Raw genomic sequence first — 63,171 nt, forward strand, 5'->3', positions numbered from 1 at the left:
ATTGTTTTAAATTAATCTATGTAGAGTCACACTTACCTTGATGTTCCCAGAAATGTTCAGGTGATGACTGCCATGCTTCTGCATGTATGCAATACTAGGAGATGTAAACTAAGTAAACTAGAACTACCTCACAGCATGTTAACATTTTGTGCCAATAGGTCACTGATTAATATAAATATTTAAAGTATCAATAATGATATTAGGAATTTAAAATATCAAAGGAAAAATAGGGAATACAGATTCAACATTTCTTTACATAAGATTCAGAAAAAATGTCCTTTACATTTTATAAAAACATGTCTTTTGTATAAACTGAGTAACTATGGAATCTCCACAAAATTTACATGGATTATATAAAAAAAACACCGTAATACTAAAATACACCATGGAAACAGAATTTTGACCATCAGTCAATGTGACAACAGTTTACTGATACATATACATTTTATCATGTTCAGAAATCTTATCAAATACGCTTTCAATTACATAAAAATATATCTCACAAAATGTGTCTAAATGTTTGTGCATTTCAAATGAGTTATAGAGATTCAAATGAGTTATATTTACTATACAAGCATGTTTAATATTTTCACTGTAGTTTATTTGCAGAGGCAATCTCATAGAATGTTTTTAAAAAGTAGTTTTTTAGTTTGTAAGTCTCTAAATGACTTTACCTCATTTTCAAAGCTGCACGTAACACACGTGTCAATACATGCAGCATTTTTTGCATTTCATTCTTCCTTTGGATGTAGCTAATGCATGAGATCAGACTTTTTTTTAAAGTATCAACAATTGATTGGGTTTTATTTCACATATTTGTTGTAAAGATATAGGTGTCTTCACTGTTGAACATCTAAAGTTCAGGTACTTTATTCAGATTTGAACAATAATACAAAAAGTTGTCTCAAAAAGAGACAGAACATCTAACTGTTACTCATAATTTCTGAAGATGTTTATCAAATCAGGACACTTTTCTTGCACTGCTCAAATATCAGCATAAGTATATAATTTCAAAAAACAAACTTCTAATTCTTTCACATATAGTAGGGAGAAACTTGTCAAAAGAACATATTACAAATCTTAGTTAACACAAAAAGTTCTTAGAGAAAGTAGAGTATGCTCAGAGTGATGAACAAGCATCAGCTTACTCAGTGAATTACCAAAACTCAGTGAATTACCTAAAAATCTTACCTTTTTACTTCTCTTACATTGTCTTGTAGCTTTTTTTCTGTTTGACTATATAGGCTATGATAAAAATTATTTTCTGTGAGTATGCTTTACTAGCTTAGTCAGCTGGGTCAATCCATCAAGCCTGGAGGAAGCAGATTTTGTTGCATTTAGGTAAGAGGAATTCTCCATCAAAAGTTTCCTGCTAAATTCAAGTTTCGACAACCACATTTCAACAATGTCCATACTTGCCCCTGTCTACAGAATTATATAGAAGTTATCTAAGCTTTTGACTTAACAATAGATTTAAAATAAGAGAAAAAGATAAGATTCACAAAAAATAATTAACAAAGAGCATAACTCTGATGTCTACAAAAACGTATTGATAGCAATGGAATTAACACTTATGTGTCATTGCTAGGAATTTAGGAGTTCCACTGAAGTAGAAAATTAGCTACGACAACTGACATTAGCTGACACAATTATTCGCCAACTAGGACAGGTCAGGGACCAAACTGGCCAGGAAATCTTCTGCACAACGCTTAGAGATGTAGGTGAGGCAATGTAGTGAAGTTTGCATTGGCTTCAGCAATGCAAACAGTCAGCACAAGCTAAATTGAGCTTAAATAAACCTCCTTTCTTGTGTAAGCAGGAAACTGTGATTTACTTAGCACACTCTAGCTGCTGGGTCATTCCCATGTGTACTAATCTACCTCTGGGCTTTTCTACCAGGAGATCACCTTTAAGCTTCCCGTACTAGTAGAATCACAAGCACTGGAGTTAGAGTCTGGAGGTACAAAGGGAACAGACATCTGCATGTCTGAATTTAAAATACAGGGTGATTCTGTACAACAATTACACTAGTGAAGATAAAATTGAATGTATCGTAGGCTACTGTACACTGCCAATATGAAGGAATCTGGCTCACGAGATCATATACTACTTACTTGCTTTGATTACTCCTGAATAGAATAGAACAGAACAGGACAAGACAGGACACTACAAGACAGGACAGCATGGAGCAGAATAGAATATAGCTCAGTTGGAAGGGACCTATAATGGTCAGTCAAATCCTAAGCAGTTCATTTACAACATACACTGTTTCAGTGCATTGACATTTTAACTTACAAATCAGGCACCCAGTGAATTAAAGAAAGCTAAGGTTCTCAATAACTTGCATAAGTACTCAGCCTCCTTGTAAACTGACCTCTGATTTATATTACACTGCCTAATACGATCCCTTATAGAGAGCTATAATTGGATGTGGATATAATTTCTACTAAAAGGAAGTCCAGTCTTTTCAGACAGAGTACTTAAAATGGATGCTTATTGCCAAAAAGGGAGATAGAGAAGAGACAGACTATTCTCATCTGCATGATTTGGAATTCTAAGAGGAAGAAAATGTTAAATTGCAAGTGGTTTCAGAAATGCTAATTCAATTTTACAATTCTGAACGCTGAGTGCATCTCATTTACTGCAGTAGATGTTTCATTTAACTCTGGCTTCCAAAATACCTGATTTGTATTTCTAGAATTCATCTCAGGTTTTGCCTTTTCCTTTTTTTCTGTAATAAGACTCTGGCTTCCAAAATGCCTGATTCATGTTTCTAGAATTCATGTCTGGTTTTGCCTTTAATAGCTCACACAAGAATACCAAGTTCATATTTGAATATGATAACTTTTTTGAAGATTGCTTGAGATTTTTTTCTTCAAAGTCTATAACACCATGACTGAATTTAACAGCATAAAAAAATAGTGCTAGGGATTTGGGGCTTTGGTTTTATTGGGGTTTTTTTGTGTGTATATTTTTTTTTTGAGGGAGGATGATTTATCAGATTTAATTTTTACCATTACACAAGCTAAACACAGTTATAGCATATTGAAATTTAACCATGAGACAGACAATTCAGGTCACGTCACTGTAAAACAATAATAAACATAAATCCCTCTTCTGTATTTTTCCTGATGACATAATCCTGAAAAAGGCACTAAAACAGCATTTATAGCTATGTTGGAAAGATGTTACTTCTTAAAGCACATCCATGGAGACTAAGAACGTAGATAACGAGGAGGAATTGAGCAGTATCTAGACTGAGTGAGTTAAGTCGTTCCAACCATCCCATTTTCTGTAATACTAGAACTTTCTTTGAATTAGGATATCTATTTTGCCTAATCCTCCCACTCTGCTGAATTTCCATTAATTCACTTAAATAATTCCCCAAATAGTTTGGGAATTTTGAAAATTCAATTCAACTGTCAAATAACTTAAACGTATTATAAAAAATACTATCATCCTACACAGTGCTCAAAGCACGGGCTGGGAGTGGGGAGACAGCAGGATTTAGTACGTCTTTATGGTGCCTGCTAAAAGCTGGTTTTAAAATTCAAAGGGTGCAGTGTTGTGTGTTAAAACCAGGTCTTTTCAAATCATTTTCAAATGTATAACTTTCAGTAAGTTATAGAATAATCACAGATTCTTTTAAATATAATTAAAATTATATTACATCAGAAGGCAGTAAAAAAAACCCATATAGCTTATATTCTATTTCTTTGACAAATACTCCATGGCTATACAGGTATTTCATGAGGATAAACTCAGTGAAGGATGGTCAGGTAAAGTCAGTGATCCCTAACAATTTTCATTTTCACTCATCTATGAAGATGCTTTTCCAAAATCCAGGCTTTCTAAAACATATGTAATCACCGTTACTGATTGGTTCACAGGATCTCAAACTGGGATTTGTTCCCGCAGTTTAAACCTCGGGAAGCTGATGCTAGCACAGGCGACAGCAGCAGCAGTCGCCTCCTGCTGAGAGCATTGCAAGGGTTGTCAGGTTCCCAGGGGATGTCTGAGGGGGTTTCTGGGCCCCCAACACCCTTGGGCTGCTGGTAGGGAAGGTACCAGCCAACAGGAGACAGATCGCGTGAGAGGGACGGGCAAGAGTGGTACAGTGCCAGCGCTCCTTGGGGCTAGTTCAAACCACGGGAAGCCACATATGACCAGCCCTTGGGGAACACCAGCTGCCAGGAGCACTGTAGTCAGGCTGTGCAAACAGGGAGGGCGTCTGTTGGGAGCAGCACAGGCAGTTTGTGCAGCAGTTCGCGAAGGCAGGGTGTGCGGGTAGTGTTGCCCGCTCTGCCAGTGATCGGGTTGCTGCCTGCTCTGCAGGGATTCATCTGACCAAGTGAGGCAAGAGCCTCTTTGCCATCAAGCTGGCCAGACTTATAGGGACAGTTTTAAACTAGATTTTTCAGGGGAAAGGGATGGAGTTTGGGGTGACAGAGAAGAGCTGGAGGCTGCTGATATGTTAGGAAGCAACAAGGAAACACCTATGAAATTCCCCAAAGGAATTAGGGCATTTTCCTCTAAAAAGGCGATGTGGTCGATAGCCCAGCTGAAGTGTTTCTATACCAATGCATGCAGCATGGTTAACAAACAAAAGGAGCTGGGAGCCACTGTGCAGCTAGAAAGCTACGGTCTAATCACTGTCACTGAAATGTGGTGGGACAAATCTCATGGCGGGAGCACTGTAATCAATGACTGTAAACTATTCAGAAGTGACAAGCAAGGAAGGAGAGGTGGTGGTGAGAGGTTACCTTTTATATAAAAAACATGGATTGATTGCACACAGCTGTCTTTGAAAAACAGCAATGAACAGGTTGAGAGCTTAGAGGTGAAAATTAGATGCCAAGCCAACAAAGGAAACCTCATAGTTGGTGTTTACTACAGGTCACTCAATCAAGGAGAAGATGTCAATGAAGCGTTCTTACTTTAACTACAGGAGGCATCACAGTTGCAGGCTCTGATCCTGCTGGAGAGTTTAAATCACCATGACATTTTCTGGAAAAGCAGCACAACAAGCCATAAGCAGTCCAGAAAACTCTTGGAGTGCACCAAGGATAGTTTCTTAATCCAAGTGATAGACAGCCCAACTGGAGGAGAAGTGTTACTATACTTGTTGCTTACCAACACAGATAAACTAGTAAAAGTAGTCAAGAGTGGTGGCAGCTTGGGCTGCAGTGATCATGCCCTGGTGGAATTCACAATCTTGAAGGATAGGGGCCAGCTGAAGAGCAGGGTCAGGACCCTGAATTTTAGGAAAGTAAACTTTCAGTCGTTTAAGGAATTAGTAGATGGGACCCCCTGGGAAACTGAGCTCAGGGATAAAGGAGCAGAAAAAAGCTGGTAGCTCTTTAAGGTTCATTTTTCTTAGAGCACAAGAGCTCTTGATTCCCACATGTAAGAAACTGGGCCTGGGAAGTACTGACCAGTCAGCTTCACCTCCATGCCCAGTAAGATCATGGAACAGATCCTCATGGAAGTTATATTGAAGCATATGGAAGACAGAGAGGTGATTAGAGACAGCAACATGGCTTCACCAAGGGCAAATCATGCCTGGCTAATGTGGTGGTCTTCTATGATGAACTGACTGCATCAGTAGACAAGGAAAGAGCAATTGATGTTATCTACCTGGGCATTTTTAAGGCACTTGATATGGTCCCCTGTAACATTCTTGAAACCAAATTGGAGAGATATGAGTTTGATGGATGGACTGTTAGATGGATAAGGAACTGGCTGGATGGCCACATCCTCCAGAGTTACAGTCAATGGCTCAATGTCTAAGTGGAAACCAGTAACTAGTGTGTCCCTCAAAGGTCCATACTGGGACCAATCCTATTTTATATCTTCTTTAATGACTTACATAGTGTGATTGGGTGCACTCTCAGGAAGTTTGTGGACAACACAAAGATGAGTAGTGCACTTGATGTGCTAGAAGAAAAGGATGCCACGCAGAGGGACCTTGACAGCCTTGAAGAGTTCAACAAGGCCAAGTGCAAGGTCCCACACATGGGCCGATGCAATCCCCAGAATGACTATGATTCTGTGATTTGTCTGGCTAACATGATCCAGTGATTATCTATGCAGTCCTAATAGATTTTCTATCTATTGCTGTTATGACATAACACAGAGTGAAAGGCAAATAATTTAATTTGCCTCAAGAACAGAACTAACACTTATAGTAAGTACAACATCCAGTATTCAGGTCAATTCAAGTGATAATTTTCCAGAGGAAGAAAAGAGATATATATATGCAAAGGGTCTTCAGTAACTCATCATTGTGATCAGTTCAATGCATATTCCTCTGTTACAGGATGTGATAATAATGATAGAATTACATATCTCTGTCATTAAAATCAGGTTTGTACGTGTCCTCTTATGTATAAACTTACAACTCAAATGCAACTGAAACATACCAACTTACAGAAATAAACATATCTTTCAAAAAAAAGGTAATCCATACTAGAAGAAATGAATACAAATATTGTCAATCTTCAAATTGTATGTCATAGTAATTATACTACTTTTTAACTTTTATCAGTAATCATGCTTGTTTTCCATATGGTTGTTTACCTAAAGAAATTAATGTTTTTCTCTTTTATTTTTTTTTACTTATGAAGCAAATCAAAAATACATGGAATTCACCTAACATCTTCCAATGTCTAGGCAGAACTTAACGAGTTCTCAAGGATCACATTTACATTTCACCAGAAAGGAAAAACAGAAATATGCTCGTAAAACACAATTCCTCTGATTTTTTAAGTGCTATATGCATATTCTGAATATCTTCTGTTTTTCTAAGTCAAACATAGACTTTCTATAACAAAGACTAAATTCCATAGCATCTCAAAAGTTACATTTGCCACTGTCAAGAAGCAGTATTTAATGCCAAATATAATACTGTATTTTTCCTAATCCATTTACAATCCTTACAGTTTTACTTTTCAGTTTTATACATGAACGCCTCTGTATTGTGCCTTTTTTCCTAAATGCCACAATATAGAAACATAGCATTCTGTCTCTTTCTCCCCCTCTTTTTTCTTTTCCCCAATATAAATATACAAAACGGGAGTTCATCAATATAAATATTGCATTTTTTTGTTCAGATTCATATGAGGCAGCTGGACAATGAAACATTTTAAACTACTTTTAATCATCTGTATCCTTCAACAATTTTAGTTTTAAAAAAAAAACAAGACAAAACCTTTTAAGAGATCCATTAAATAGCCTTCGTTACAGATAAATAACTATTACCAAGTTCCTGGGTATACAGTTTGTTTGACAACAACAACAATTTTTTTTAGGAGTCTTCTTTTTTAGGAGTTCTTCACTCATTTTTTTTTTTTTTTTTTTTTCTTTTTTTGGGGATGTTGGCATAAATATACCAAAATATCTTTTTATATTCCTGCCTTTATGTTTAAATCTGACCCTATCATAGAAAAAAATGCTCTTTTGTATTTAAACAAGAGTCAAAATCAAAGACAAGAAAAAAATCCTCAGTACTCTGATGAACTAGAACATTGTTGAAACACATTAACCACATTAACAGATAACTTAGCAAAAGAATTTTCCCGTGTTCCAAAATAATACATGCCAAGAATATAGATCAGCTTTGCTATCAAGAAAAACAACATTAAAAAATCTTGTAAAAGCCATTCTAAATCAAAAAGCACACAAACAAAATTACTATACCTTACCTTGTGTATCTAAAATTCTGGAGATACAAGCATTTGAGCAGTCTATATGCTATTCTATACAAACTACATGCTTTTTCATTAAGATAAAAAATATTTCTAAAGTCTGTTATTACCAGCTAATTTTTAGCTTAATTTTCTAAGGAAAAGTAAAACTTCAATAAATAAACCTTCATTTGGAGAAAAGCTTAGTACGTGCAAACATCCAGAAGCTGGAATCACAGAGAAGCCAGAAAAGATTTTTGGTTTATTGTCATGGATTTAAGGTTATTTTGCTATTCAATCTAATTCTGACAGAAGAATATTTATAATGTCAAGAAGATGCAGCTTTTGTTCTGTTTGAAAGACAATTATTAATTTCTCTCAATATTATAATTCATGATTATGGAGTTCCTTATATTTAGGAAGATAATTTTACATTACTCCTTGAAATCCCTTGACTCCATATTACCTGCAACATAGATCTATCAGTCTATATAGCCTGTTTTGTCTGTATTACCTCTACATTTTCTGCCCTAAAAGACAATTTGCAAATGAAAATAATAAGTGCAGATAAATAGCAACACATTCCCCCTGCCTACCATTACCAATCGTTTTGAAACTGGCGAGTACTCATTCTTGATTAATTTTCTTCTTTTTTTTTTTTTTTAGGTGGAATCAAGAAGATTTTAATAAGAAAAACATACAAGTTCTTAAAACTTGTTAAATCACTGAGCCAAGAGCAAATAAGATCTGATGACAAATTTAACATAAACCAGCAGTAACATCATTATAAATATCCAGTCACTTTTGTCTAAAGTGAAGGCAACTGTAAAAAGAATATAGCCTAGCCCAATTTCCATAAAATATTGAACAGAAATCAAAGTCCACCAGCAAGAATGTTCTGTTTTAAAAACAAAAATGGCCCAAGGATCTATGATCAATCAGTAGGTAAATTAAGCAATCAAATATTTCTATGCAATTGGTGATGAAGAAAAGAGTAACTTACCTAAAACTCCCAGCCTGTAATTAAGAGTGACAACAATGACATTTCCATAACTTGCGAGAATGCTGCCATCAATCATGTTGCCAGTACCCTCCATATAAGATCCACCATGGATGTAGACCATAACAGGTTTCTTGCTGTTCTGATCATGGATGTCTGAAAAAATTCAAGTAAGGAAAACATAATAAAATAAAAAAAATAAGGAAATATGACATTAATGATTTAAAACAGTGCTAAAAATACTCTTAATAATTTCCTATGTTTTCAAAGTCACCACCACCACTTTAATCAGCTAGCTTGCAGAGTTCAGGATCATCCTACAAGACTAATATTTGTAGTTTGAATATTTCTCTTGGTTACTTCAAATACTACTGCCTCCGCAATGTTCTCAGAATACTTGAAAAGCCTTCAATATTACAAGGAATTCAATTTGAATATAAACATCTAAAAGCCTAAAGAAAAAAAATTATGGAATAATCTTGTCTTTTTTTTTAGAATATTCTGATTCAAGTATATGCCAATTTAGAAATATCTGTACATCTAATGACAACATTACAATAATGATCCATACTTTCCCATTCCTCACTGAGACGTAACTGTTGAAATAGTTCAGTAAGAGATAATATCACAAAATCAAATTGTTCTGATAGAAGTAAACATAGTAAACTGTTCCTTCTTTCAAATAGCCTAGGAGTTAACAAACAAAGAGGATTCATGTGGATTTATGGCCCAGATTTTTTGTATTTAAATCAAATTATGTCTTTTGTGTTGTACTTTTCCTTGTCACGGTAGCTAAGCCTTAAAGAACAGCCTTTAATTAATGCTCCTTAGTGGTATCACTGATCTTTTGTATATGCAGAAAAGCTCTTCACTACTTTCAAACAAGTAAACAGCTGGGTCTTTATTTCTGAAAGAAAGTTATATAAAATTGATAGTAATATTTTCATACTATGTGAGTTATAAAGATCCACTAATCAGTGATTTGAGGTATATTTAGGATCAAATTCACCTCTCTTCCTATAAAAACCAAAAAGTTAGGCTTCTGATGCCAGAGATGGTTTAGACTACCAAAATTAGGAACTTATTTTCTCTACAGAAATAGTGGGAACAGGGGCTAAGCTCCTTTAAAAAGCAGAAGGCAATTCAGCAAGCTGCCATTAGATATACACACCTTTTACAAATAATTCAGTGTATCTGCATGTGGAATAGGAGCACTTCTTTCAATCATACAGTACAATATACAAGGGAAAACAGTCTTGAACTGTTCAGTCAGGATTTAAAAAGGCAGTGGTCTCTTTTGGGTAGGTTAGCCATATATTGAACAGTGGAAAAGGGAAGTGAAGGAAGAAAAAGCTGAGCTAAATATCTAGAGGTAGTGGACCTGGGTTTGAAAGCCTTCGGAAACTCTTCCTTCTCCTCAGGTGTGTCACAAAATACTCTAAGATACCAAAAATGTGATCAGCAATGAGGTACCACATATATAGCATTTTGTATATGTGGAACTAATTTGAGCATATTTAAAGGTCAGTTTTGACTGATCATATTCCTATGGCCCACTTTTACTTTACTCCTGTGTATGGACTACCCTAAATATTACAAATTGTCAGCTGAGTGCAAGGAACATAAGTTCAGGCTCCAGTGTACACCTATCTAGTTGTCAGAGTTTAAGGCTTGTTGAAGAATCCACCTTCTTTACATAAAATGATAAAAAATTTACATGTTGTATTTTAAGTGTTGTACTTGAGCAGCAGAACAAAAGCTTTTGTGATAAGATCTTTTTAACTGTTGTGATTATAAGAGTAATGCAGCCATTAAACAGATCATATAAAGCAATGAAGTACATTCCAGTGGATGTATTTTTTTTATTCTCGGCATTTTCAGCAAAGTACATGGAAATGTTTCTTCTGTGAAGGCACAGCTAAGCCCTCAAAAAATGAAAGCAACAATTATTTAACACAACTATTTGTGTTACGGAATTACCTTTCCCTTCTCTCTCCAAAGTCTCATGGCATAATTTGTTGTATTTAATCTTTTCTTATTACATAGTTCTACCTCAGGGTTGAATCTTTCACTGCTGAAGTCAATGGGAGGTTTCCTCTTCCCCTTCAATGGGAACATGATTAGCTTCAACATAAAGGAAATGAGCTCCATGCTTTATGTGCTTAGATCTAAAGTGGATGCCTTTGTTAATCATGAAACCCTAACATTTTACAATTTTTTAAGAAGTCTAAACAATAATGTATTCATAACCCAATATCTATTGTAAGTTTTTTAAGCAATTTTGGGTTTGCTTGTTGCTTATCTTTTGCTTTAAAATTAACTTCAGAATTTGGTATAGAAAATGATGACACCATCATTTTAAAAAAAGCATGTATTGCACATAAATAGGAAGGTGATATCCAGAAAATAACAGGGCAATTTTGGAATGCTCTGTACAGCATCTTTGTATTATAAGAAACAGCATAAATCAGCAATGAAGGGGGTACAGTAGAGGGCAACCACTGTGAGTCAAAGACCAGAGATTTTTATCATGGTATTTCATATATGGATAGAGGAGCTACAATTGAGCTGAACACCCAGGAAAAGAGGAGTTAGTATCCCCATGCAGTATGCATGATTCTAAGGGGAGCAGAGAGGACAAATGTTTCAGAGTTATTTGAACTGATGTCAGATAGAAGAAAACAGGAAAAAAGACATGGAGTAACACTTGGGATTGGTCAAGCATGAGAGGATTAAGAAACACATTGCTCCAAAAATAGACCAATAAACTACCTAAGGTTGTCATCTTCTCAATTAATTTGAAAATAATTTTCTTAATTTGGTAAATATATGAAGTAAAATAAACTGTCAGTGTAACTTTAATGAAAAGGAATAGTGAGAATGGAGGAAGATTTCATGACTTCTTTCTATTTCAGTGCATCCTAAATAGCTTTGCTGTGCCAAGGCAAGAAAAAAGTATTTCCTTGTAAAACTTTGTTAGGGCACTTCACTGTGAACTTTAACATTTCCTTTCAGGGAATCCAATCCAACTCTGAAAGAAGTCAATGAAAATGATTGTCATTGATTTCAGTGGGAATGTGGTCAGAGTCAGAACGAATGTATCTCAGAGGCTAGCTGATTACAGGAAAAAACAATAAAGCAACATCAACAGCTTCCTTTATTTTTGTGTCCTGAAATAAACCACATCCTGTGAGAAATAAATAAATAAATACATAAAAATAGCACAGACAAAGCAGAATTCAACTGCATCAATGTACAGCATGTGCACTGGGGAAACAGTGGGAGTGAAAGGAAGGATATATGTGAGTCTTTTAATGAATTTCAAACAGGTGAATTTACAAAATGTGTAGGAGGGAAAAGAGCACATGCATGTTTTTAAATTCCATTTTCTCAACCTAAGAAAGAATAGGGGGGGGAAAGTATGTGGTTTCAAATAATATTTATGTTACACACTTCACACTTATTTAGGAATAACCTTTACACCTATGCCACAGAGGAACTGCAGTTATTTATATGTTAATTTGGATTTTAAAAAGATAAACAATGAAAGTAATTTCTAAAGAAGAAAATAAAGAAGCACACTGAAGTGTGCTTCTGCAAATAAGGGACTAAAAATCATGTTGAAATAACAGCAATAACAATAACAATTATTATTATAATAAAAATTAAAAAGTTTATGTTCATGCATCAGGGTCGAGCTTTGAAAAAACAAAAAATACCTTCATCTTCACCACGATCATTACTGGTTATATCATCTGCGCTTTTCTTTGTGTTGGCTCCTGGGATCATAGTGAGGAGGAGAATAAAGGGAAAAAAGACAATTCAAAAACAGCAGGTTCTCAAAAATAAAAAAACACTAGTACAAAAAAAATGTAACAAAAATGTCAAAATCTGTTACATTTGAAATTGAAAAACAAAAAAGATGCAAACTGCACATAAACATAAAATGTCAAGAAGAACAAATTGAAAATACTGGAAAAAATGTATCATATTGTGTGACAAAGCAGTTACTTCAGTTAAAAGTGATTTCTGCAAAAACAAAATTAATGTGCTATTAAAAAAGAATAATATAAACCAAAAAAGTATATTAAAAAATTTACCAAATTATGGTTTCTACATAAGAAATGCAATTTATTTCATCCTGTTCTGTGACCTTGAAGAAATAATGACTTCAGTCACTATCTTCAATTACAACATTTTATTCCTCCTCATTAGGATTTCTTAAGCATTAGCCACAACCTGAACTTTAGATGAAACCAATGCAAATAAAATTATGACTGAGTCTTACAGAACTCGAACGGACCAAGACAAACCATAAAGACCTCCTTAAAATTTCATCTTGCTTCCCATGTGAGCAAAAAGATATTTAAAACAACAGACTGTAAACAAAGGTGAAACAGAGTTGAGTCAATCCCAGACATAAAATTAGTCCAAAAGTAGTCTTGGTTCATATTATACCACAATTCATGCTCTTTAGAAAAAACTAGAAATTAACTGGAAACAGTTACTTACCATGATAAGAACTTCACTTATTTGTTAGAATATTTAGTAAAGAATACATTTTAATTTGTATTCAATAAACTTTCTCAAAATACTTTTGGGGTGTATACATACACACATACACACACAGATAGGCACATGAACACACACATCCATACACGCCATAGCCTATGCTTATGGGAGGAAGAGGAAATAAACATAGTTTTCCCCACTCCTCTCTTTGGGCAATACTTCTGTTTTCCGATTGAAAAAAAGAATGACACCAAGCTATCTTTGTACCCGATGTTTCACTATACTGTGCTTACTCCTGTAGCAAGTAGTCCTCTGTAATGTAAAAAGTTACTTGTTAAAGAGTGAAACATGAATAGGAAACTCGATTTCTAATTTAGTTTAGAAATGAAATACAGCTACTAAACAAATAAAATGGTCTAACTGCCCATTCTAATAATTTTTTCCCTGAATTTTCTTATTTGGAAGTATGTTTTCAAGACATAATGAAAAAGAACAGTATACTTTATTAACTTGTTTAAGTATGATTTTGTGTATGAAGTCTGAGGATGTCACAGAGACATCATATTTAGCTAAAATAATGTTTTTATTACTTCCTTTTATTCTACTATTTAAAATGTCCCTATATCCCTCAAAATTCAAGGTTTCAAGTAAATCTCAGTCCATGATTCCAAGTAAGACAGAATGAGGTTAATTGTTACTGAAGTATGTAAGATTTGTTCATATATATAGTTTTGGGTTCTGTGCTTGAGTTTTGGTTTGCTTGTCTTCTTGATACAGACAAAATACAGATTTCCTATAGAAATTTTCTGGAAACACTGCTGTTACATATGCAGTGATAGTGATTAGTGAGTCAAAACATGAAAAGCAGTGGCTGAGATTCCAACTCCACACAAAGTCTGCATCTTCAATGCAATTGTACAGAAGTTATTGTGTATGTAGTACACGAGTGCATTCAATTACATCTATTCAGTACTTAATTAACTAGGTAAAACATCACTGTCAATGAAATACAGATGTTCTCTAACCTATCAATTTCTTTGAGGAATGTTAGATACAGGCTTTAAATCTCAGTCACCATACCAGTTTTGTCTGTTTTTTAAAACATTTTTCCAAATTAGTTTTAGCCCAATGAAGGCAGAATCCTTTCTCAAGTGCTACTCAAAGAAAATTAATTTTGTATTTAGATAAACCAAGTACTCCACCCATAAATTGCCCTTAAACTATTTTTGATTCACGTAAAAAATTGATGAGAAATAATTATTCATAGAAAAGAAATCCACCTAGACACAAGTTTGAAAGCACATAACAGAAGACATTTTGATCTTAGTTTCCCCAGTAAGGTAGTCTTCTAATTCTTTGATTAAAAAAAAAATATTGGATTCCCATACACTAAGCAAACATTATCACTCCATTATAGGATTGGCCCTTCTGCAGTCTAAGAAGTGTTTACTCATTCTCATTCATCTCGCATGAAACACAGATGGTAAATCTGAACAGGAATCCTGGAACTGGCAGTAGGGCAGAGAGCAGGGCAGACAGCAGGGTTGATCTAGTGCATTAAAGACTGAATTCCAAAAGTATCTCTATTGCCCAACCTACGGTTTGACTGGAGTTCTTGGTTTGCAAGGTTTGTGTTTCACTTTTCATGCCAGTGAAAAGTACCAGAGAAGAATATTTCAAAATGTTAACACGATAGGATATTATTTTCCAAACGGTCAAGGAATGTTTTAGAAAGTTCTAAGAGGCCTCACTGTTAATGACAACTAGAAAAAGATGTGACTTCATAACGTATATATTAAACACCAGGTGACTTCTTCTCATTTGTCCTACAATTCCACTAATTGCTGAGTGAAAAAGGCACGGTGTGATCCCTTACTGAACTGTCCCAAGCCTCTTTTGTAAAGGATTTTTGCTTGCCAGAAAATGTTTCTTTTTTTTTTCAGGCTATAGTACAGATACAGAATAACATAGACACATACGAGCCAGTTCCAAACTAGTGCCAATCAATGTAGCCATAATAAAGCAGAGTTTCATATGGGCTACATTTTTTCCTCCCTAAGAAGCTATTCGTGCAATAAGGTTGTAAACTTTAATTCAGTAAGCATCTCTCTTTAAAAGTTTTTCATTCTGAAACACTGACCCATGTGCTAATAAACTTTTAAAAAAGACTTGATTTCATTTACCTATGGATGTAAAGTCACTTTGTATTCCCAGATTCATTCTCAATGTCATGCATACATCTATCACAAATGAAGAAGTCACCTCACTATAAGCACATCCTCTGGCTCACATTTCCTTTGATAACGAACAAAAATCTCATTCAGAAACAAATTTTCTGGGGTTGCAAGTCTTCCCAGATGTATTAATCTTCCTCCATTCAGGTAGTGTGTATTATATACATGTAATGTAGTCAGGTCCCATGCACACAGTTTAACCAGTGCTTGCATTTTAAGTATCCATTCTGAAGCCTCTAATGGGAGCAAAAAATCATCAACTACTGCTTAAGCTGATGCCATTTCTTTGCATTTTATATGCAATTGCTCCATCTGTCACACAGTATACCTTTTGACTCCACTTAATTTTGGGAAGGCACTCAGTTTTCAGAAATCACACAGCACATTATTAGTTGTATGACCTCCTAGTTTCACATAGAGCATGCTCAACCTTCTGGAAACTTCCTGCTCAGACCAGATTAATACAGGATTTAATAGTCAATCTCTCAGTGATGTGTCTTATTTATACAGCCATTTCACTAGATCTCTAAAGCTTTTGGTTTCCATCCCATGAGAACTATCGGTATACAATCAGCTCAAGTCAACAATTCACTACAGTCTCGAGGGAGCATTAGGAAAGCAGAACTGTACTGTACTTTCAGCAGTTCTCCAAGACTGGTGGGTTAGCTTTACTTTGAGTCTCGCTTAGTGCACAAGCCTTAAGTCACTTCATGTCCAAAAAGAGGGGTCTAACAGTGGGAGAATTTAACTGTCATTACACTGTCCCTGGCTCATGGCTATGGCCAAGGCTCTCCAGCTACCTTTATAGCTGTACTAAGAAGTTCTCATCTGGCAGCTAAGAAAGATCAAAAGAGGTATTTGGTATTCCAAACAGAAGTGGAGGAAAATGATTATTGAGAATTACAGCTTGTCAAAAGTGTCTTAGAAGTTGACTGCAGATCACCTACATTAGGAGAGATCACAAAGAAAGGCAACATATCTGTCTATATATCTGTATATTTAGAAGCCTGTTGATTTGAACTGGAGAAAGAGAAATATATGCATATTATCTACATTTAAATAACCATTATTTCTTAATTATTTACTGAATACTGGCAACACATGTGTGCAATTGTGTGTGAGTGTATACATATGTGCAAATATATAGACATAGATGTACATGAAAATGTTCTATACAGTTAACAGTCTTCCATAAAGAACACAGGCTTATTCTCTGGCATTCCCTTCCCATAATTGTGTTAAAATGAAACCATAATCCGTCAACAGTATGCACAACTCCAGCAAACAGCTAAATTCAATGATTTCAAAGTAGTCCTTAGCCACAAATTAGATTCCTTCCATCTCTCTCCTGAATAATATAAAGACTTAGATTCCTACTGTTATCAGTAGTTTTTAATCTGGAAGCAAATGAAAGCTCAGAATTTTACTTAAATTTGCTGAATTGCATTTGTTTGATTTTATTTTAATTCCTATATTATCACCGAATAGCAGAAGACACACGAATACGATGGCCATTATTCTAATACCATTAACAACAACAAAACCATTTGGGCTGCAACTGCTAGCTCCGTACAGCAGCAACATTTAACTATGGAACATGTAACATAATTAAATTCGTGTTCTTAATGACTCCAGCTGCAACACACACACACAGACACACACACACAAAATCGCTAGAATTCCAGACCACAGCAAATGTGTAGATGATGCTATATAGCCAGGAAATGTCTCTTTTCAAGAAAAGAGAATTAAATGCCAATTTTTGTCATATTTGAAATTGAATAGCTTGTAAGAAAATGCAGCACAAATCCCTACAGAGTTTTGTGTTGATGTATTAGAGAAGATTAAAATAAAAAGAAAATGCTATTTCACAAGCTTCTTTCAAACAGTTTTAGAGTACCACTAAAAAAAAATCCACATAGAAACTTCTATTGAAAAAGAAAAATTCAACGGTTGAAAGAGCAGTTGCATAAAAAATATGGAATTCTAATATTACCCCAGCTCTGTACTCTACGTTGCCTATAGTTTTCAATTACGTAATTACACATACCTTTGTTTTCAGATAAATTGCTCGCATCTCTCTGTGCATTACTTTTCCATGTACAGAGAATGAAAGTGGGATGAAATTTTTAATATTTTACAAATGGCAGTACCCTATATATTGTTTCTCCCAAATAAAGACAGAAATGATGACTATTCCATGCCCTAAATTATGTGCTTCCCACAAGCTGTTTTCCTGGACAACAAGAAGTGCATTAAGTCAGTCCATCACTCAGTTTCACATGCTTTAAACGAGGTTATATCTTCCAACAAGTTACTAGAGGGCAATGGCATATATTAATGGTCACACAGAGTGACAGTGCTGTCCCGTATAGTTCCACAGAAGGATACCAAGCACTTTTCAAAAGCAGGGATGTGGTGGAAATAATTATTTACTACCATTTAATGAGAGTTACTATTTCTGTGATTGATATAGGAGTTCCTTTTCTTACAAGTTTATTCCACATCAGTATGTTGATATGGATTCATCTCAATTAAGAAAATATCATATTCACACAGATTCCAGGCTAAGGAAAATCTTCAAACTATCTGTATAGATGATATGTGATCCTGATTACTAGTTAGGACCAAAAAGAACTTACAAAAATTAGCAACAGCATTTATCACTTAGAGGCTATGTGGTCACGTGAAGTCTGTAGCCTGTAGTTTGAAGCCTGTCTACATTCTGAATATACTATTCTGTATTCAGCAGCTAAATGCTATTGACTGTTATTCCAAGTAAAATGTAAAGGATAAAACCTTAACTTATGTAACTTTGGGCAAAAGGGGTATCTCTTCCTTTTTGTCAAAGTTTTCAAAGCTTCCTACATATTTCATTTTCAGAAAGTGAGCCATTCATTTTAAGAAGATTGTTAAATACAGGTCTGTGACGAAGAGAAGCACTGACACTTACACTGGACACTTGTCACAGTTACTAAAAGAAACACACTTGAAAGCTATTTCTTATCCTGAAAATATTTGGATTTATTTAGATTGTATTTATTCATCCTGGAAAAAAATTATAAAACTAATAAACTTTATCTTTCTTCCTGTATTAATCCATTTTGGTACTTTTTTTACCAAAAAAAAATTTGCTTTGGATAAAAATTATTGAGAACAATAATTTTTAAAACTATTATATTAAGGTTTAACAGATTTCTTTGGTTGATAATTATTAATAGAAAAATCACTATTATTTTAGAAGATTGATAACTAATATAGAAATGAGGTACTTACATAAATTCAATAATATTTTTAATAAGGATTTTTGTTACACAAGTTACACCACATCTAGAACTTAAAGTTTTCTAAATACAGTTCATTGCTTTGACAGAACCATCTATAACAGCTCAAAAGAAAGCAGGCATTGTGCAGTCTATCCTTTCAGTGACCTCCAACAGATAAGGGGAGTGTTTCTTGCACTTCCAGTTTAACTGAATCTGCTCTATTGCAATGCTTACTGATTGAGTAATGAAAGACTCATTAAAAAGCATAAATCTACCATATAGTTATTTAAATTAATTCAGACAGAAGCACATATTTTTTTGTACAAGCATCGGGAGGAATACTGTCAGTATGAAAGTGTGGCAGTGACCTCAAATAGCTTAACTTTCTCTGCTAAATTGGTGCACTTGATGAGGTGTGAATGTAAAAATGCTAACATGTCTGAGTTCACAACACTGCTATGTAGAAGAACAGCACTTGCTTTCACCCATCTCACCTCCCTCATCAGCGAAACAATTCTGAAATTTGGAAAAGATACCTATATGCTACTTTCTTGAATTATAACATCCAAAATACAACCACCAGTTTGATATACCGAAACGTTTAAAAATATACTCTAAATGTGTTACATATGCTGGCACCGTGCTGGCCAAGTTCTTAGGCATATGCATAGTTTTAAGCATATGAGAAGTCCTGTTGACTTCCAAGAAAATACCAGTATGCATAAGCTTCAGCACTGTGACGAAGCTGGCTTCAGTCCTGTCTGAGGACCAAGAACATGAGTAAGTCTACAGTAAATACTAGAGTAAAGATCCAAGAAAATGAGAGCACCTGTAGGATATATAAACCCCACTGCAAAGCTTGTCTAAAAGTATATGCAATACACTGCATTGGCAAGTCGGCGACTGTAAGATATGGGGAGAGTACAATTTGCTGCAGAAAAGCATAAGGTTGTCAGCATGATGATTATACTACAATTAAGTTTCCAAGAATGTAGAGGACTTCTAAATTAGAAGGCACAAACCAGCATTTGTTTTTGAGCAAAATTTCCAAACCTAGATGTAGCTGCACTCTAGGTAATCTGGGCAACTAGACTGCAGGAAGAATTCAGTAATGTTGACCTAACACTACCTGTAACTAAAGGGTGAGTACTTTCAAATAAGCTTAAGAGAGTAAAGTACCTATGTCCCATTTAAAATGAATCTGAATGAATGTATAAAAAAAAGTGAATTAACAGCCAGTTTTAATAACTAAAGGTAACTGTTAAACTCTCTCTGCATTCAGCTGAACAACACAAGCACATACTCTGCATTTAACAACTGCTGGTGAAGTTGTTTGTGCAAACTCTCCCTTTGGGCATTTGTAGACACCACTGGAAGTTCTGAGCTGAATAATCAACTCTTAAGAATACCTCTAATTATTTGATGCAGCTATTTTAATTCTTCATTTTGAAGACAAGCTCAATTTGCAGTTGCCTTTAGAGAATTCAGGAAATAATTGTATTTGTTATTTCAGTAGATCCTGTGAGAATGCAATTTTATTCCATTTGGCACCATATTCACTTCTAATTTTGATGTTTATTGGATCTCTGACATCTTAGTTTTTATTTGGGAATCATGGAAGTGTTAGTTAAAGGTAAGTAGGAGGTCTGTATAAGACATCCAAAGGAGATAGATATATGCAAAACTTCATTCGGGTTTTTTTTTAGCGTTTTTTTTTCGTTTTAGCACATCATCCAGTGTTTTCAGTTTTTTCTCTACTAGATTTCAACGACATCATCTACACAAGACAATGTATTAATTCCTAATGGAATTAACAATCTCAAACCAACTAAACAATTACACCATCAAACAACTAAAATGTTAATAAAAAGACTTAAAAATTAAAAATTAAAAGAATAGATGAGATAGAGTATACTATAGCTATTTCAGGGAAAATCAGATCTAAGGTGGATATGATGAAGAGCTTTATAATCTCAAATATGAATATTTAATTATTCTAATACTTCCAAAAATAATATCTGCACAGAAAAGATTTTCCCTAGGATTGAACAGTAGATGCCTAGGAAATAAGATCGAAGGTGGAAAGGAAAGTTCATTTAAACATTTTGTTCATTATTACTCAGTACTGAAAACATACATGACTTTGCCAAACAAAAATTAGTGTCCCTATCCCAAAGCACTTACACTGTGAGAAGATACTAAGGGAAATATTGACTGTTAGGACCTCTAAATAAAACACACAGAAACCATACTTTTAAAGAAGAAAATCTTGCATTCCAATTTTTTCATTATTTCCACAGAAGGATATTTGAAGACCACAAGATATTAGGATTGGGCCACTTAGAAAAAGTGCAACTCTCTCCAAATGTCAGGAGATTGATTTAGAAGGTAACAAGCAAGGAGTTCATGAGCAGACCGCTTCCCAGTCTTACTAAGATCCTGGAAATCAAAGGGAGCAGATCTAGACTTAAACAAAAACATCTAGAAACAGAACAGAAATTTCTTTTATGTTCATGTTATCATTTGTGATGTTTCATCTTGTGGCATGCAAAGTTAACGCATGCAGCATTGAGAGTTAAGCAGTTATAGGACTTTATACATAAAGTCATCAGAGGATTTCGATTTTCATGAATCTATACTAGCAACAACTTTAAAAAATTCATTCAGTCCATACTAGTTGGAGCTCAAAACCACAATATTTCTGGCAATACTTTTCTGTCCTTGACTTGGTAAGATTTTTGGATGTTTTCACAGAAAAATATTAGGGAAGAGGGATGAGGAAGGGGAAGGCACAGACTGAAACTGCAGTGTTCTATATTATTTACATTCTAACTGCTTCAGAGCTAAGTTCTGAGCATATTATGAAGCTGTGAGGTTTTATCTACAAATTTTAAAGCTGAACAAGGACTGCTTTGATTCATACATGCTATATAATTATTAATTATGTTAAGCTAGCATCAAAACAGCTGGTCAAAATCATGATTTAAACTTTCAAACTTATACATCACAGCATTGATCTCACTAGCATCTGATTGATCTAATCTCCATTACTTGATAATATCAGTTAGCTGGTTTTGATGCATACTATATTTGTGGATTATACATCTGTTCTGGTGGAATAATCTTTTCTCATGTCTCATTTTGGGTTTCATTTTGCAATGTTCCAAGCATAATTTAAGCTTAGAATTTTCAATGTTGGGGTTCATGCTTTACTCAAAACTTAGAAAGGAACAACAGTAACTTGTAAATTATCATTATGTGACAGGAGTAGGAAATTGGAAGCAAATGATAAAAAGTCCTGTATGATATAGTTACTACATGGCATGTGCCATTTGGTGCCATACAACATTATATAATGATATAATATCAATATAATACAATATAATATGATTTTACTATTCCACCTGAAGAAAGACAAGTTGAATTTTGCATTTAAAGGGAATCATATATGAACTATATAGAATCACATGTGAAATGATACAGCTTACGTATGTAATTACTTCTGAGAAATCAAATTCCAGTCTTCTTTGGCTAAATATAAATAGTTCTTGTGAAAAGGAACAAGTCAGGTTTTTCTTCTTTTTGTTTATTTAAGCAATATTATTGTATGTGTGTTGATGTTACCTGTTGTCATATGTACTTCAGTTCCTATAGGAAAAAAAAGTAGAACTTAGTATTGCATTTGTGTTCAGCTGTAAAAGAGATCTGAATGTTTCCGTGTCTTAATCATTGCAATTTACAATTTAAAACACCCACCATCTATTTGAGGAGATTAACTATAATTGGCAGGTTTGCTCTGCAAAATAAGCCACAAAGCTTAAGCGTGTTGAAGGTCACTAACAAAGTGGGTTAGAGAGGTTGTCTGAAGGTAGAACTGGCACAGCATCGGTCCTAATTATACTTGCCTGTATGTTGTCGTTACTCTGGCAGTCATATCAGTATTGAAATAGACTTAGAGGAATAAAATGGAAATACTGGCACCACAACCAACTTTCCTACCACTAATAGTAACAAGAAGAAGCTATCAGACTTAAAAACACAGTAAAAAAAGATTGCTGTGATCAAATCTCTTGGGGTATTAGTTTAATTTTCTCCTGGCATTGACAAAAAGTTCCTGTCCAAGCTCAAAGCCTCCTGACAAAGACTATGACGTGCTGTAGCAGAATGAACTTACCCTAGGCTGTTGAACTCTCCCCCAACTCTAAACAACATCCAATTTCTGCAAACTGTTTTTCTCCTGAGGCAAAATTTGGAAGGGGAAAAACACCAGGTGAAAGGTGATTTTTGTAGTAGTTATTGCTCAGCTGGGAAACTAATTTCATTAGTTTCACTGTGTGTGTGCAAGTGGTTGTGCATGTATGTCTGTGTGACACATGTCATGTTCTCACACTTTTTTTAACCTTCCATGTCTGGATCTTTTAGCAACACAGGAAAATGCTGAGAATGTCCATTGCATTGTGTTTTGCTTTTCAGGCACCACGGTGGGTAATTTCATACTTCTTACCAGCAAACCCTGATAAAATTGGCCATAGAAAGTGGAGGAAGGAAAAGAAAGAAAACCAAACGAAGCAAATTATGCCTAACTAATCCAGTGGTTTTCTATGATCGAGTAACTGCATCATTGGATGAAGGAAAAAGCTATGGATGTCATCTATCTAGACTCCTGTAAGGTCTTTGGTATGGTTCCCCACAATATTCTTGCTGCTAAATTGGAGAGATATGCGTTTGGTGGATGGACTATTAGACAGATAAGGAATTGGCTGCACAGCTGCTATCCAAAGGGCTACAGTCAACGGCTCAGTGTCCAAGTGGAAACCAGTAATCAACCAGTGGTGTCCCTCAAAGGTCCATACTGGAACCAATACTATTTAATATGTTCATTAATGACATAGTCGGATTGAGTGCACCCTCAGCAAGTTCGCAGACAGCACCAAGCTGTCTGATACACTTGAGGGATGGGACACCACCCAGAGGGACCTTGAAAGCCTTGAAAAGTGGGCCCATGTGAACCTCATGAAGTTCAACAAGGCCAAATGCAAGGTCCTACAATTGGGTCATGGCAGTCCCCAGTATGCATACAGACTGAGGAATGAATGGACTGAGAGCAGCTCTGTGGAGAAAGACTTGGGGATACTGGTAGATGAAAAAATTGGACATGAGATGGCAATGTGCACTTGCAGTCCAGAAAGCCAATCATACCCTTGGCTGCATAAAGAGAAGAGTGGCCAGCATTACTGAGGGGTGTGTTTTTATTTTGCACATTTTCTAAAATGTATGAACATTAGTTTTAGCATGTGTCTAATAACTGCTGCAACAAAACTATGATGGGATATTCTGCAAAATTTGCATTTCAGGGCAAACATCTTTATACATTTTAGCATTTAAATAAACCTTTGCTGTCACCCACATTTTAACTCTGATGATATAATTTTCCTAGTAATCAAAGTGCACTACCCTTCTCTGTCCCATATTGACTTTACCACATTTCATTTTGCTATCTCATTTCACAAGTCTCCACATGGCTTCCCTCTTCCCTTTATTGTGAATTTCTGCTGTAAAAAGCAGCAATTCCAGTAACAACCCTTAATTTGTGATTCAGACTCTTGCCTTTGAAAATAGGTTCCAAATCCATTAATATCAGCAGTATGGTACAAAACGGACCATTAAAATAATTGATAATGTTCCCTCTCTCAAGAGTAGCTCACAGATTTCCACATCAAGAAACTGACATCATCTGACAAGGTATTTTCTTCCAACTCTTTCTTCATTCCTTTACATGTTATTGCATCTTCTAGCACCATCCTTTTCTTCACGCTGGTTAGCTTTCTAAAATGATGCTCTTCCTCACAAGACTTTGATCCTTCTTTTCCCTCATTCTTTTATTTCATGGTGTTCTCTTTTTTCAGTTAACTTTACCCTAGGGTCATGCTTAACTACCCACAATACATACTGTACTACCCTAGACTATCAAACTTAATTCAACTCCATGCTGTCTTCAGTTATTGCCCTTCTTCAGCATTCAGTAATAACTGAATGCTATTTCAGTTTCTCTAATTTCATATATTTGTTAATCTATCTTTGTTCTACACTTGCTCTCTTTTTCTTCTCTAGGTATCTAGTTTTACAAGAAGCAACAAGACAATATGCATTTCTCTTAGAGTATTAAATGTACATAAAAGAGAGCTACAACAAGCCATATTTTGATAAACTGAACTGTGAGAAGAGTAAACATTAGCACCTATATGCTTAGATGCATTAAGGATAAACCAGTATTTTATTCTCAAAAATGGTTTGAGGATAAAATTATTGATCTGCCAGTGAAATACTTCAGTGTCTAATTAAAATAAGCGACTATAATAGAAGATTAGTAGCAACAGATAATGTGCATATTAAAATCAAGAAAAATAATGTTACTGTAGCCTAAGGAAAAGAGCAGTTAAAAGCATCATAAAGCATTTAGATACATTGACAGAAAATAACCCACAGCTGTCTTTAAAGAAAAAGCATCGTTCTTTGATCTGCTAGAAATCTTTAAGCCTCTCTATAGAAGACTTGATAACAGAAACTTGATAAACCCTTTTCCATGGGAAGATGTTGAGAACATAATTATTCACAGAGAAAGATGTGAAGTAACATCATGGATTAAAAGCAAGCCACAAAGACTATGTTAAGTTGTAACCAGAGGTGAATTTTCAATGTAGCAAAAGATTAATGGCCTAGTGCAATATTCTCAATACTAATCTGATGTTGTTTAATATTCTGTTAATTATCTGGAAAAAGGGATGAATTATGATATTGTACAATTTTCCAGTAATAGAAACTACGTAAGCCAAGGCCAGAGAGATTATGAACTTCCTCAAAAAGCGTTTATAAAGCTAGATAAATCATAAATAATGGATGACACTTAAGGTGCTACTTTTTGAACTGAAGTCAAACATACGTCTAAATAGGACCTATTCACCCTGCAGTCAATGGAGATAAAGAATGTCTGCTCCAGGTGGAGATGAATTGCAAACAAGGTGTGCTTTTTTCTCTTTTTTGTCAGTAATCTTAGCACAGAGATGGAAGTACCTATACAGCAGTATGCTTAAAAACCAATAGTCATGCACAGTGGAAACAATAACTTGAGCTAGATACACAATTGTTAAATTCCAAATTACCCATAACTTCCAAGGAAAAAGGCTTGGGCATTACTCTAGCCATAGCAATGAGAACCTTAAAAAAACAGCCAAATCCAACACTCAGAATGTCAAAGCATAGCATGAAGTAATTTTGAAAATACATGATTTTGTACATTAGTGTAAAATAACCAGGTATGTCAGGTCTTGTCAGGAATGATACATTCATATGCAGTTTCATTTTCACACAGAACATAGCAAAAATAGAAAGTCTTCCATCAGTACTCTGTATTGCTGGAAGACAAAAATGGTTTTGTACGAAGAGATTCAATTAGAACCCTCAACTACATCTAGAGAACAAAAAAACAAAAGGGACACCATTATTGTATTGTTCACTTAGAGCATGTATGAAGTGAGACCTAACTTTACGGTGAATACAAGGAGTGCTGAAGTCCTCTAAATAATTGGATGCATTTAAAAGCTATTAATCTTCAACAGCTCAACAACAATGGCAGATGCTTTAAAAAAGCAATGAAGTCATAACACACAGAAATATCAGACATTTATTAGCATTTTGTATTAACTTTTAAGCATGTTACACCATACAACTAACACCAACAACTCAACAAAAGACAGAACAGACAGTTATGTCTAATTTTATTGAGATAAGTGAGATTGCTTTATTTTCAAAGTTAATCTTATGGGGTGGAGATCATGAATTCTGTGTTTCACAGCATAGATCAGCCACCAAACTATCTGGGAAGAAAATTCCAGTGAATTTATTCGAGACAGAAGTCTCTTGCACCATTAGGATTCCTTACTCTGATGCATAAGAGAGCTGCCAGTTTGAGAGAAAGGAATAGGATAAAAACTTTTGGTACAGTCTCACACAATACTTTCAACTTCAGTTTTTAATGGTGTCATGGAGTAAACTGACTTTTATAACAACGTAGTTATTTAATATGTGACAGCAGTGATATCAAAAGCAGGTGCTAGAGTGATATTAGGATCAAAGACAGGACTTGTTACTGTCCCTTGTCCTCATCTGGAATCACAGAATCATAGAATAAAATTTCCTGAAAGTTATTTTTGTTGCTTTGTTTTTATTGCATCTTTAAAACTTACTGTACTATTTGATCATATTCTCTTCCAACTTTATCATCATAAAAGAAATACTATTTTGTTAGGGAACAAAATGTGGGCCTCTGTTCATCTTTAGAAAATTGCATGTTCTTCACAGTTGTCTTAAAGTAGACTTTCTCAAAACATAAAATCCAAGCACACAAATACTTGTACACAAGTTCGCAAAAGAAGTGTATCTTAGTTTTAAAGTTAATTCAAATTTGCATTGTATCTGCCTGCTAACTTACTTTCAGAATGGACACAGTAATAAAAGGAATACACAAATATCTACCCTGAAAGAAGTAACGGCAATAGGAAGCACAAGGCAAATCACCTTAACAACCACACAGAAGACAGGCTGAATTGATTCAGAACTGCAACAGCATTGTGAAAAACGCATCAAGTTTCAATAAAAAAAAAAAAAAGGAAAAGTGTGAGCCTAGCATTCCTTCCCACATGCAAGTGCCAATGCAAATCAAAAGTATTTCAACTCTGTGGATTTAGCTACACAATTAAAAAATTGGAATAAATTATTTGTACCCTTCAGATCTGTGAAATATTTTTAAACATAGTGTGATTTTTTTAAAAAAATTTTCATCAGAAATCTATGATTATTGGCAGAGAGCAACTGTACTTATATGTACATAGAAAAAAAATCAGCATCTGTCTTGTAAGGACTGAGGCTACATTGCCCATAATTAGAAGGGAGACTATTAATATAAGTAAGAAAAAGAATAAGACTAGGACATGAGCATTCACAGGCTGGCAACGGGCACGGGTTATTAACCACTAGACAAAGAATGACAGCAAATTCCTGGAAAGGGGCAGAGGGACACAAGGGAATGCTGATGTTTCTTTAAATCTCCAATGTATCACGACGCTTACATCATGCTGCGTTGGGTTACATCATGTTACGACTAGCGATGTAACCCGTCGCAATGCAATGCACACATCGCACTCAGTCAGCACTTTTTCAGCTTGTCCACATGATCACCGTGGCCAAGAGAGGTTTGGCAGTGTTAATTAAAATTATTGAATTTGTATGATATTTCTGGTTGTTCACGAATAGAAATTTCCTTGTTTTAAGAAGGCAGGCAAATAGAACTAAAACGTACTCTAAATATATAAAATAAATGTATAGAACATGCAGATAGGCTTGGTCCAGTGACGTGAACATATTATATAGTAAACTTGGGAACAAGTAAATCAAGGGAGAAATACCAGATGCTTCACTCTCACTATAAGCACGTTTCCTCTTTAAGGATAAAACACATCTTTCTGTTCAGTCAGAGTTTCTTTTTTTTTTTTTTTTTATGGAATGTGTTAAATAGAACTTTAAGGTAAAGTTTTAGGGTAAGGTTTTCCTATATGTCATGGGTGTAATGCTCTTGTACTACCAAACCAAGCTTCAGCTCTAGGTGAAGAAATTATTTCCATGCAGCAGCAGGCTGCCGAAGGTATCAAAACAGCCCCATCGCCAGTGTTTCCAACACACTTGCTGGAGTCTGTAGCAGCTAAACGGTGGTTGACGGTGGAGCCGGTGCCCAGCAGGGTATTCAGATAGCCCAGGCAGCAGCAGCAACTGTGATTAGAGCCAAATATTGCACGTCAACTGTAATCATTTGCCTAATTGACAAGATTAAAACCAAGCAAGCCTAATCTTTGTCTCACCTTGCCCCTTCTTTTATTTTGTTAGTCTAGTCTTTAGGCCAGTCCCTAGTGCTTCAGCAGAAGCTTTTGGATTCAGCTATGGACAATTTTTCCAGATATCTTCTATTTGAAAATGTGATAGATATTTGAATGCATGGTTGTAGCTTTTCTCTGTCATAGACCACAGTAAGTTTGTTATTTCCAACGTCGGTTTTCCATACTATCCCTTGGGAATCACTCTTTTTTCTAAATGTTTAAATATAGGAGAGATGAATGTCATATTCCCAAAACCATTAACTTTTTATTAATCCCGTACTCCTTAATACTCAGGTTTAGATGGAAAAATGGCATTAGTGTAGGATGCAAAAAAACACACAAGGAGAGCCTGATGTCATATGCCAGTATGCTCTCGCTTTTTCTGCTGCCCAATTTGAGTATAAATTATATTTCATCTATTGAACACACTGTATTTTCACTGTTTTTGTTTATGTTCAGTTAATGTTTCTCCCATTCTGCCTATCTTTGCAAAAGGTATACACAGAGGGTGTTTAGAGTCTTGCTGATTTTCTACTCTGCCCTCCAACTTGCACACTTTGCTCATAGCTTGCATAAATAGACACACACACACACATGAAGAAAATACCACTTTCTCTTGAAAAACTGATTGTAAATGGAACATTTTTTAAGGTTGCTCTTAAATTTAGATGTGAAAATGCATCCTCATCTATTGGCATTTACAGTGATGAAAGTATTTACCATTTCTTGACTAAATCCCACCCTTTCTGAACCTTCTGTCATCTGCTTATTACTGTCTTCTTGCTAGAAGCTAATTCAACTGCACATGTGATTTCTCCAGAGCTCATCTCAGACAAAAATGTGTCAAGTTAACAAAGAACGACGCTTCAAACTGATTAAGCTAAAATATTCTGACTGAAATGGGTTAGGAGACAATCATCTGAGTAACTTCACTAGCAGAGGCATCAACTGCTATCTTGGAGGGTGACAAGCAGTGACTTTGTTTGCTGGTACAGCTGCAGTAGGAAAAGGATGTATCCGCTTCTCTGAAATACTTAAGCAGGTGAGAAGTCATTAGCAGAGAAGGAAGGATTAAGAATTTGCTGGAGAAAGATAAACACTAATTCAATCTCTAAGAATGGAGTCAGAAAGCAGAGTGGTATTATGTCATCAGGCAGCAGGAGCTACAATTGATAAAAGAGCAGATGCCAACAAATGACAGGCTTCAAGACACTCAGTAGAGATGATTCTTAAAAATATGTGACTGCAAGTTGTGAAAGAAATATTTCATCTGATTTCTGTTCATATTCTTCCTAGTCCTTCTCCTTTAATGACAAGACATGCTATACATAAATCAAATCAAATACCTCTGTCTTAAAAAAATACTAATGAAATGCCTGGAATCAGATCACAACACAGTCAAAGTGACTATGATTGACAAAAGAAAGACAAACACATTTCTGAAATGATTCTGGTTCTTCGGGAAAATCTATATACGTATCAAGCACATAGCCCCTCCGAAATCATGTCAATTTGGAGTCAGTTTTACTGAAAGTACAGTAAGAGTAAAGGGTTACATCTTAAAAGACCCATTCTAAAGGACAAAAGTAAAAAAGAAAGATAAATACAGTGATGCAGGCAGAGTAATTGTATTAATATGGGTAGGCTTACATGGAGAATGCAATCTTTAGATGCTGTATTGGAATAGCAATCAGTTTTAAACTCTGCTGTGCAAAATAACCAAATCTCTGAAGCAAGAAGGAAAGAAAAAGAGGACTGAGCTTGAAGGTTGTCCCTAAGGTACTATACCTTCCAGGGCTGCTTCTGGGACAATGCTAATTATGCATTAGCTTTCACTCAAGGCTTTGCCTAAAGGCACAATCTAGCCACAAATTCATATCATTGACTCCAGCAAAGACTTATTCTTTTCTAAAGCAAGAATGTTAAACTCTGAATCAGATCAGAATCCCATAAACATTAAGTAAGCTGAAAAATCTTCCTTTGTAGATTAGGTAAAGCTTTTAAAAGAAAAATCTAGGTTTATGGGTGGACTTGCTCTAAATCTTACGAAAAAAACATCTACATTTCCTTATAATCAATAGGACAATTTATTCTGGAATCTTCTACCTCCTTAGTCAAAAGTACTGTGTCCTTCCTGCACTCAAGCAGTCAGGATTCATGACATGACAAGCTAAGTTACAACAATCAAGCTTCTGCTAATGAGATATAAGTAGAGACTAGCAGAATAAAAACTTCAGCAGTTTGTCATCCACAGGAGAAGTCTTTGGCAAAACAATGTCTTGGTTTACGAAGTTTGTAGCATCATAGTTCACATTTGCAATGGAAAAAACAGGTGGAATATATAGTCTGAGAGTAGACTCTGCATATGCAGAAGCTGCAAAAATGTACCCTGATATAAAAAAATCAAGTCTGAGTAGTTAAGTGTATTCTTTTTTTTTACTGATGTACAGCTTCACAAGTATTTGTTTATAGTCACATTCACATATTTGCAAACTAACCACAATGTCAAATTTATTTGAAATTTAAAACAAAGTACATAATTAGTTGAGATACAGCAGGGCCATGTGGAACCTAACAATACCTTTAAAAGTTCCAGTCTCATGGAACTTTGACCCAACCACAAATTTTTTTGCATAACATGATTTACTGTCTTGAATGCTGTAGATATACTCTTTTCACCTCTTGTACTCTGAATAGAACACTGAAAATTATTTACCCTAAGTCATTACATTGTCAATATTTTCACTGCTGTAATACTGAAGTCCTAATCCCTATTTTAAACATGACAGTCTTACTGTTTATTGCACTTATAGAAATGTATATTCATACAAGCGGCAAAAACAACTACTGACTTTAGGATAGACACGGATTACATTCATTAACATTATGAAACAATATGTCTGTTTCCACATAAAATATCATTATTATTTTGTGTGTAGATGGAGTTGAAGACTATTTTATCATATCCATCTGCTATAATAACATAGTATTGGGGAAAAAGTAGGCCTTCAGCAGCTTAGGAAAAATGAACTAGAAAAGGACAAAGTTAGTACATTAAAATCCTGCCTCCTCAGCTCTCATTAAATTTATCATCTCTTTTCTGAAATGGATTTTATTGTATGTGCACATGAGTATATTCTTGCGGATCCTAAAAGTTCTAAAAGGGTCAACAGGTAGCAGAGAAGCAAAGAGGTTATTTAATTTTTCGTCCTTGCTTTACCCTCAGTACAACCAAGCACAATGTGAGCTTTGCCCTAAGATCTGCTAGGGTGACTCATATTTATTCTAAAAGCACTGTTAGAATGACAAACCCTAAGTATGCATCCAGGTACTACTTGTTCCATCGCTTATATACATATTGCAAATGGAAACTTGGAAACGATACAAAGGAAAGCATGAGTTTAACAGAGAATTATAATCTCAAATCCACCTGCAATTTAAAAGAGAAATAAAAATATTAAATTTCTACAAGAAGAAACTGCACAACTTGTACTGCAAAGTCATTACTTCTGGTAGTCCATCCAAATAATTGGTATACCTGTAGATAAATAGAAATTATTTTCTAGGGACTGAATTTTGAAGAAGCTGTTTTAACAGCAGAACATGGTCCCAAAAATCCATGACAACCTACACCATGTTGCTCATATAAGTCACCCTTAACAGTTCCAGCATTAAAGTCCCTTTCCAAAGTTGCCATACATGACTGGAAGAGACTGTGTAGAAAGCAGACAGCAAGTCCTACGAACAGGAGCTTAATTAACAGTTCAAGTAATAAGGAATTGAACCATGTTTACATGAAACTTCCGAGACTTTTATTGCTCCCTGATGTGGCGTGCAAAGAAAGAAATGCTTGCTCTTGACTATCTTCCTTTATCGTGTAGTTGCCCCAGACCTCACTGTAAGACACTAGCTTCAATTCTGTTCCCTTGGGAATTCATTCTGGAAACAGTGTGATGGTCATGGGCCAAAAGTTGCTGTCAAGTTTACTTTTGAAAATCCAGGACAGCTTAATCAAAGTCCATACATGGTACACACGATTGAATAACCTGGCTACATCTAATATCACATAAAGTAGTTGTATTCACTGGGGGACAGGAATTGAACAGGAAACCAATAAACTATCAGAAACGGGAGAGGAACAAGAAAGGTAACCATTTGAGCAAACTTCAGAATAAATGGTCATAGTGGAATATTTTCATGCTTTATACTATGTTCAAAGGCATCAGAAAGAGTCAGAGAGCAACAAAAGTCAGAAATCCATGTACTAGTACGTAAACTACTCATTCAAATGAACTGGAAACCTGCAAAATATTAATTTCATGAGAAGAAATGAGAAATATTAGTAAAGAAGAGAAATAGATTAATTAAAATCACAGAGCATACATAATTACACTTTCATTATTTTTTTTAAAGCAGCCTGAACAGCTATACAGCTTCTGACCAAAATCCAGATGTGAAGTCTATATTTGCTCAGAAAAAGTAAACTACATATTGTTAGTTCCTGTAGATCCTGTGACGCATGTCAATCCTTAGTTAAGGAAGTTATGTTTGGTTTCTCCAGTTTATAGCTAATGTAACGAATGTGACAACTAGGAGTAGCTCCAAGTCAGGGATCCAGATTTCACATCCTTAACTGTTTTGTAGGTTTTCTTCCTACACACATCAATAACTCTGTCTTTGTGAAGATGGTTTAATCCCTAATTAAACTCAAACTCAGATTTCTGCTCTCTTTCCATATACTACATGTTAAATTACTAGCAACAGCCTGAAATCAATGTAATTACTCACAGAAGTAAATACTTCTTGTGCAATACTAGAAAAAGAAGAGAGAACTAGGGAGCAGAGAACTAAGTCCTAGTTACCTACATATACTTAGAGGCTGTAAAAATTTTGACTTTCAAAACCTAACTTAGGTGCCTAAAAAAAGAAAAAAACTGAGCCTCAGCAGGCACTAGAGAGAAGAAGTCTTTCCAGGAAGCTATTTATGCCACCAGTGATAGGCAGAATTTATAAGCCCTCACTAAGTATAGTTCTAAAACATGTATCTACAGTTCTTTTGTAAACATAGTTTCTACTGTCCAGCCTATTACTTAAAGAAAAAAAACCTACAGATTACATCACCAAGTGGTAAAGTGTTGACTAGGTAGAAAAAGAAAAAAAACTTTGAAATGTAACACTAAAACGCAGGTTAGTTTTCAGAAGACTAACATACTTGTGAAATAAAGAAGGTTACATTAATAAATACACAATCCAGGCAATGCACACGTAAGTTTCAAATACGGGAAAAAACAAAATGGCTTTAATGAGTCCCTAAGAGATAGTCTGCAATAGGTGAAGTAGCAGCGTACAGAGATCCCTGAGCTAGCACTGAACAGGCTTATTGGTGACTAGAAGCAGAAAAACTGTAACACATTGTCCTACTCAAGCTAATTAGTTCTTATAAGTGGCAAGAACAATTAGTTTAGGTGGAGCAACTCATTATATACCCCACAAAGCACTGCACGCTGTAGATATATAGATTTATTTGAGGTAAGCTAAGGGTAAGTATAGGAACATTTAAAACAATATTGTATTTTACAGCGACAACATTCTGTCAAGGTTTTGCCTCTAGTAGCTGAACCTCATCTGTATTATATTCATTCACTGAAACACATTGTATTTCTAAGGGCTGGTTTTTTTCTACGTTCATATATAATTTCACTTGATTATTAAAATAGTCTCCTTAAACAAAATGAAGAAATTTAAATTCTCCAATTAACAAACAGATCCTTTTCTTTTTGATGGCATCTGCTTTGGATATCTACCAGGAATTTGGTACTATCAAATAGCAATGTTTATGGGGGGCGGCAGGGGGAGGGGGAATGCAGGACAAAAAATCCTTTTTATTACAGCATTACAAATGTACAATTTTATTACAATTTACCGAAACATTAGAGTGGTACAATAATGGCTTTCTTTCTCAGGTACAACTGAGGTAAATGTAGTATTAGTTTAAATGAATACCTGCACACAGAGTAATCTGTTTCTAATGACCCTCCAATACTGCCAAAGTCAATTAGTACTATTTACAGGAAATTAAGCTATCATTTGGTTTATTTCATTAAATGATTTTTTTTTCTAATTATTATGAACAAGAAAAATCCAAATTAAAGCAGATTAGTTCTTCTCCTTATAAAAACAAGATGCATTATTACAAAAATCTAGTCATAGACAAATATAGTTCAGAAGCCTAAACTTGCACTAAAATTTAGATTTCCAAACAAAAAATGGATAAACTCTATTTTAGGTAGCCTTTTACTTGAATTGTCTTCAAAAGTAAAAAGAAATAATTAAACAAAAAAATAAAATACATATAGTTGTGTAAACTCGGCTAAAATAGTTCACCATGACTGAAAACGCACTGCCAAAATATAAGCTAATGAAGTTGAATTCACCTCATCTGTATTGTTCTGCTCCTATTCCTCACAGTAAACATACCATTTATTTATCTGTATTATTTTCAGACAGCTTCAGACCAGTGAAATCCCAAATGCCATGCCCTTTTGATAATTCTCAGTGACAACCTCACAGTCCCTTGCTGTAATTAAAACCTCACACACCGCTGGCACTGAGCTGTACCGAAGAAATGAATCTGCAAGGTGCTCTGCGCTGAAAGGCTCACGCCTGGGGTGCACATCCACTGGCTCCTGCCCACAACTACACAGCCACACTTGCAACAACAGCGTCTGCTATCATCGAGCTTTCCACCACAGCTGACTGCATTTAGGGCTTCACGTCGAGTCTCACATGTTCTTAATTTCTAATGGTATATATCCTTGGGTAACAACAAAAAGCCAAATTCTACATGCAGTTAGACAGACACAACTGAACAACAGGGAAGGGTGTCACATAGGCATCAAGGACACACCTTCAGTATAGCCTCTTATAAACCCACAGTGTCCTGCTTCATCCAAATTTGACTAGCATTCATTTCAGTGGAAATACCTGCAACATTCAAGTTGAACATTTGTACGAAGTTACTATCCTGACAAGCTTTGAAGGAAGCTGGTATCCCCACAATGGTTTGGGGTTATTTTTTTTGTAATACTGGGTACTTGCTACAAAAAGAACCCTCTCTGAAAATACAATATAGCTAAAATGAATTTTCCAAAGCATCTGACATATATGTACATCAATAGGATTACCGCTGTGTCCAGTTTGGTCAAGAACAACAACATAGTAAGAAAACACTAGTTATGTCATACCTTTGTACTGAAATAGGTACAAGTAAAGAACCTTTAAGTCCAAAATTTAACAAGGATTTATCCTTAGATCACAGTAGATTTCTCACATGGAAAGTCATGAACTATTTTCTTATTCTAATTACACCATTAAATCTCTTTTCTACGAAAATTATTTTACTCTGCTGCTGCTTTAATTAAGATTCTAGAAGAGAAAGCAAGAATCTTTTGGGCTTTATTCTATACCTAACGTTGTTATTCATATGATACTGCTGTTCTTACTTCACAGTCAAGCAGTAAATTTGGTCCATGGGAGTTTTGCTGCTCACTTATTAGCCCTGTATTCCATACATATTGACAATCTCCTGTTTTGTGTGTTTTTTTTTTTTATACTAGACTACATATGTTATTCTTTACAAATAACAATTCCTTTATCAAGCTTATTAATGACACAAATTGGCATGAAACATACCTTGATACCCAGGATGGAAGGTCTTCATTTTTGTGACTGCCATACGCATAGCTGATCTAGAATTTTTCTGAGAAAGACTGAAAGATTTATTTCCCAATTACATTTTTCTCCTGGTTTCATAGGCCAATGAGCTGCCTGGAGTTACGTCTCTCCCTCTCTATAAATAATTACACTGTTAATTAATTTCAGCTTCAATTTCGATGCCTTATGTTGCTAAAAGTTTCCCAAAAAACATCTGCATTCTGAATCATTCTGAATTAACAGAGATCCAAACTAATGCTGCCTCTGAGGAGAGCAAGGCTTGACTCAGGAACTCTACCTTCTCTACTGCAACAATTGGCACCGAAACCAGCATGACCATATTAACCAGTTCAGCCCAGCAGGTGTCTAAGTCAGGACTACCCAAAACAATGCCATCTATTGCTGCCTTGAATTCCCACACAGGACATGGAAATATCTGGGAATATTGTGAAAGGCAGGGAGTCAGAAAGATTGAATAGGAGACTAAAGATACAAATGTCTAAGAAACAAGTACTAATTTTTTTTAATCCAAATTATTATTATTTATTATACCAGAGAGGGCATGGCAGGGGCAGGGAGAAGGCACAGTTCTCTGTTCTTATCAATTTCATCTGTTAATATATACAAATTAAAATATGGTGATTCCACAGGACCAATTTAAAAGCTAGTTCTAACTTATACTATGAAAATATTTTTGTTATTTTCTTTTGTGTTTATGTTTTTTTTGTTATACACAGCGGTAGTAGTGTTTTGCTCACAGTTTAGCATTGGTGGCCCCCACAAAAGCTGTTGGCAGCAAAGAAACAATACTATCCACACAATGGAAGGGTGAAAATGCACTAAATATTTGTATTATGTTGGAGTAAAGCATAAAACTTGCACAATGAAAATTGCCAAGGGAAGAAGTCTTATTTATTTAGTATTTTTAAAAAAAAAGGAAACAAGATTTAATGAGAAATCCAGCAGTAACTGAGTGCAGTGAAGTTTACTTGCATTCCAACAAAGGTGTCAAGAAAGAAATTCAACCTTAAAAGTGTCAAAACTGAAAAAAACAGGACTTGAGAAAGAATTTGACAGCGTCAAAAGAGGTTTAAAAGAAAGACAAATTGGTTTTAGATGCTTTTGTGACCAATATGCATTATATTGCATAATGAGAAATCCAGCAGTAACTGAGTGCAGTGAAGTTTACTTGCATTCCAACAAAGGTGTCAAGAAAGAAATTCAACCTTAAAAGTGTCAAAACTGAAAAAAACAGGACTTGAGAAAGAATTTGACAGCGTCAAAAGAGGTTTAAAAGAAAGACAAATTGGTTTTAGATGCTTTTGTGACCAATATGCATTATATTGCATATCTTCAAACTTTCTTGTTGAGGTAGTTTCAGTTCCCACACTTGGAGCTAACAATAGACAAGTACTACAGAAGAGTGGCTTTGAGCAAGCTGGTCTGGTGGAAGGTGTCCCTGTCCATGGTGGTGGGGGGGCGGGGGGGGGGGGGAGTAGTGGTGGAATTAGATGAGCTTTAAGGTCCCTTTCAACCCAAACCATTCTATGATTCTATGATTCTGTGAAGAAGGAATTAGAAACCAGATGTCTTCCCCCCCTTAACAGCACCTAACAACCCTTTCTATGATGCTGCCTAGATCAATAAACATTCAACAATCTGATACCCTTGAAATGGAAATGGTTATAAAAAACCACTCTGGAATACCCTATTGTATGATGGTTAAAGCGCTTTCCTCCTGAGAGGAACATGTGGGTTCATGTTCCCTTAGCAGAGGAAACAGATGGATTGACTGCCATACTCTAGATAAATGCCTTAAATTCTGATAGTGAATGAAAGAGAATCCACTTCTCCACATCCTTGAAGGGGATGAGTAAAAAGAGTAATTTTATTTATATCCAAATACAGCAAATTAAAGAGTTCATTAAAAAATGACAGAATAAATTAAATTATAGAAAAGCCTTCCTAAAAGCCAGCTAAATTGCTATACAACCTGGATGCTGCTCTGCAGGCTTTGAGGGTGTTAGTCTGCTAATTTAAAAGGTTTAAATCTATTTATTGCTAATGAGTGTGCTATGCTGACAGCTCTAAGGACAGAAATATTCTATTTATCTACAGGATGGGTACAGCAAAATAACGTAAGTATGACTGTACTGAGTCATATCAAGGAGTGGAGTTTCTTTCTTATAGTGAAGTTACTTGAAACAGTAAAGTGATGCTTGCGTTTTATTTCCAAATACTTATTTCCAGTTACTTACATGACTGTGTTTAAAGAAATGGAGGTAAAAGAAATAAACAAAGGATAACTACGCTAATTAATGTTAACTAAGGAACTTAGTTTTGTAAGGGCATAACTTTGTGTTTCTTCAGCAGTCCACTGAAATCTCAAGCATTCAGGTTGAAACCAAAACCTCCAGTGAATGCAGTGCTGTAATTGTGCAATAGATAAGCAGGAATTAGAAGTGATGATGAAAAAACCTTGATAAGTCTTTTTTTTAAAACAGGAACATCCATCGGGATTGTTAGAAACAGTACAGAAAAGGATGAATAAGTGGCTGCTGATGTGCAACAGATAAGCAGGCAGCCCTTGTGTGCCACAAAGTACAGCACTACTATTTTCAAATGCTCCAATCAGAAATACTGGAAAAGAAACTAATGAATTGAGGAAAAAGAAGTCCACAAGATAGCAAAGATGTAACAAAAAGCTTTTTAAAACTCCAGGAACTACTGATGTTTCTATAATAAAGTTCATACGATATATCAATGAAGGAAAACAATCAAGCAAAAGAAATGGCTAGGAGTACATCCTGGGTAATATCAAAACTGGAGAGGAATAAGAATGTAAAATTCAAGAGACAGAATATGCAAGATGCTTAAGACTGCAGAACATAAGAAGTTTTTAATTACCCAGGCAAAAAATGCTCATTAATAACTGCAAAATTAATAAATTCAAATGCCAACAGAAATAGATTCCCATGAACTACTCAGATTTCATGAATCAAAGTAATTTTGATCTCCTCTGAGATGGCAGCAACATTTAAGGCTGGGCCGGCACTTGAAGCAGAGGGTAGATGCTCTCTATTAACCCCTTCCTTCCCCACAATGGAAAGAGGCAAAAAGGGAGAGACTTATGGGTTGGAAAGTTTAAACAACTTTAATAAAACAATAACAATGAAAAAGAGTATAAATAATATTAATACTAATACTACTAATAATAGAAATAGAAATATACAAATCATCCCAATGATGGCCATGCAGCGGCTTGCAGTGCTCACGCGGCAGGGCAGGCACGCCAATGTCGCGGACAGGACTCAGTGGCAGATGGGAACCAGATTCAAGAATGTATGGATTGGGGTTGGAGGCAGGAGAGCAAGCAGGGTCCCAAAAAGATGCCAGCCTTGAAGGCAAGAGGGCATAACTATCCCACTTCCACCCCAGCAACAACTGCAGACATCAAGTGCCATCAACTTTAAAAGCAGACACTGCCTGAAAATCAGAGAATCATAGAATCATTATGGTTGGAAGAGACCTCAAAGATCATCATGTCCAACCATACACCCAATGCCACCATGCCCACTAAATCCACTAAACCATGTCTCAGAGCGCCACATCTAAACATTTTTCAAACACCTCCAGGGATGGTGAGCCCACCCCCTCCCTGGGGAGCCCGTTCCAATGCCTAACGACTCTTACAGTGAAGAGGTTCTTCCTAATGTCCAACCTGAACCTCCCCTGGTGCAACTTGAGGCCATTTCCTCTTGTCCTATTGCTAGTTAATTTTAGTTATTTTAGTAGTTTCCACCTCTATTCTATAGAGTAATAGGGAGCAAACATGTTCATACTTGCCTGTGGCAATGTAGAAGTAACTGCAACCAAAAGGACCTCAACTAAACCATGAAACCTGAGACTCTCAGAATAGGAGGAACGGAGGTACCTGTTGCTCTTCTCTGGACTCGCTCCAGCACCTCAATGTCCTTCTTGTAATGAGGGGTCTAAAACTGAATACAATATTCGAGGTGCAGCCTCATCAGCGCCGAGTACAAAGGGACGATCTCTTCTCTAGTCCTATTGGCCACGCTATTTCTGATACAGAAATGTAGTCAGCTTCAGAAAAGTGCAGTTACTTAGAAGAAACTTAACTAGAAGAAAACCTAGTGAAAAGAGAAATGGTCCTGTTTAGCCCTTAAAAGGGATCAGGTTGCACCTTCAACTAAATATTTCATTTCAGATCACTAAAGACTGGATTAGGTAAAAAGAAATTTGGCAAAAGTAACAGATTTTATTTATATGTATATATATGTGTGTGTGTATATATGTATACAAACACACATACATGTATATATACACACTTGGGATATATTAGACACTAAGACTGTCTATGCAAAAGCCCATTTTCACTGCTCTTGAAATGAATACCTTTAACCTGATACAATAAAATGCCTGGACCTCATTTCCACATACTGCAGGACAATTAAACTTTTAAAGTATGACACAAATTCTTTACAAATCAATGTTGTCCTATCATATAGCTTGCTCCAAAACTAGTCTCTGTGTACATAAAACCCTGAGAAGAAATCTCAACATAATCATAGTACAGATCAGGACTTTTCTAGAAAACACAAATATACTTATGACTAAAAAAAGGACTGTGTTTTCATCACTAAAAGACGAAAAAAGAACTACCAAATATGCCTATTCAGACCTGTGAATGAAAGTCCAAAAAAGGAGAAAATAAAAAGCTAAGGGCTGATGTAGAAAAGTACCTTATTTGCAGAGAAAACAGAAGATAGATATACTAAAGGGAGCATAGATAAGAAATAGTGAATATGCTGTGCTATTTTGGAAAAAAAAAAAGCCAGGAAAGTCATACTGAAATGTCTGTATCCCATCACAACTTTTTTTAACCATTTATCCTTTTGTGCCTGTACTGTTATTTCTGGAAAAAAATGTAGGTTTTCTTTAACAGCTTAGATTTACTTTGCCATGGCGTAGTCTCACCAGAAAGGACAAACAATGCTCTCTGTGTACTCTGGTCTGGTGGGAATTCAGGCCAGGTTTCCCAGTGACTAAAAATTCCTGACTTTTTTAGCAGTCGTTGTTGCTTCCTCCTTCAGCAACCTTGTCTAGCAAGTCAGTCCTGCTCAGTGAGGTCCAAATTGGACAAATGTATTGTCATGGCTATTTGCTAACTGTTAGCAGTTTCCCACTTTGCTAGAGCTTTGGATTGCTCCCCAAAGGTACTCAAAGGTACTCGGCTTTCTCCATCATTAAGGACAAGTACTTAACTCAGCTGCTATTAGCTTTTCCTTTAACTGGTGTTCAGAAAACAGATTGGGCAAGATTCAACCTACTGTCTGCTGAACTCAAGAAAACAAATACAGTGCTTATGTATCTAACAGAGCATACAACTCCCCTCTAAAATCCTAATGGCTGCACTCCACAGTTTTCCTTTTGAGCGGAATTGAGAGGTCTACCAGCTTCCTTAAACTAGTTTCCTCCAAGCTGCAGCACTGACAGCTCTCTTCAGAGAATAAAGGAACACTTTATTTTTCTTTATTAATTTCTTTGGCCAGCAACTTTACACTATGAAGTGTAACTTTTTGTAGAGTTTGTCCTTAGCTCTCTTGTCTGAGAGCTTATCTATGTTGCCCTATTGCACAGCAGGGAGTATTGAATTGTAATGCACATTATCAGCGTATTCAGCTAATTTTGCAGGAAGTATCAATCAAATATGAAAGCAATTTTCAAAGCAATTACCAGGCACATAGGGTAGTGCTTTTTCATTGTTCATGAAAAATTCACAAGAGTGTATGTACTTTCTGGGCTACAGGCAAGCCAACATACTTTTAGAAAACAATACTTAAGGTTCTTAAAACTACTTCTTCATAAACTTCAGGAACTATCATAGGTTATATAGGAGTGGTATGAAGACTGCAGGAGTATGGAACTCTTTGTGTTGCTAAAAAAAGTTCCAATAAATGCTGGTCTCAAAATTTCCACAAAGAACATAGCAAATCACAGGTCCAATCTTTCTGTGATTTCCAAATGACCAAATTCATATTATTGATAAGAAAACAGAAAACTTTGTTAATTCACTTGATCAGTATGTTGTATGGGGGTGGGAGGAATCACCCTTGTTTTATACTGATGAGCATACAAGGATGCTAGCTCTTGCTGGTTTTATTCTGTTTCAGCTGAAGTTCACATTACCTTTGGATACAACTAGGATAAAATTACCAATTGCATATTCATATGTCATCTTGATCACGAGAGCTGAAGTGTTTAAACTTTCAGGGTGTGAATCATTACCATTACAACACATTAGATAAACTGTGGCTGTTCATAGCATGTGTACCTTAAACTCACAATAAACACAGGATAAAATGCATTAGTTTCAGCATCCTTCATTAATGCTTTTTACATCTAGGTTAAAAGTCAGGACATTTATAAGAGACTAAGAATGTACACATAGTCAACTCATCTAGCTATCTCTTATATTGCAATAGCCCAATTGTGTCTGAACTCTTTTCAGTCATTCTTAGCTGTGGGGAAGACAGAGCAATGCTCCTGCCAGTAGAGAGGGAACACCTCCACCATGGAACCATTTAGACTTCGAAATCAAATCAATGTTACAGACAAGGTTACAGCTGACTGATCAGAGAAAGCAAGCTAGGGAACACACAACCAAATGCTCTATTAAGGAAATGGGAATCAGGGAAAGGTGTGATATTTTCTAACAATAACCACCTCTTGGTTATGTAAAAAACATTTTCTAGTTCCACACAAAGTAAGTGTGCTGCATGCAAAAAGAACACAGTGCCTTTGAAGAACTAAGCTCTGAAAACAAAAGTGGATAGCTGCTCCCTGCAAGCGTTGTTTAACAGTCACAAGAAAGTGAAAATAGTCAGCATGGGTTAGGGTCTTCAGTCTACACAGTCTTAGCTGATTGAAAAGGGCACTAAACAAGTTCCATGCATAAAGAATGCACCTGGTGGTCCCAAAGTGCCAGACCTAACATACAAGTACGTGTCCCATCAGGTCCAGTCTCAGGAGGGTGTTTATAGGTCATGCGAAGTATTCAGTCCAGAATGATCTACAAGGTTTATGCCAACTAGGTCATAGTCAGTTGGCAGCTCTGCTAGAGCAAACACCTTATATTGTACTCAGGAGTAATTTCTTTATTATTTGAGAGATAATGCAGAAAATTAAAAGACTCACAGAAACATTCCAAGCCATTACATTGCATCTGGAAACAGCTTATTTTCTTCCAAATCCATTTCTGACTTCATGCTTTTGGTAAGCTTTATGAGAGAAACCTATTAACTATGCATCACATACTAGTAACAGCTTTTTTTATTCCTCGGTAATCAGTAATTATCTGATCCCCTCTGAGCTTAAATACATTACACTGGCAGCTTATATACCTTACTCAATCACAAAGTTTTCCCCACCTTTCAGTATCTGAATGTCTTAGGGTCCTCTTCTGGAGTAAGTCCTACTTCCTGTACGTCTTTTATCGCTTGGAAAAATTCCATCTGCCATCTCATTTCTGACTCTACTTTGTGAAGACCGAGAGTAAAGAATTAAATGTAAACTTTGATAGCAAGACTTCACTCTTCTATCAGTAAATGAGTCAGATCATCTTTTAGATGCCCTAGTTTTAAACCTCTTTACTGATTTCTTTAAAATCATCATGGTACAATGGCTCCCAAATCTATTGCCCTTTGGACCTTCCAGAGTTTTGCTTAGAGGTTACAATACAATGCAATGATATGCAAAGTGATGCCAGTAAATGGGTCACACAAGGGAATAAGATAGACCCTAGAAAAAACTATGCACACAAATAAAAGTAAGAATACAGTCTTTTAGGTTGTAACTATATAAGAAGTAACTTGGGCCTTTTATCACCCAGAGGCATTTCTTTCTTATAGTTGTTTCTAACTCTAATCAGAGAAAATCAGTATGATCCACATTTTCTAAACGGACAATCAAGGCACAAAGGCAGTAGACAGTCCATCTTACACCTCTCTCTGTTAGAAATGCCCTCAGATCACCTCAGTTCCAGTGTACCTAGGCAATACAATTTTTTTGGTAGATAAAAAAAAAAAAAGGAACAAAATGCCAGGTAATTTGGCTTCACATCTCTGTATTAAACAAGAAATCTGTAATAAATCTGTACAAGAAATGGAGATATTGGAAGGTAGATTAGAAGGTGTTTGTGATTCCAACTAATGCTTACACAAAACAGCAAAAAAATAAAAAAGATTACTTGTGGTAAAATAACACATTCACTAAGTACCTCATGAATAAAAACACACTTTAAACTAGCTTCGCTTATAATGCAGAAATAACTATTTTATCATCTGGTTTTAGGAACTAATGGTGACTATCTTATCATCTCTGCAGAGGCAAAGCATGAAAAAGACCACAAGAGAAAAAAAATAATACAGACAAGGAAATCCAAAAGCTATTTATTTGGCCTTTGAAAAAAGACAGTTAATAATCCCAACACTAAGCCATCCTGATTTACTGTATTAGATATGCAAAACAAGCACAGTAAAATAGCGTACATTTAGAAGTTTGACACAATGTTAAGAAATAACACGTCTGGAAGCAGCACTCACAAATGGCATAAACTATTAATTTCATAATATTTTTAAAACCTGATACATTCTGGTACCTTCTAAACTTATAATTACTTACTAACTTCTTCATTTATTTAAGAATGATAGAAAATTGTCTTAAGTATTACAGGCCACATTTTCAAAGATGCTAAAAGCTGAAAATTACTGGTTGAACAAGCAAGATAGGTGTTACACAATGGAGTTCTTTCACTGCTTCCTAAAATGCTCAGGAATTTTTACAGGCCACTGTATGCACTTAGAGAACTGACATTTTCAATACCTGAACATGATCCTCCCCTTGAGGTTTTCAATATCCCAAATACTTGCTGGGCATATTTATACAATGGGGCATGGGGCAAGCATTTCATGATGACAATCAAAATGCAAGTAAGAGCTGTTCAGCTAAAAATGAAAAATTAAAACAACAACAACAACCAACAATAAAATTAAAGAAAACCCTAATGTACCATGTAGGGTACATTAAGATCCTCATATACTACCCTACAGCCCAAATGCAGCTTGCCAGGCATAGCTGAGTGGCCCACTAAAGGAGGAGTCCAGTACAGAAGGACCAAGCCATGAAAGAGAATTAGACTTTCTCTCTTCACCTGATCCCTTCACACCCACTGCAGAGCTAATTTTCTGGTCCACCTATTTGTCTGCTGTCTCACTTCCAAAAATTATTTAAAAGCAGTAACTGATTTTCCCTCGCTTTTTGCTGCTTCTTGTGTGTAACTTTTGTAAAAAAAAAAAAGATAACAAAGAATATCTGGATAACATCTTCTGTGGAAATGGAAATCAAGGCTACATCTATTTTATAGTATTCACTTGTAAAGTGAGCAAAGGTATTCACTTACAACACGAACAAAGAGATGGTGAAAAAAGTCAGTACCAACAAATGGTTGCAAGGAATAGCGAAACTCAATAAAGAGAAAAGAAATACAGTTTGAATGTCCCTCAGCAGTTTATTGTGAAAATGGCTACAGTTAAGAATAAAAGTTTACCTATTCAATCCATCTACTGTGTTTTAGTTCTGGGAATAAGACTAAAGGCATTATCGATAATCCCTTGATAACGAAAATAAAGAATAGACCATCCAGCATGATTTTTAGAAACTTTTCCCATTTTTTAAGTTCATGTTACTGCATTTATTTGTATGCAGTTCTTTCTTCGATCTGTTTTCATTAAAATATCCCCACTGAAAGATTTTCTTACTAAGCTGCTCTATCCTGTACAATGCTTGTGTCATTTTCTTTGACTTAAATACACTTTGAGGTAATTGTTAGTGACAAAGCATAGCAGTTATTCCATATGGATGGTTTTACACATCATCACAGTAAATATCTGATTTGATCCAACTCCCAAGGACACACTCTAGACATCAATTGCAACTCAGCCTATTGCACCTATTCCCTGAAGGCAGCACAGGATCTATTGTTTAGGTAGAGGGAGTCCTGATGATAAAAGCATCTCAAATAAGCAAGACTATAAACATGCGAGTCCTTTTGAATTAGATACATTATTCTTCCCCTCTATTTTGCTGTGGTGAAGCGACATCTGGAGTACTGGGTCCAGTTCAGGGCTCCCCAGTTCAAGAAAGACAGGGAACTACTGGGGAGAGTCCAGCAGAGAGCAACGAAGATGATGAGGGGACTGGAGCATCTCCCTGACGATGAAAGGCTGAGGGAACTGGGTCTGTTCAGCCTGGGGAAGAGGGGATCTCATCAATGCTTGTAAATACCTTAAGAGCAGGGGTCAAGAGGATGGGGCCAGACTCTTTCCAGTAGTGCCCAGCGACAGGTTAAGGGGCAACAGGCACAAACTGAAACACAGGAAATTCCACCTGAATATGAGGAAGAACTTCTGTACTTTGAGGTTGACAGAGCACTGGCACAGGCTGTCCAGAGAGGCTGTGCAGTCTCCTTCTCAGGAGATATTCAAAACCTGCCCGGATGTGTTCCTGTGCAACTTGGTGTAGGTGACCCTGCTTTGGCAGGGGGGTTGGACTCGATGATCTCCAGAAGTCCATTCCAACCCTGACCATTCTATGATTATGCCTGGAAGGAAGGTATTTTGGAGGGGAAGCCCTCCAAATTTTGTGTAATTTGGCACTTTGGATGACTTAATACAGCTTAGTTATACTGTTAATTCCATGTGATGGTAGCAAAAACTTTAAACACTCTGTGCTGTCAGTGAGGATGAAACTTCAGCATGCTTAACATTTTTGTCTCAGTGAAATAAGAGGATGCAAAACGCATTTGGCATTTTGCATGATTCAGCTGTATAGCTGTAATACAGAAGATGGAGAGTCAATGGCATTCACAGAAAAAAAATCTGCCTCTGTCTAAGTTGAGGTTATAAATCAGAAGGACAAAATTATTCCGTTTTACATAGGAATGTTTCTATTAACTCACCATAACCGAACAGATCAAATTCTCTATTTTGGAATCAATTCTGTCATTGAATGCCTTGTAAGAATTTCAAAGCAACTATTATTACTTGCTATTCAGTTACAAACTGGTGCATTCTCAGTATGCTTCTCATCTAAACCTTTATTATTTTATAATAATAAATTAGTTTCAAGTAAGTTCATCGGTGTGAGTGCATCTTTTGCTTGGATAGGTTTTATTCCACATATAAATTCCTCAGTCCGCTAAGTCCGCAAGAATCAACACTGGCAACATTCTTGATTTTCAGCTTGGGAAAGGTGGATGGGATCCCTTCCTATCTGTTTAAAGGGCATAAACCGGCACCTGTTTGCATGTTTTACTACCGTGTTCACCACCATCATCGGCAGCGCTCTCAATGAAGTCGAGAGAAAAAATGAGTTTGTTGGTAACTTGTGCTCCCTCTGCCGGCTGAATAAAGCTTGAAGAGCAAGCAAGGTATCACCACTGGGGCAGGATTACAAATGCAGAATGATTATTTGAAATTTCCTAACCACATTAAAAATAACACATAAAGGATGATTTGATTCTAATTTATTTGTAAGAGGATGAAATGTATATATTTGGATTGGGTTTTCATTTGCCCTGCTGCATATTTAATAAATCAGACAATGTATCCATGATTTCCAGCTATGATGGCTTGTAAACATTACCAGTGATTAATCGGAGAGTCATTTGAGTCAGCACAAAGTAATTTCTCTCCATTAGATTAAATATGTCACACCCTGCCAATTAAAAATCCATTTAACACCAACCCAGTAATAATAAGCGTTTTGGAACGAGGCACCAGAAATTCTATTTGTGACTAAAATTCTATATATATAGTGTAGGAATTCAGCTTAGCATTGCAAGTAAATTTATTCTTCACTATAAGTTCGCCTACAGCAAGAACTGTAAAAGACAAATTTTCCCTTTATTATAACATTTCTGTAATGGATTTTTTAACATATCAGCACCAGATAGCTGTAAGCATTAGTTCATTTTCTCAGTTTTATAATAATTATTTCTTATTGTTTGTCTCTTTGGGTACCAGGAGCAACATCCAGATTACAAAAGCCCTAAACTCTAAGAATAGAAGTTAATCCATATTCCCTCATATGATGATAATATCACAAACAGAAATGAATTACGTTATCTTTAACATTCTTTTTCTCCTTTTTTCTATTTGGATAACAACTAATACATTCAACTAATACTATCACAAAATGTGAGCATATGTAATTGATTATATGCCATTCTGAGAATTTTATCCAGAATCATAAGCAAGAAGCACTGATGTAAAGACTTGAATGCTGGAGATATTCTTTTCCTTAAAAAAAGGATGAGAAACTAAAGTACTGTGCAAAAAACTATTATGTTCCGGAGAAATTTTTGTCTTCATTTCAGTTGTCAACAACTTTTTCAAGAATTGCGAGGGTCAAATGATGAGCATTTGCTTTATTTCAAATTTGTGTTAATTTATTTCATAAATACCTAAACATTTCTAAAACAGAATTGCAAATTTGCCTGGTCCGCACATTACCTATGACTATCGCATTGATGTAGGGACAATTCCTTTAAGTATTTCCACAGATGAGGACTGATTTATAAGTCTTGTAAGTTAGTTGAGCTATTCAGCAAGTGTCAGCTTTGTCTGAAGCTGCAATTAATGTGCCAAGTAAGAAAATGGAATCAAATTTGAACAAAAAGATACAAATAACTTTCAAAATTTTATGAGCTATGCAAAAATTGCCTGAAGGAAGATCAATGAGATCACAAAGCCTTAATAGGGAATCAAAGCTAATACAAATGGTGCACTGCCCCAGGACGGAGGCACTGCCTCAATGTTAGTAGATGTCATGTTGATTCGTGTTTTGTCAGAAAGAAAGAAGACACACAGTGAAAAGCAGCAGCATACAAAGACATGCTTTGCAGGAGTGCAGGGGAAAACCACATTTAAAAAAAAAAAAAAAAACCAAACCAACAAACCAAACCAAACACACCAAGAAAACCAAAAAACACCTGAAGAGACAAGTTGGAGTCAATGGGCAGAATGAAGTAAAATTGCCTATCTGATCTGTTTCATGACCCACATGACTAAACCCTCTTTCTTTTGCGGCACTGAGCCAAATGGCACAGCCTCTGTAGCTCCAAAGGCACTGTTCTTTGACTAAAAGGATGATAACATTAAGTTGTCTTTGCGGAAGAAACATTAATTCATTGTGCTTTAAAGAACATTCCCCCCATTCTATCAGGTTTTTCAATATGAGGCAATGATGAGACTCGAGGAAACTGTGCCAAAAATCCTTTTCAGATTAGATAATGTCATACTGGATGCTGAGTCCTCTCACTGGGCTTCACTGCGTATCAATTCCTGGAAAGGCCATTTGGGTGCAATACTGTAAAGTGCCCGTGGAATGGGCAACTCTGGGAGGGAAGGACAGCATTTTGAAATCAGCAACTAAATCTGAATTTAGATCTAAGGCTTTAAGAACTTTATTTCATCTAGATTAGAGTCCTGTTCTTTGGTGTCAGAAGGTATTTGTGACTGTTAAAAGCAGAATGTAAAATAAGGGCCTGGATTACCCACAGCTTTATCCTGGCAGGCAGAGGATAGTCAGACATATGCCGCCTTCTTTCTCACAGATGCTGCAATATTTCTGGATTAGGAGGAGGGGATATATTGGACCCTAACAGTACAAGAATTGGCTTGAGGCACTCTGACAGAACGGGGAGTTTATCTTTCACAACAGAGAGTGATTTTCTCTCTGGTGCTAAAAAGTTTATGTTTATGTTCAACTGGGATTATATACAATAATTCCAATGTTATCATTTCATACTGTAATTGTTACCTACCATTAATTCCTCTCACTTTGGAAAGAGATACAAGCATTTTACAAAAGGATATGTCTTATAGTGTATAATTTTTGTACAGTATAAGCTGAAATGCATTTAAATAACAAGAGAATTTTAATAATGAATTTGTATTTTTCCAAAGAAGACAAAGAATTGACTGAAAGGGTGGAAGTTAAAAATAAAAGTCATTGACAAAAGCTGTGACAATCTTGAAACTGAGAGTAAGCTCTTGTTATATTCTGTTTTGTCTCAGGAAAAAACTATTTGTAAGATGAAACTGTTCAAACTTTATCATCTATTAAAAAAACACTCCTAAATATGTTTTAAAATAGATTTAAAATATTTTTTAAAACAACTAAATTTAATTAATTTGCTTTTAAAAATACTTCAGAAAAGAGAAGTAGAACTCCATGTTCCTATACCAATTACACAAATTATATCTCACTTTAAAAAACACATAATAAAGATTTTGAGGAAGAATCAAACTATGAACATGTAAACAAGAGATACTGGCTTCTTAATTTCTTGAAGCTATATAGATAAATCCTGGATTTGATTTAAGTAGTACTTAAATTTACAAAAGTAGTGAAGAAATAATAGAACAACTGCAATTTTGAGATTACCTGATAAATGTTAGATATGCATATACTGAAACTTGAAACTGCATACAGTTTAGGAGAATCTACTGTATATAAATTCTGGCTTATCTGAAAAATAAAAGTTACTATTACTATAATCACTTACTAATAATTCAACAAAATTCTATTATTTATTGTACAATAGGTACAATATTGTACCTATCTTGTACACTATGTTACTATTTTTATGTATGGATCCTTATTTCTCATGTTAATAAAGAAGCCATTGAATAGCTTACTTTTTTTTAATTCCATGCCATCAAATAATAGTAAAGATGGGACTCATCTTTCTACTATCTTACACACACACACCAAAAAAGGGAAAAAATAATTTTTTTACCAATTAAGTTTTATCAGTATAATTTGGATAAAAAGACTTTTTCCAAGTTAAAGAGACACTGCAATTCAACAGCAATGACAAGAAGGCGGCTGCAAACACTCAGTTATATACTAAGCAGATATTTGACTAATATGAAAAAGTGGCACAGTATGCAAGCTATAGAAATCACCTAAGGCATATCTTCTTTATCAATCAGCCTTGTTCAAGTTTTTAATTATTTTATTTCTTAGTCAAATAGACACAGAGTCTAAAGATGCAGGTACATCACTGCCCAGAGAAGGAACAATGTTGATCTCTTTGCTCTTGCTCAAGACTTTTTTCTTCCTGGTAGCCCACAGCTAAATACACCACTAATCCTGGACAATATTCTGTTTCCCTAATCTAATGAAAAAATTATGACCTACCCATTGAGCCTTAATAAGTACCATGGCCTACCACCTTTTGTTATCACTTCAGCTGTATTTATTGTGATGTAAATGAGACAAGAGCTCACAGAGCATTTTTAGTGAGTAAACCTCTGAAGATGCTAAATACTTCATTAGTTAATCTCTAACAGATATATATAGTCGTTGAGTGGCTACCCACTTGTGTAAAATGTACCCTCTATCCATATACCAAAAATAAGTAAAGTATATACACTTACTATTGATCATGCAATGACAACAAAAAGTCATCTTTTTTATTTTATTTTCTGTTTTGATCTGAACAGAGCAGGTTTTAAACAAACAAACAAAAGATTTGTTCATGTTGGGTTTTGGGGTTTTTTAATCTTGCCTTGCTATTAATACAGTTTTGAAGTTTATCACAGAAGAAACTCAAATTAAGGGCCTTTTCTGTTTGTTTTTTGTTATATTTTTTCCTCAGTTATGATAGGAGTTAGCAATCTCCTTCAGCATCCACAGATTCAAATGATAAAGGCCAGGGATTAAGCACAGCCGATTAACAGTCTGTGTCCTCTTCAATCTAGCATTTCCACCGTAGATAAACCCATATTCAGACTGAAGTTATAATAAACAGACTGTCCTCAATATCATTTCCCTAGATGACCTCCTTCAAAACTGACATTCAAGTATTCTTGTGGAAAATTTCAGGTTATAGTAACTGGAAAAGCAGACAAGACAATATATACCTACACAAATGATTCCAAAGATCAAGCCAAATGTTTAGAAAGCAATTTGGGTAAAATGATAATTTTACTACGAGTATTTTGCTTGCTTCAGTTCTGAGTAATTCCTTATGATTATAGGTTTGACATATGAAATAAAAGCAATTTCTAAATTTTATCTTTATCGCTTCTACCATGTATCCTTAAAATAACTGCATTATTATTTATACTTATTAAGACCAAAAAAAATATATCTTCATCAATATAGTGGTTGAAATTCTTTCCCTTCCGTAGGTAAAGGAAAACAAACATTGAAATCTTCCATCTACCCTAGATTCTCTGAAATGTAAGTGTTACTCTCAGAAAACTGTCAGTACAAATCATTTGTCCAGTGAATAACAGCAAAAGAATAAAAATCCACATGGACAGAATTGCAGAAATATTCTGTTAGGTATGTGTTTTGATTTCTATCATAAATAATATTTTCACCTAAAATGAAAAAAAAAAGCCCCTAAAAACAAAGATATTTTTTGCTTTGTAAGAACATTTTAACATGGAAAATTCAGACAGGATTCTGCTACTATTTGACATTTGAAATCCAGAATCTTATGGGTGAAAAGAAAGGCTATGATTAACACATGAACTGTGTAACAGGGCATTTTAATTTCTTTACCTACATGTTCCATCTATTTTAAGGAACTATAGAATTTTATGTCATTTAATTTCAGTGTACTTCTTCAGAGAGAAGCAGCAGCAGCATTTTAAACTATCTTATTATAAATAGCTAATCTTATCTACCCAGTTAAAGGGACTGTATTTTACTCTTATTTCCATTAGTTTATACTGGCAGGATTCCAGTGAAGCCGTTCTGATACCAGATGAATTCATTTGTGCATTTATTCTTCAATTCTTTATTCAAAGTACATGATCAAAATTTGGTTCCCTTTGACCAAACCATGCAAGTGAAAGAAACAGGTCATGCCATGTAGTGAAAAAAACAAAACAAAACAGAACAAAACAAATAAGCTCACCAAACCTGAGCTGCATTTTGATTAGTTATTCACTAGAATTGTTTTGAAGTAAGCACTGCATGTGACCATAGTTAATTCACTAGAGTTATTCATCAATTCTTTTCACCAAAGTTTAAAAAAAAAAAAAAGATAGCATAAAATGATTGAGATTAAGTTGCATAGTCAGAACAATAATTAGGTTTGGATGATTCCATCCACCTTTTCTTCCAGACACAAAACAGTTTCAAAGCTCTTTTAAATAAATCTGTACTTGAGAAAGAATTGAAAATGTGAATTTAACTCAAAGTCACTCACTTTGAGATCTTGCTTCAAAAACTAATTTCATGGTCTGTCTCCATAACAACATAGCTTATTTTTGCCAACTAAGACTCATATAATGAAGCATAATGTGTTTAATCAGATTGTATGGACTACAATTTAAGGCTATTTATGTTTAGTACGATTTGGAGACACACTAACTTATGAGATGTGATTTGTAGGTCAGTTCTCCTTAATCATCTTTATGAGCAGAAGGTTACATAGTTTCATCATAAAAAAAGCCACAATGACTTATATTTAACTAGTGATAAGATACACAGTATACAATTAAAACACCATGTACTCCATTTATTCATTTTGAAATTTCTTATTCCCCACTGGAATCTGTTAAAAATGCTTGTCATATTGTACAGGAACAATCTTGCCTTCAGCTCATCACTGACACCAAAATTTGTCTCTCATTATTCAGCTATGTATTCTTTTATGCATGGGTTTAGATTTTGAAGAGGATATATAAAAGAAAATAGATTACAATTACATACTATTTAGTGTAAAAAAAAATAAATCTAAAACCAGGAGGAAGAGTAAGTCACACTTTTTGTGGAATTAAGTGGACAAAAATGTCTACAACAGGTAAAATTTAATTTATTAGTCCTTTCTATTTTTAATCTAACAGTAAATGTTATTAGCTATTACATGCAAGATGAGGAATTTTGTAGGCTGTTACGCATTCAGCACACAGTTTGCTATTATTATCCATTTGATACCAAATATTCTTTTGCTAGATATTTATAAACATTTTTCCTTGTCTAATTTCCTGTCTTCCTCAATTAATGGATGAAACTTCTTATTACTAGATTGGAGAAATATATTAATTTATTAACACTGAGCTTTAATATGAGACTGAGTTAGCAGAGCTGATATTCCTTCAGTGACAACAACAAAAAAATCTTAACCTGAGGTGCTTTCTTAGGGCAAGGTTACCCTAGTGACTAATTAAAAGCCACAGGATAAAATCCAGAACATAAACAAATTTAAGAAAGAATTATCGGTTACTATCCAAGGAGTGAGATGCAGTGCAATGAGACTGGAAGAGGGAAAGGACTGAGTGGAAAGATCTGCTCCTTCGTCTACACACATGCACACATATACACACATGCGCACAGAGCCCCCATGCACACAGCTTTTCTTCCAGAGCACTTTTCATTTAAGCAGCTTGGTAGTATTTATGTTTGCAGAGCTCCCAGTATTCCCAAACCTTACCCCTTTATTTTTAGCTTTCATGTTCTTGCTTCAGCTGATGAGAATAGGAAAAGAAGGTGGTATGTTTATTGCTGGCAAACCACTTGGTAATTCTGAGTAAAGAAGCCAATCAAGGCAGAAGGATTATAATAATCAAAGTGCAAAATTTGCATATTTAGAGTATGGTTACTGAGAAATAACAATGCCTTGGTTATGCAAATCAAACCCTCAGCTGAAGTGAAGGGATTTGCATATCTGAGAGAAATCTGTCACGTTATGCATTGGTAACTCCATTCTAAGTGGCTGAAAGAACTGGCTTTTAGCAGAATATTAAATATAATTGCCAGTTGAATTTTTCATTTCCTTATGATATGGAATAAACTTAATTCATTTGGGGCCTGATGAAAACAGGTCTTCTTCTCTGTAGGAAGCAATACCATTCAGAACAACAAAAGATACATTCAGCATGCCATAAAGTTAGAATTTTTAAGATTGAGATAATGAAAATGTTCAAAGAGTTGTGTGTTACCAGTTGTGTTCATCCTTTTTGTCTATAGAAGGTGGTTTAAAGTAGCCCTCTTGAGAAAGGATTGCATAAAACAGATGAAAGTTTAAGGCCACCTGCTCAGCTCTGCATAATAAAATCATGTTTACTTCATTTTAAATGTAGTGAATGAAGAAGAAGTTGGACTGAAAAGTTTCATTGTGAAAAATCCTGGAAAAAACCTGCAGACTTAACTACTATAACAATTTCTTATTTATTAAAATCAAGCTCAGTTAACTGTAGGCTCAGAGGTATTATAACAAAACTAAAGAAAAAAAGATTAGGGAAATTCTCTTTTAAAAATGAATATGTGCTAGTATTTGTACCATTTATCCATGGGAAAATAAATATGCTACTTCTGGTCAATGTTTATTTCCCCTTTCCTCTTTTGTGAATGATGCTCAGCTGTAGTTCAGATGTAAACTTAAGGTTGGCTTACACACCCTGGCCACTGCCTGCAAATGAAATTGCAGTTTAGTGTTACACTGAAACATGAGAGAGAATTCATGCAAGCATGTTCAGTCTACAAAGTATTATTTACAATGTGTGTTCAGAGGCATGATCCATTTCCACAGATAAAAGATGGAGGAAACTGAGCAAGATGCTTTAAAGGCCTGGCTACTACTCTTGTGTAGAACTGGTGAGTGCACTGCAGTGTGATCCTTAGAGTACTTACCATCCTCTGTGGGCACATAGATATTCAAATACAGACAGTCTTCATTTTGATCTTGAACATATGTCACCACAGTATCCAGATTGGCTGTAAACCAGACTGGCAGCATGTCATTGAGCAGTGACCTCTCATCCAGGTACTGCGGGCAGACAGCAGCAAACTGCGTGGCGTTGCGGACACCCGTCCAAGACGACGGTGGCTCCGGGGGCTGAAATCGCCTTTCTCCAGTTGGAGGAGAGGCATAAGGAACACCCAGGTACTGCTCCACTGGACCAAGGATCTCATTAGGCAAAGGTGTTCTTAAACCACGTATTTTGCCATAATTCGTGGTAACAACTGGGTATTGTGCTTGGCCATCGATGAGAGTAAATCTTATAGCCAGTGCAGTTATCCACAGGAGGAAGTTAGAATTCAACATGACACACACCGGGGTGAAGATCAAAGGCAGCCATAGGAGTCCCATTGGTTTCGACATTATTTAAATCAACATCAGCAGGGCTCTTTTTTCCACAGCCAGGAGAAAATGAATCAGTCAAGGAAAATGAAAACTAATAAAATAAAAAAGTAGTCAAAAGGCAATGAAGTGAGGGGAAATGTAACCTCGTTCAGGCAGTGAAAAACAAAAAGCTGATATGTGGTAGGTGCCTCAACTGACTGGCCGTAGACAAATCCCAGTGTCAGAAGAAACAAGGGAATGTTTGCCCCTAAGGCCCATCCCAGACTTCAGTGTTGGCTTAATCCTGGCAACGCACAGCACTTCCCAGCAAGCAGCGTGGGGAGAGATCTGTAGTTATTCCACTTCCCCAGTGAAACAGCTCCTTCCAGCGAAGTCCAGCCCACTCAGTCAGCCTGTGGCCAAGAAAAAACAAGCAATTCAAATCAACAGACACATTCATATTGGTATAAATCTAAAAAAAAAAAAACCACCAACCAACCAACCAACAAAAAAAAAAAAAAACCACAAAAAAAACCCAAACAATTAAATTCACACATTACTTCCACATCAAGGTATAAAAAAGAAGTTTTATGAACTTTTGGCACTGCGGTTAGCTATGAGTTCCAAAGATATGTAAGGCAAGACAGATGAAAATTGAAGCCACAAGCTTGTCAGGTTATACCGCAACCCAATCATTTCTGCTTCTGTGTGTGCTTCCAAACCACACCACAGCCCAAACATTGCTGCTCTTAGGAAGGGTATCACATTTAAGTGCTAGCTCCAGGGTATTTTCTGCCCTAAATAAACAGCATCTCCTTTTTAAGCATATTTGCATTCCCACAGGAAACAATCATTAAACGTTTTGCTGCATTGGATAATCTCTCTTTGTTATGATGTGACTTCCATATAGTATTTTTCACAGGTATGCCTACTCTTCTGTATGACAACCTAATTTACCTCCATTTAATTCAGAAATTCCAATTAATGTAATAGCATTACATTAGTTCAAGTCAAATGTGAGAACAGCTATTCAAAATTAGATACAAAGTAAGTGACTGGTTTTCATATCTTTGGTTTATGTCTGACAAAAAAGGAACAACAGAAACTGAAAAGAAAAAATAAAAGTATGATACAGTCTCTCAAAAGTCAGATTTTGACCTACATAGTGTTACAACTATGTAATGTTACCTTCTTGCATGCTCCTACTTTTGATTTTTAGACAGAAGGCAATTCATACAATAATTCTGTTATTTAATGAAATACAAGTTGCTCATACATATACGCTAGCCATTATAAGTAGTATAAATAAACAGCCTTGTTAATACTTACATTCTTCTCCCTGCCCAAAGAAATGAAGGAGTTCCTTTTTACTCATTATTCAACTCAAAACCACAGACAACAATTCTATAGCTAAAAAAATCTTTGTTATAGGAAACTGATACTGATACTTTACATTTGATAGGATGAATGCACATCTATATATAAAACATTTATAAGTGGACTACCAGGTCCTGTAGGTTACTCAGGACTGTCTCATGAAGATATAAAATCAGTTTTCAAGAGCAGAAAAAAACAAGGTAAGTAGCTACTGACAGTGATTTCAAATTACCAAAAAAACCCACAAAAACCAAAACAACCCAAAATAACCACAGGAGACATCTATGCTGATCCTTTTAGGCAAGGAAAGGCATTTGAAAGAAACATACTTCATTCTCTCAAAACTCCTGGAATACTTCAATGACTTCATTTTAGCACTTTTACTGGAGAATTTCAAAACACCTGAACACCAGAAGCCAGAAAAATATCAGATACATATTATTTATGGTGAACCAAAATTTCTATTGACATTTTCACTGGCAGAGAATAGGCTCAGATGCTGCCTCCAAATGACTTGCAATTGAAGCCTGAATTCCAAAGGATGAATCAGTAACACCCTAAGTGGCATGTCCCTGGGGGCACCACCAGGGCCACCAGTCCCTGCACGAAGCCCTGTGCCCAGACCCATGCCCAGCCTGGACCTTGCCCTGACTGGGTCCCCAGGTTGGCCTTGGACCTGATTCCTCGCCCTGCCTGGCCTGATGATTGTTGAGTGGTGGAAGTGTCCCGTCCCTGTCACCAGCCCAGTTTTGATGGGGTGTTTTAGGAGGATGCCCGGTCAGCAAGAGCATTGCCCTTCCAGTTTTGCAGTGCCTGCAGCTCCTGGCTCATCCTCCCCCATGGGGCAGCCCCACGCCAGCTGCTCCCTAGCACCGAGAGTGGTCAGTTGACTACCGGTCACTCAAAATTTCTTCTCAAGCACCACCTTCCCATCTGATTCCTGCTACAGTCTTTAACAACAGAAGTCAGCAGCAGGCAATTGATTTCGGGTAGTGTTTGTTCATGCTTTCTCCCATTCTGACTTTGGTACACTTTTCCGACCATGCAGCACAAAGTAGATTTTCCACTTATACCCAACTGAGGATTTAATCTGTGCTCAGGGAGGAGCAACAGATCCTACTCCCTTGATACCCACACTGCAGAAGTTTGTAATAACATTGTAAGAAAAAGAAATGTGGAATAAAGCACTGAGAAAATTGATAAGGTGGAAGACAGTGATCTAGATGATGAAAAATGGATAGAGAAAAAACTTGTCTGGACAAAGAGCAAATGAAAAAAAGGAGGAAACAAATGGGAGTGACAAATAAACAAGAGTGAACAAATGACCAGAATGGAGAGAACAAAAAATTACATCAAGGAAAGTGGAAATCCTCAGCTGATACATATACTAGAGAAAATATACAACTGTCAAAAATGTGACTTAACAAATAATATTTATCCATACTAATTACAGGGTGTCTTTGGATCAAATATCTGGTTATACATCATTATCTTGAATAGGGTGAAAGGACAGGAAAAGGGAAACATTCATTATTGACCTGGAACTGAATTTGCTATCTGATTCCTTATCTAGGAAATAAGACCAACAAAAGTCAAGTTATCCGCTCATACAGTGTGTTTTATTTCCCCCTGTACCTTAACAAGAGCATACAACAAAGTTTGCATTTCTGATTCATGCACACATAGACATTTAGATTTTCAGGATCTTGAACCCCTAAGGAAACAAACTGTTGGCTAACATACAGAGCATAGCGAGCTCTCTCAGCCCCGCTATCTGACCTATAACACACCTGCAGCCTTTGCCAACCAGTGCAAAGACATAAACAAACGGCAGATAGCGACAAGCACATTAACACAGGCAAGGTATATACCATAAAAGCAATTCTAAGTTGATAAGTCAGAATAAAACCACTATTTATTGTAACATGTTCTGGTTATTAAAAGTTGTTATTTTTTACCAGTTAAAAGGCAATAGAAGCAAATGAAGTTTTTAATAATTTCTTTTTAAACAGGTCTCTTCAAAAATTTATATAAGTAATAAATTATTGTCCTGGTTTCAGCTGGGATAGAATTAATTTTCTTCCTAGTAGCTGGTACAGAGTTGTGTTTTTTGGATTTAGTATGAGAGTATGTTGATAACACCCTGATGTTTTAGTTGTTCCTTATTGCTTACTCTAAGTCAAGGACTTTTCAGTTTCCCATGCTCTGCCAGCGAGGAGGGGCACAAGAAGCTGGGAGGGAGCACGGCCAGGAGAGCTGACCCAAACCACCAAAGGGATGTTCCATACCATAGAACGTCATGCCCAGTATAGAAACTGGGGGAGTTGGCTGGGAGGGGTCGATCGCTGCTCAGGGACAGGTTGGGCATCGGTCAGCGGGTAGTGAGCAACTGTGTTGTTCATCACTTGATTTTCTTCGGTTTAACTCCTCTCTCTCTCTTTATTATCTGCTTTATTATTATTATTATTATATTTCACTTTATTTCAATTATTAAACTGTTCTTGTCTGAACTTGCAGGTCTTACTTTTTTCTGATTCTCCTCCCCATCCCACGGGGGTGGGAGGAGGAGTGAGTGAGAGGCTGTGTGGTACTTAGTTGCGAGCTGGGGTTAAACCACGACAAGTATGTATGGCCATGGTATACAATAAGTCTTTAAACAAAAGCATTCCACTTTTCAGTTTATTGACTTACTACTAGAGAAATTACCATTTTCATAAGGTTAGTTTCACACCTAAAATACATACACATTCATACACAGAGAAAGATACACAGAATAATTTTCAGCAAGAATATCAAGAGATGAAGAAGGCATGGTAGCTATACATTCATGAACTAGCTGATTTTGCTATGTGCATCATTAAAAAGGCTGGAAGATGTAAAGAGAGTCACAGATTGCAATTAGAGATTACTCTTAAACAGAAAACTGTAAGTATTTTAGAATGTTTTGAGATACTATAATAAAACTAGTTTGATGTACATCTCTGTGTATCCGTTCAGCTATTTAATACACCTTTACATACTGAGTCTACAGAGAGAAATGTATTTGTCTTTATTATCACTTATAGCATTGTATTTTTTCCATGATTTTTTTTTTCACTGCTTCAAGTGTTAGAAAAATGTGTACAAACTTGCTTGCAAAAACTTGCTAGTTGGAAGCATCACCCACTCAAACAATCAAAAACAATCTATCCAAACCCAAATATTCAGTTTAAAATGGCAACTTCTGGCAACACAACACACAAAGAGAAGTCAAAGAAGATCTGAAATCACATACGTTCATACATGACTTCTTTATTGACAGAGGAGTATAATTTGAGGTTAATGAGACATTTATGGCCTTCGAAGGCAACGCAGATTGAAGTTAACACAGATGTGCATCTACTAGAAACACCACTTGTACTTAATTATAAATCTATGCCCCAAGTCATACTTAGAGATGCTTAAATAGTCTATGAATCAGGCCTTGAGGGCTAACTTGATGGTTTCCAGGATCTGCAGTTAGCATTTTTTCAACTTGAGCAGATGAGTATGTCAGTAGCTCTACACTAATTCTGTGTCTGCTTGGGAAACAGGAGACATGGCTTAAAAGTCCTCTTTGCTCCAGGGTAGAATAGCAAACTCTAAAGGGATTTCAAGTTTTTTTGACCTGCTTGTCCAGGTCATGGACAGTCACAAGAAAACCAAACACAACTGTAAATTATATGAGCACAGATGACTGAGGACTGCACAGATTTCCCAATGTTTCTTAGGGTTTATCTAAACCAACTAGCGTACTACAACGCACCTCAGCTTTCAGTCACTGAGCACCTTCAGCCTCTGTCCCTCCCTTCTGCTCAAATTTCCTGGAGCAAGGTTTTTGATGTGTACGTAGGTCTCATCTCAATATAGAATCAGGGATAAACACCCACATCCCCCTCTTTAGATGTATGCTTTCAAAGCATACAGTCGGCTTGATTAGTTGAACCCTAAGAGTCACTGGCTAGTCACCAGAACATAAATAACAAATAATGTAATCAATAAAACTTCAGATTCTCCTCATAGTGACATTTTGTACAGTAATTAATACATTTCACAGAATATGGGGATTTTAAAAATATTTCATTTACCAAGAACATGAATTGTGGTTTTTCTTCTTTCCCTTCTCTTCAGTCCCTGGAAAGATACCATTTTGAAAGTTATGAAGTAAAGTGGTTTTATGGTGGTTTGCTTTTGGTTGGGTTTTGTTTGTTTGTTTGTTTGTTTGTTTTGAGTGGGGGCTTGTGTGGGTGGTTGTTAGGGTTTTTTAAATAAAAGTAATTTAAAAATATTACCCTGTTTTAAACATACATGAAACTCTATAACAAATTAATGTAGTGGCAGGAGACTGTAAATAAGAACTACCCAAGGCATAGCAATTTGTGAATTTGTCTACAGTATTAACTTTAGCAATACATATAATTTAGAACTTCAGCAGAAAACTAATCACGCAGTTGTTCTCTGTAAAATCTCTTCCCAAAGGAGGTTTAAATGCACCTCTACCTCAAATTCAGCACTGCAACCTCTTAATCATCACTGTATTCAAAATGTTTGCTCAATAACAAAAGAACAGTTCTTCCAAGTATCAGTAAATGCATACTGGTTTTGTCTACCATCTTTCAAATGAATCCAGCTATAATTTCTCCAGGATTTTTTCCCTAGCTTCTAGAACTATTTTCTTGATACACTGAAATGAGCTAAGCTTCATTCTTCCTCATGCTACATTAAGTCATTCAAAAAAGCCAGACAAAGTCATAGTGAACAACACAAAGGACCATCAATCATGAACTAACGTGCAGTTTCTGGACTGGATTACTTAGAAGGCTGGTGGGAAGCTTATTAACTGAAATTGGCCTATCATAGATATTTTTAAATCTCAGAACTCTAACTACAGCAATGCCCACCTTCAAATTAACATGCAGCCGTCTTTTGAGAAAGTCTTTTTCCTAACAGAAGCTGTATGTTTATTTTGTTGGATTTTTGTAAGCATTTTCTCAGTAAGAACAGATTTCAACAATGTATTACTAAATTATTATTAGAAAAACAAACAACTGCCCAAACTCCTCCCCCAAAAAAAAAAACAAAATCAAAAAAACAAATCGAGACTTACAATAACCCTAACCTAGCATTATAAACTTCACTAAGGATGAGTATCTGAACTACATATCTACTTTAATAATGGATTAACCAAGCTATATGGATTCACTTGAGGATACTGAAGGAACTGGCGGGTGTGCTTTCCCAAGCACTCTTCCTCATCTTCCAGCCGT

The 63,171-nt window shown here is 35.7% G+C and overlaps 1 protein-coding gene across 1 annotated transcript; it reads right to left on the reverse strand.

Annotated features, from left to right (window-relative positions):
• Positions 1-8,688: 8,688 nt before the first annotated feature.
• On the reverse strand, positions 8,689-56,548 carry LOC104158717 (neuroligin-4, X-linked-like; the record flags this gene model as incomplete). The annotated part of the gene is made up of 3 exons (XM_009696439.1): positions 56,077-56,548; positions 12,405-12,464; positions 8,689-8,841 (listed from the first exon to the last, which is right to left on the reverse strand). Coding segments are annotated over exons 1-3 (685 nt in total), but the record flags the coding sequence as incomplete, so codon positions are not given.
• Between the last annotated feature and the right edge of the window lie 6,623 nt (positions 56,549-63,171).

The sequence above is a fragment of the Cariama cristata genome, unplaced genomic scaffold, assembly GCF_000690535.1.
Source record: "Cariama cristata isolate BGI_N322 unplaced genomic scaffold, ASM69053v1 scaffold8463, whole genome shotgun sequence".
In the NCBI taxonomy this organism is placed as follows: Eukaryota; Metazoa; Chordata; class Aves; order Cariamiformes; family Cariamidae; genus Cariama; species Cariama cristata.